Here is a 56,983-nt window from a genome sequence, read left to right on the forward strand (position 1 = left end):
ATAATTGTTGTTAATAGCCCTCCTGGCCTTGAAATCGAGACGATCGAAAATTCCTTCAATTTATACTGCCATTTTTGTTTGCAAGATAATTCGGTCTAATTTGCTTTGTGCAGATGTCAACTACGAGAGTTATTGATAAAAAAGTAAGAAATTTTTTTTATTTAGCTTTTTTTCAATTGAGGTAAGAATTTGGAAGAATTAATACAAAAATTAAGCGCAAATTTTAGTGCGCAATAAATATAGTTTTTTCAATGGGTGGCACTGTAGCTCTCTGGTCTGACAACACATTTTTTCAGAGAGCTACAGTTCTGCAGCTAACCCTTAAGGTGGCTCCGTCAACATTTCTGTTGAAATAGTGGTTTTGTTGTTGTTTCGGTACCTCGAATTACCGAAATGCCCCTGATTTACCGAAATGCCCTTGGAAATTACCGAAATGCCCCTCTAAAACTTAAATACTTTGGTTTTTATGAAAGGTAGTGAGCTGTTATATATATTTTAAAAATTTGAATTATAAAAAATATTTACAAATGTTTTTTTTTTCTTTCAAATATGTTCGTTTATCTAATATCTAAGAGAGATAACTCTAGTAGTATTTGTAATCTTGATGATGTGATTTACATGCCGAATAATTTGAATTTATTAATTTAAACTTTTAAGTTTAATATGATATAAGCCTTTCATAGCTAAATTGTTTATTTGGTGTATAAATTTTATAACTTTGGACCACAGGGGTTTAGTCTCCCGCTGTGTACCGTTATCCATTCAAAATTTGCCGAGATTGCTACTTTCGAGATCGAGAACAACTTTTCAGAAGCACTGGAAAGGTAAGGTTTTTTTTTTTGATTTTGTAGCTTGTAGTAAGCTCTTAATATGTAAAAAAAAAAAACATTTCTATTTTCAAACAATTCAAATAATTATTTTTAGCAGTTCAATTTTCCGTAATCCGCTTCTGATTTTTCTCTTAAAGGGATCAGACGAAATGATCATGATGATGGTTGATTTAATTTATTTGTAATCAACATTTTGCTTACAAGATAGGTACAAAATAAGTTAAATCAATGATATCTTAGCCATGAGCTCCAATTACTGTGTATGACCAGTACTAGTATTCAGGTGCGCCGTAATTATTTTTAAGCATAATTGTATTCTTTAAATGAAAATATTTTTTTTACCTAGAACTCTGCATGCATACTTAACATGAAATATATTTCTTGGAATAATTAATATTTATTGTATTACGATGAACCTATCTTAAACTGTGACAAGTTAATTTACTTTATTATACCTCTGTGAATTTGTTCAATATAAAAACATGACGAATAAACATGCTATCTTTTCCAAACAGCCACTACTGTGAAATAGTTTTTGTGCTATCTGCCCATGGTGAAATAGTCATCAGACTATTCACCGGCAGCATTCTGTTTCCCTCGCTTTTCATCTCGGAAAACTTCTGGTTTTATACGGATTGTGACGTGTATGTATTATGACGTAACAAATGTTAAGTCAGCATCGGTATAATATGGAATATCATAATTGTGTGTACCGTGGACTCCCAAAAGTTAACAAAAGTTAAGTCAGCATCGGTATAATAAAACACCTATTTACTGACTATTCGGACAATAGCAAGTTTATCGTCCCCCTCGACAGCAAACTATTTCCCTCGGCTGCGCCTCGGGAAATAGTTTGCTGCCTTGGGGAACGATAAACTTGCTATTGTCCTCATAGCCAGTAAATAGGTGTATAATAATAATATATAATATATGATTGTTGATAATTCAATACAGAGTTTTGAGTTTATTTCATGTAAATAAAGGATAAGGATTTCCAGTGCTCTTCACTCCGACCCAAAGGACTTACAGATAACAGTTTCATCAGAATCCCCTCTGCTAGAGACGTACGGCGTGAAAATCCCGGAGCAAACTAATATTATCATCGTCGGAAACCTGAATAATGATACCGGGGAACATTCTTAAATACTTTTTATTTCCAACTTGTCAAGGATATTTTTTGTTCCAGACAATTTTCATAAGAAAAATAAAAATATAAAATAAAAAAAATAGTTTTAAACTCACCTTCTCCGTCACATAATATTATTATTTTATTGCAGTCAGTAGTTAAGTTTGTCGTTTCCTGTATCCTTTGGCCGACCTTGTCTATTGCTTTTTATTTATATACAGCTTTTGATTACTCAGAAGTCGCATTTTAAAAATCTCTCTTTTTTAAAAACCTTATGTATGTTATACTTATATGAGATGTAAATAAAACTGTGTACTTACTTGTATCTTTGTCATGTTTTCTTCTTCTTTTTAAATACTTAACATTAACAAGATATACGGTATAAAACTTTTGTTCATTAAAATAAAGGAGAGAGAGAGAGAGAGAGAAGAAGAAGAAGAAGAGGGGTCATTGAATCATAAAATAACGGACAGTAGCTTCCCGCTGAGACAATGTTGCGTGAGTTATCGCTCTTAGAGGTCACAATATTTGAGCGAATTAAAAGTTTTTTACATTTGTGTTCAAAATACACAGTTTTGTTGATAAAATTTATCATAAATAATCATAAAATGACTATTAGAATATAATTCAAGGGGCATTTCGGTAGTTTTAGGGGGCATTTCGGTAATTTCCAGGGGCATTTCGGTAAATCAGGGGCATTTCGGTAATTCGTGTTGTTTGGATGGAAGGATACTTACATTAAATGGGATTCCACATATTTCCGGGGGAGGGGGCATCAACTTAAGTTGTGATTCAGCCTTCTCAAGAACATTGAATCCTTAGGGACCCAGGCTTAGAAAATCCTAGTGTGAACCCTGCGGTATACTCATATAAAGATTCTGTAACTTCACTTCTATTAAAATTTTTACCTGTCATAGTCTTCCACTTGTTTTTTCTCCTCTGCTGTAAGTGACACCTCCGGACTTTCTAAATTCATTGCATATGAAAGCTTAACTATCCGTCTAAAGAATTACTTCAATGCTTGACGCATAAAATTTGCTTAAAACTGTGAAATATTCAAATAATCTGTACACCCCTTTGCCGTCTTCAAACTGCGGCCATATTGGATTTTGACCAAAATATTTCGCATCAAAAGTTTAACAAAACGATTTCTCATGCAGAAGGACCTCGATCCCGACCAAAGTTTTCCATCTACAGAATTTTAACGATTTGAAGTGCAAAAAGAGTATACATGGTATAACTGAATGCATGACGTTTATTTTTTTCATCATTCAAGAACCCCATGATATGATAAATAAAATAATGCAACAGGGACCTATATACTAATATAGTATATAGGTCCCTGAATGCAAGTACACATTATTTCCAATAGAGCCTCATGACATACAATAATGATTATAACATATCTAACTCATTTACGCTTTCAGGGAAAATGCACTGGAAAACTTCTTAAAATACTTTTCTATGGTATGTTAAATCTACAAACCTTACATGTGACATGCTTTTTCTTGCAGAATTGTATATATGTAGCTGCAGATCTGTAGAGGAGGGGTTCGCAGTTATATGTATTTGATTTTGTGTTGTTTTGTTTGTTTGTTTGTTTGTTTTTTTTTTTTTTTTTTTTTTGTTTTTTTTTTGTTTTTTTTTGTTTTTTTTTTTTTTTTTTTTTTGTTTGGTTTTTGGTATGGGGGTGTTTAAATTTTATGTGTATTGTTTATGTTTCATTAAAAGTTTAGATTTTATTAAGTTAAACTTATCTATAACAGTCTAGACTTTTATAGATAAGTTTAACTTGATAAAGTCTAAACTTTTCATGCAACATTTAAAGTCCCTCTCGTGAATTTTTCAATCATATGAAACCACCGCCACTTGCCGTTGGAGATAAGAAAAAAGAAGTGAAAAGGGGACCGTGTCGATTTCCATGGACAGGCTGCTTTCATTCAAATGTTTCATATCAATGTTTTTGCAATGGAATCCGTATATAGTACATGTTTCCCATGAGGGGTTTATTTTGGAAATATTGCTTTGTAAATTTTAGTTAAACTCTTCATATCCCCACCCTATTCCCTGGGTAAACATATTTTTACCAAAAACATGCAATTAATCAGAATTATAGCTCTTAAATTCACTCTTCCTCATATCCCTCCTAAGAATGGACGTATGTAGGAACCGGGGGTGGGGGGGCTAAGCACGTGCCCCCAAATAATTTTGTCGTTATGAAGAATACTGTAAAAAACTTCGCTACTATTTGCTTGTGTCCCCTCAATAAGTCTTATGACCGTAGAACTTTGATGTAATATTGCCCACAAATAAAAATGTATGGTTGTCCCCACACAAACTGAAACTGCTTCCTATGGCGGCCCAGCTATGTATTCAAAGTAAAGTATGCATTCTTCCGTGTAATATAATTCATGTTCGCACGTGCGTTATTATTTATTACATAACAATTAAGTTAGTTGTAATGTAGTAAAATAAATTATTCAAGTATGAAAGAAGCTGCTACCTTGTGGACTAAACTGAGAGTTGATCATGTACAACTATTTAAACTAAAATTAAGACGAGTTAAATTTCAAATTAAAAAAAATGAATTTAGCATCAAACATGCACGTTCTTAAACGCATCTAATGAACATGTTTAATCAGCTGTTAATATTGTCAGAGTAACCCGTCCCTGGGGACGCGTACGCTTCCTCCATCACTACAGCTCACAGATGCGAACGTGAGGACAGGAACGTACATAAAGACATAGACCTGTGTTACAACGAAGGAGCCTACAGAGGTAAGATGCGCGGTTATTAAGAACGCGGGGGGGGGGGGGGGGGGGGCTGGGAAAAACCTCCGCTCATTTTTTTCAGTAATTGTTTTTTGCTGTAATTTTAGTATGGAAAATTGTATTTAGATGATTTTCATTGATGTAAAATAATAGAACTGGCACATGACATCATTTGAAAAAAGAAAAACCAAAATGTTACAGAAAGGTCCATGCATCTTTAAATTCCCCAACCCCCACGAAATAATAGGATTTTCGAGTAAATCATACAGCTCCTTTTTTTTCAAACTTTTACTGGTATTTGATAACCTTCTTTAAAAAATATTGTTGCTACTGCCTGCATACCATGTTTATATCACAGGTGCTTGTGGACAGGACCCCCCCCCCCCCCCCCCCCCCCCCCCCGACATTCAGCTCCGGGGCTTATTGAACATTTTATTCAAAAATTATATTTATTACACTTATTCATCATGTGTACAGTATGAAAAAATCGTCAAAACCCCAAAACAATCGCTCCACAAAAAAATACCCCACTACTATACATTATCTCTTATAATGTATAGTGGGGTATTTTTTTTGTGGAGCGATTGTTTAGGGGTTTTGACGACTTTTTCCTATTGTACAATTGATGAATAAGTGTAATAAATATAATTTTTGAAAAAAATGTCCAATAAGCCCCGGGATTGAATATCGGGTGGGGGTGGGGGGTCCTGTCCACAAGTACCTGTGGTTTATATTACACAAATTAATTTAGTGAAGAAGTAGATGTGACATAAATAATTTAAAAGTTATTCGTGTGGAAAAAAAACACCACACTACTTTTTAGTAGTTATTCACGAAATACACCCCCACCCCCCGACATTCAACTTAAATCTGTTTAAAAAAATTAAATCGAGATGAAAATACTGGAATTTAAATCTTGTTTCGTTTTTCTACTTGTTTTGGGATTTGCACAGGCGACAAAACTAGTTCTGCAGACTCCTGACAATCTCGGATGGTTTACTGTAGATGTTCTCCATATTAGTTGTTAAACAAGATTCATATTTAAGCATAAGAATATCAAAATTATCATGTACGGTGGCACTTATGACTTAAATTGAGCAGATCAATGAATCTGTACTATAGTTTTTTTTATTTGACTGACTTTCGGTTAATATTTTTTTCAGCATGAGTTCAGACAAATGCTACAAATATTTTTTTTTAAAAACGGAGATTGGAACCCCGGGCTTGTCCGCTACATTTTTTCCTCTCTCGTCACACTCGTATAAGCAATGACTGTACGTAGAGTTAAAAAAAAACGAATCCAGTACAACAGGGTGCCGAAGTTAAATGTTCTTGATTTATCATATTTTTCGTAAAAATTGACAACACATTTATTAATGTATAATTCTAATGCAATTGTTTTGTAAAACACTCTTTGATTGGCTAATGCACTGATGTTTGAAGCAGTAAAACGAGCATTAACGAGCGTGAAAGCTTTTTCATTGTGACGTCATAATAGAGCGACGCAAAAATGCAATGCTCCGTGACGTATTTCATGTAACAAAATTCAACAAAATAAGACGTAAACAACAAACAAAATGCATGGATTGCATTAGAATGGGAATAGCTAAACTTTTAATTTGGTATTTGCGACCGTTAATGCTGATTTAACGGTCGCAAACATCCGTTTTACCGGCTCCGCTTACGCGTCGCCGGTAAAACTCAGTTTGCGACCGTTAAATCAGCATTAACGGTCGCAAATACCAAATTAGAAGATAGTTATTCCCTAAATTACCGTATACATGTAGCTGGTGCAAAATGTGGCGTTCTGCTCTTAGAATTTTTTTTTAGGTGGATTCGGCGTTCTGTGACTTTTTGAAAAAGAGAAATTTAATCTTTTAGATGAGTTAATCTAAGCGTTTGATACCAATTTACACACGAGTTTTATTCAAACCAATACCAGATGAAAGATGCATCGTTAAACAGCATAATAATTATGCAGACCAAAGATAACTTCTTTTCTTTCAATGCTTATGAATTGAATCAATACTTATGCACCACAGGTGCTTGGGGACGGGAGCCCCCCCCCCCCCCCCCTTCCGTGTTCCGTACTCCAAGGGTTCTTTGACTTTTTTTTTTGATTAAAATATTTTTCTATAACATATTCACAAAGTATTACTACTAAAAACAATCCAAAAATTAGTTAAAACTAGCCTTTTATTAAAATCCACACCCGCTGATACTAAAACAGTTGGGTAAGGATTTTTATAAAAGGCTATTTTTAGCTTAAATTTTGGATTTTTTTAGTAGTAATACTTTGGGAATATGTCATAGAAAAATATTTAAATAAAAAATGTCAAAGAACCCTTGGAGTACGGAACACGGAAGGTGGGGGGAGGGGGGGGGGGGGTTCCCGTCCCGAAGCTCAAGCACCTATGTTATGCACAAGGATGCATAATCATGCATAATTTTAGTGGAATATTTCAAAAAGCCAAAATTATCGCCCCGCTAAAAATGGCAAGGGAAGGTCTGAGTTAGATAGAAAGTTCTATCTTTAAAATGATAAATGTCCTACGGACCCGGTTTAACTGTGATGAGGGCTTGTCCCGAGACACATTTAGAATGATTGATTGTATACTGTTCAACGTCCCTCTCCAGAATATTTCACTGATATGGAGACGTCACCATTGCCGGTGAAGGGCTGCAAATTTAGGCCTATGCTCGGCACTTACGGCCTTTGAGCAGGGAGGGATCTTTATCGTGCCACACCTGCTGTGACACGGGGCCTCGGTTTATACGGTCCATCCGAAAGACAGCCCCATCTAGAATATTCTAACTAGGTCTGAGTTCATGATGCGAGAACTGTTATGGCTGCTGAGGAGAACGCCTGGTAAACAAGCAGATTTATTTTACCTGGCTTTTCTCATATAAAGGGTTATGCTTAAAAGCAATCTATTTGCCTGCAATCGCCCGTTTTTTTTTGTTTTTTGTTTTGTTTTTTTTTTCTTCAATACACTGTATTTGCACCATAACAGAGATGCTGTGGAATTGTAGCCATCTCCAGAAAATATCAGATTTAAAAAATCAATAGAAAACCGCGGGAGTTGGGAGTTGGCCGTACTAGTTTTACCGCTTGCCTTTGGGGTTCTCCTTCTTTCACTTTCGTATCAACTTCTTACAGTGAAGAATGTCACACAAGAAGGATAAGGATAATTTCGAAGTTTTAGAAGTTGTTAGCTCCAGAGGCAATAGCTGGGTTCGAGGTGTAATCAGAGATGTTACCAGTAGATCGACAGCTCAACAGGTTGCTATAGGAGGGGCGTCGGGATGGTAGGTGGACATTTATGAGATATGCAGATTATAATGTACGTTACTGTCGTTAGCTGAATTACGTCAGCCATTCCTCAAGTTTATAATCATGATTAAGATACAATTTTTCTTGAGGAAATCATGTAAATTACCACTTACCAGTAAAATAGTTAAAAGTACATAAAAAGTTTTCAACTAATACTTCTGGCATAAAAAAAGATTAAAGAGATGAGACTAGAAAATATTCTGAATATCATTTCTCTTTTGATTTTGATAAACTCTTTATCTTGAAACTTCTTTTTTAATACTGTAGATTCCTAAATATACGCAGGAATAATTTATTGTGTAATTTCAAGAGATGCACCACACACGAGATAAAATTACTCGCCTTTATTTTTATGGTGCTGAAATCTATGTAAAATTTCTTGATCAACCATCCATTCACAAACTATTATTCTCGTGCTTTGCCATTGAAGAGCCTTTTCACCATGATAAGTACTCGCCAAAAATAAGGAATCTACAGTAGTCCATTAAATTTTTAAAGAATTATCTTTTATCTTACTGCCATCTGGATCAAATAAATTATAAATATCAGGCCAGGTGTCTAGAATTATATGCTTTTCCCGTTGCCCAGGGTGAGTAAAAATTAGTTCGGGAAGGTATAATTGTGGGTCATGCTCACTCACTGGGGAAAGTAAAATTAAAAGACCGTAGACACAAGTGATGTTGAAAGTTGCTGTTTTCATGAGTTAATTGAATGAAAATTGAGTTTATTTACTTAGCTAGTCAGTTGTCTGAAACGGTGTGAAGTGGAACGTTCCCATCAAATAAAATACACGGTATCACTACCGGAAATACTTATTTGTTGTGTAGATGAAAAACCAAAGCCGATACTCTTTCGATTTCCTGGAAATGACACGAACGTGATTTGAAGGTTATGACTACTGAAGTTGATTAATGTTAGAATATACATAGTAAATATATCCACTGAACAATGAAATACAATGCAATATAGATTGTTGGGCAAGTGAATTTTTTAGGTGGGCAAGTGAAATAATATATTGTATCACTTGCCCATGGGCAATTGAGTTATAAAAAAAAAATCTAGACCTCTGAATATATACCGGTAGATCCACTCACATATATCTTTCTAAAAATCAACTTATTTTTTTTTCTATTAAAAATTTTGACTTGATTTTTACAGGGTGGCGGGATATTTGTGTGTGAAAGTTGGGAAGTTAGCTGCCATCACACTAGGAACTTCAGTCTTAGTTTTACAGGTAAAACTGTCAGCACACTAGGAACATCAATCTTAGTTTTACAGGTAAAATTGTCATCACACTAGCAACATCACTCTTAATATTATCTAATTATGCTAAATTTAGCATTATGCATCAGAGAGCATTGTGTTAAAATTTCAAGCATCCGCAATGAGTAGTTGCTGAGAAAACTTATACAAAAATTTGTTACGGACAGCTAGACAGACGGACAGAGAGACACACAATGGTAAAACAGTATACCCCCTCTCCTTTGGAGCGGGGTTGTCAAAACAGACATAAATATTTACATTTATGGGTACATGTATTATTAGATTTGTAGTAGCTGGAGTCTGAGTTTACTAAATAGGTAACATTAATGTCGTGTAGTTAGGCAGCCAAAATTACCACACTAATTAATGATTAATTTCAATGAAATATTTTATATTTATTTAATTTTGCATATAAAAAGAAGTTCACTTGGTTTGTATGTGCATGTTTTGGTCAGATAGCACAGCATCAAGGATATGTAAAAATAGACTGGAGTTTACTAGAGAAAGATGTGGACAAAGCTAAGAGGGTTATAGAGAGGCAGACCAGGCAACAGTACCAGGGACTGGTGGAAAATGTGAGTACACAGGAAGTCACCAGGGAATTATGGGAGTACTAAAAATAGAACCAGAGAAATGAATTCTTATTTCATAGATTTATAAGCATTTAAAATATATTTTTAATCAGCAAGTAAATCAAAGCAAGCACCCTTTCATAAAAAGATAATTTAAACAATTAATAGATCAACACATTTAATATATAATTTCAGAGATCTGGAAGTGTAAGTACTTGTAAAATACACTTAAAAAGGCTTATAATGCAGTCACAACCTGACACTTTTCCATATAATGCATACCGGGGCATTCCATTTCACATAATCTTGCAATAGTCTGTTATAAAAGATCTTAAATAAAATATGGATTTTTTTTAAATGTAAGCATAGATGATAAACATTTTACCTTTGTTTGAATATACATGTACATCATGATACTCTGATCTTTTTATTTTACAGTCTCCTACACTTACCCTTTGTACTATTACAGTTCTCTCAACCCTCTGTAAAACCTACATGTAAAGCAGTACAAGCACAAAAACTGACAAATATTAGTTTAAGATTGATGAGTAATTGAAGAATGTATCCCCAATACATATCTGTTTTTTTGCATTCACTGTTCAAATTATTCTTAGCTACATGTATAGTATTATCCTAAATAATAGATATACATGTATAAGGGATCACATGACAGCTACACAGGCACCTGACATTACTTATTTTTCTTTTAATAAAAAATACACCCCTGCTTAATTATTTGGTAGGGAGTACTTTTTTAATTATTATAAAAGAAAAATAAGTAAGGTCAGGTGCCTGTGGACAGCTAGTCCGAAAAATAATACTGTGTAAGTGGAAATTTTTGCGAGACGCATATTTAGCGATTTGTCCTTAAAAAATGGTTAATTTATTTTTAGTGAGATTTTATTTCAGCAATTTTAAAATGCACATTAAAGAGGCTATAACAAATAAAATGCAATTAATTTTAGCGATATTCAATTTTAGCGATCTCGGCAACCTCGCTAATAATGTCAAAATTAAATCCTCGCTAAAATTTCTACTTATACGGTAATTTCCAGAAATGCCAATGTAATAGCCTATACAAAAGAAAGTCTAATATAGTAATTACTCTGTTTCATTCCAGCTAAAGACATTCTTCAAGAACAACGTATACTTAGCGGGAAGTTTTGCCGGTGGATTTCTTATCGGAGCCACTTTCTGATCCTCTGATTCATCTGTTACTGGACTTAATTGATTTGGAATATTTTTCATTAGAGTTACATTCTAATGATTTATAAAATTGAAAAACTGAACATTACACAAACTGGAATGAGTATTTTCTTCATTTGTATAAATGTGGTTGTTTTTATATAACATATTTAAAATATTAAATAATTTTTACATCATTTTTTCTTTGAAAGAATTTTGATTTTTCATAAAAATGATACCTGCATCATGGCAAATTGTATTTAATTTAGATTTTTATATACATGTAATAATCATGAATGAAAATCAACATGATTAGAATGCTTAAAGATTTTTTTTTAATGTACAGATTGTATACTTTATATATCTTCAACTAAAATGAGCTTGGTACATAGGTTCAGGAAAATATAAAGAGATTTGACCAAATTAATGTTAGCAAGTATCAAAATATCATTAATATACACTGTACTTAGCTTCTCTTTGAGAGATTAATCACTGCTTTGATTACCTGTGTGTTAAAATGAAAGTGTTCTGGCAATACTTAAAATTAAAACTTATTATAAGGACCATCTAGAGATTTTTATGCATTCAATGTATTTGCTGTGACAATAGCTTGTGAGGAAAAAAGTATGAAAACAAATAAAATACTTCACAATTTGTTTCCAAGCTTTGTTATAATCATTTTAGAATATATCTTAGCTAACAGGCTTGTTGAGTGTTAGAAGGATTTTGCTTTGTACCTGGTTTATATAGGATTACATTTACTTCTCATTATTTAGGGTAGAGTGAGGTTTTGCCTGCCTGAGAGTGTTATAACATATAATAATCCTAGTCTAAGAGTATTGTAACATATAATGGTCCTAGTCTGAGAGTGTTGTAACATATAATGATCCCAGTCTGAGAGTGTTGTAACATATAATGTTTGCAGTCTTAGAGTGTTGTAACATATAATGATCCCAGTCTGAGAGTGTTGTAACATATAATGATCTTAGTCTGAGAGTGTTGTAACATATAATGATCCCAGTCTGAGAGTGTTTTAACATATAGTGATCCTATTCTGAGAGTGTTCTAACATAAAATGATCCCAGTCTGAGAGTGTTGTAAGATATAATGATCCAATTCTGAGAGTGTCCTAACATAAAATGATCCTATTCTGAGAGTGTTGTAACATATAATGATCCCAGTCTGAGAGTGTTGTAACATATAATGATCCCAGTCTGAGATTGCTCTAACATATAATGATCCCAGTCTGAGAGTACTATAACATATAATGATCCTAGTCTGAGAGTGTTGTAACATATAAAGATTACAGTTTGAGAGTGTTATAACATATAATGATCCAATTCTAAGAGTGTTGTAACATATAATGATCCAATTCTAAGAGTGTTGTAACATATAGTGATCCCAGACTGAGAGTGTTGTAACATATAATGATCCCAGTGTGAGAGTGTTCTAACATATAATGATCCCAGTCTGAGAGTCTTCTAACATATAATGATCCCAGTCTGAGAGTGTCATGACATATAATGATTACAGTCTGAGCGTGTCATAACATAAAATGATCCCAGTCTGTGAGTGTTGTAACATATAATGATCCCAGTCTGAGAGTGTTATAACATATAATGATCCTAGTCTGAGAGTGTTATAACATATAATGATTCCAGTATGAGAGTGTTGTAACATATAATGATCCCAGTCTGAGAGTGTTGTAACATATAATGATCCCAGTCTGAGAGTGTTATAACATATAATGATCCCAGTCTGAGAGTATTGTAACATATAATGATCCCAGTCTGAGAGTGTTCTAACAAATATTGATCCCAGTCTGAGAGTGTTCTAACATATAATGATCCCAGTCTGAGAGTGTTATAACATATAATGATCCCAGTCTGAGAGTGTTATAACATATAATGATCCCACTCTGAGAGTGTTAAAACATATTATGATCCCACTCTGAGAGGGTTCTAACATATAATGATCCCAGTCTGAGCGTGTTCTAACATATAATGATCCCAGTCTGAGAGTGTTGTAACATAAAATTGATCCCAGTCTGAGAGTGTTGTAACATATAATGATCCTAGTCTGAGAGTGTTATAACATATAATGATCCTAGCCTGAGTGTGTTCTAACATGAAAAGATCCTAGTCTGAGAGTGTTGTAACATATAATGATCCCAGTCTGAGAGTGTTGTAACATAAAATGATCCCAGACTGAGTGTGTTCTAACATATAATGATCCCAATCTGAGAGTATTCTAACATATAATGATACCAGTATGAGAGTGTTGTAACATATAGTGATCCAAGTCTGAGAGTGTTATAACATATAATGATCCTATTCAAAGATTATTGTAACATGTAATGATCCTAGTCTGAGAGTATTGTAAATTATAATGATCCTAGTCTAAGAGTATTGTAACATATAATGATCCTAGTCTGAGAGTGTTGTAACATATACTGATCCTAGTCTGAGAGTATTGTAACATATAATGATCCTAGTCTAAGTGTATTGTAACATATAATGATCCTAGTCTGAGAGGTTTGCAACATATAATGATCCTAGCCTGAGAGTGTTATAACATATAATAATCCTAGTCTAAGAGTATTGTAACATATAATGATCCTAGTCTGAGAGTGTTGTAACATATAATGTTCGCAGTCTTAGAGTGTTGTAACATATAATGATCCCAGTCTGAGCGTGTTCTAACATATAATGATCTTAGTCTGAGAGTGTTGTAACATAAAATTGACCCCAGTCTGAGAGTGTTGTAACATATAATGATCCTAGTCTGAGAGTGTTATAACATATAATGATCCTAGCCTGAGTGTGTTCTAACATGAAAAGATCCTAGTCTGAGAGTGTTGTAACATATAATGATCCCAGTCTGAGAGTGTTGTAACATATAATGATCCCAGACTGAGTGTGTTCTAACATATAATGATCCCAATCTGAGAGTATTCTAACATATAATGATACCAGTCTGAGAGTGTTCTAACATATAATAATCCCAGTCTGAGAGTGTTCTAACATATAATGATCCTAATCTGAGAGTATTGTAACATATAATGATCCTAGCCTGAGAGTGTTATAACATATAATAATCCTAGTCTAAGAGTATTGTAACATATAATGATCCTAGTCTAAGTGTATTGTAACATATAATGATCCTAGTCTGAGAGGTTTGCAACATATAATGATCCTAGCCTGAGAGTGTTATAACATATAATAATCCTAGTCTAAGAGTATTGTAACATATAATGATCCTAGTCTGAGAGTGTTGTAACATATAATGATCCCAGTCTGAGAGTGTTATAACATATAATGATCCTAGTCTGAGAGTGTTATAACATATAATGATTCCAGTATGAGAGTGTTGTAACATATAATGATCCGAGTCTGAGAGTGTTGTAACATATAATGATCCCAGTCTGAGAGTGTTGTAACATATAATGATCCCAGTCTGAGAGTGTTATAACATATAATGATCCCAGTCTGAGAGTATTGTAACATATAATGATCCAAGTCTGAGAGTGTTCTAACAAATATTGATCCCAGTCTCAGAATGTTCTAACATATAATGATCCCAGTCTGAGAGTGTTATAACATATAATGATCCCAGTCTGAGAGTGTTATAACATATAATGATACCAGTCTGAGAGTATTGTAACATATAATGATCCCAGTCTGAGAGTGTTATAACATATAATGATCCCTGTCTGAGAGTTTTCTAACATATAATGATCCCAGTCTGAGAGTGTTATAACATATAATGATCCCAGTCTGAGAGTGTTATAACATATAATGATCCCAGTCTGAGAGTATTGTAACATATAATGATCCCAGTCTGAGAGTGTTATAACATATAATGATCCTAGTCTGAGAGTGTTATAACATATAATGATTCCAGTATGAGAGTGTTGTAACATATAATGATCCCAGTCTGAGAGTGTTGTAACATATAATGATCCCAGTCTGAGAGTGTTCTAACATATATTGATCCCAGTCTGAGAGTGTTGTAACATAAAATTGATCCCAGTCTGAGAGTGTTGTAACATAAAATTGACCCCAGTCTGAGAGTGTTGTAACATATAATGATCCTAGTCTGCGAGTGTTATAACATATAATGATCCTAGCCTGAGTGTGTTCTAACATGAAAAGATCCTAGTCTGAGAGTGTTGTAACATATAATGATCCCAGTCTGAGAGTGTTGTAACATATAATGATCCCAGACTGAGTGTGTTCTAACATGAAAAGATCCTAGTCTGAGAGTGTTGTAACATATAATGATCCCAGTCTGAGAGTATTCTAACATATAATGATACCAGTCTGAGAGTGTTCTAACATATAATAATCCCAGTCTGAGAGTGTTCTAACATATAATGATCCTAATCTGAGAGTATTCTAACATATAATGATACCAGTCTGAGAGTGTTCTAACATATAATAATCCCAGTCTGAGAGTGTTCTAACATATAATGATCCTAATCTGAGAGTATTGTAACATATAATGATCCTAGCCTGAGAGTGTTATAACATATAATAATCCTAGTCTAAGAGTATTGTAACATATAATGATCCTAGTCTAAGTGTATTGTAACATATAATGATCCTAGTCTGAGAGGTTTGCAACATATAATGATCCTAGCCTGAGAGTGTTATAACATATAATAATCCTAGTCTAAGAGTATTGTAACATATAATGATCCTAGTCTGAGAGTGTTGTAACATATAATGATCCCAGTCTGAGAGTGTTATAACATATAATGATCCTAGTCTGAGAGTGTTATAACATATAATGATTCCAGTATGAGAGTGTTGTAACATATAATGATCCGAGTCTGAGAGTGTTGTAACATATAATGATCCCAGTCTGAGAGTGTTATAACATATAATGATCCCAGTCTGAGAGTATTGTAACATATAATGATCCAAGTCTGAGAGTGTTCTAACAAATATTGATCCCAGTCTCAGAATGTTCTAACATATAATGATCCCAGTCTTAGAGTGTTATAACATATAATGATCCCAGTCTGAGAGTGTTATAACATATAATGATCCCAGTCTGAGAGTATTGTAACATATAATGATCCCAGTCTGAGAGGGTTATAACATATAATGATCCCTGTCTGAGAGTTTTCTAACATATAATGATCCCAGTCTGAGAGTGTTATAACATATAATGATCCCAGTCTGAGAGTGTTATAACATATAATGATCCCAGTCTGAGAGTATTGTAACATATAATGATCCCAGTCTGAGAGTGTTATAACATATAATGATCCCAGTCTGAGAGTGTTCTAACATATATTGATCCCAGTCTGAGAGTGTTGTAACATAAAATTGATCCCAGTCTGAGAGTGTTGTAACATATAATGATCCTAGTCTGAGAGTGTTATAACATATAATGATCCTAGACTGAGTGTGTTCTAAGAGTGTTCTAACATAAAAAGATCCTAGTCTGAGAGTGTTGAAACATATAGTAATCCCAGACTGAGAGTGTTGTAACATATAATGATCCCAGTGTGAGAGTGTTCTAACATATAATGATCCCAGTCTGAGAGTCTTCTAACATATAATGATTACAGTCTGAGAGTGTTGTAACATATAATGATTACAGTCTGAGAGTGTCATGACATATAATGATTACAGTCTGAGCGTGTCATGACATATAATGATTACAGTCTGAGCGTGTCATAACATATAATGATCCCAGTCTGTGACTGTTGTAACGTAACATATAATGATCCCAGTCTGAGAGTGTTATAACATATAATGATTCCAGTATGAGAGTGTTGTAACATATAATGATCCCAGTCTGAGAGTGTTGTAACATGTAATGATCCTAGTCTGAGAGTGTTGTAGCATATAATGATCCTAGTCTGAGAGTGTTGTAATATATAATAATCCTAGTCTGAGAGTGTTGTAACATATAATGATCCCAGTCTATGAGTGTTAAAACATATAATGATCGCCGTCTGAGAGTTTTGTTACATATAATGATCCAATTCTGAGAGTGTTCTAACATATAATGATCCCAGTCTGAGAGTCTTCTAACATATAATGATCCCAGACTGAGTGTGTTCTAACATATAATGATCCAATTCTGAGAGTGTTCTAACATATAAAGATCCGATTCTGAGAGTGTTATAACATATAATGATCGCCGTCTGAGAGTGTTGTTACATATAATGATCACGGTCTGAGAGTGTTGTAACATATAATGATCCTAGTCTGAGAGTATTGTAACATATTATGATCCTAGTCTGAGAGTGTTGTAACATATAATGATCCTAGTCTGGGAGTGTTGTAATATATAATAATCCTAGTCTGAGAGTGTTGTAACATATAATGATCCCAGTCAATGAGTGTTGTAACATATAATGATCCCAGACTGAGTGTGTTCTTACATATAATGATCCAATTCTGAGAGTGTTCTAACATATAATGATCCCAGTCTGAGAGTGTTAAAACATATAATGATCGCCGTCTGAGAGTGTTATTACATATAATGATCACAGTGTGAGAGTGTTCTAACATATAATGATCCCTGTCTATGAGTGTTTTAACATATAATGATCCCAGACTGAGTGTGTTCTAACATATAATGATCCAATTCTGAGAGTGTTGTAACATATAATGATCCCAGTCTTAGAGTGTTATAATATATAATGATCGCAGTCTGAGAGTGTTGTAACATATAGTGATCGCAGTCTGAGAGTGTTCTAACATAAAATGATCCCAATCTGAGAGTGTTGTAACATATAATTACCCCAGTCTGAGAGTCTTCTAACATATAATGATCGCAGTCTGAGAGTGTTGTAACATATAATGATCCCAGTCTGAGAGTCTTCTAACATATAATGATCACCGTCTGAGAGTGTTGTAACATATAATGATCCCAGTCTGAGAGTATTCTAACATATAATGATCCTGGTCTGAGAGCATTCTAACATATAATGATCCCAGTCTGAGAGTGTTATAACATATAATGATCCCAGTCTGAGAGTGTTCTAAGAGTGTTCTAACATATAATGATTCCAGTCTAAGAGTGTTGTAACATATAATGATCCCAGTCTAAGAGTGTTGTAACATATAATGATCCTAGTCTAAGAGTATTGTAACATATAATGATCCCAGTCTGAGAGTGTTGTAACATATAATGATCCCAGACTGAGTGTGTTCTAACATAAAATGATCGCAGTCTTAGAGTGTTCTAACATATAATGATCGCAGTCTTAGAGTGTTGTAACATATAATGATCCCAGTCTGAGAGTGTTGTTAGATATAATGATCCCAGTCTGAGAGTGTTGTAACATATAATGATCCCTGTCTGAGAGTATTGTTACATATAATGATCCCAGTCTGAGAGTGTTCTAAGAGTGTTCTAACATAAAAAGATCCTAGTCTGAGAGTGTTGTAACATATAGTAATCCCAGTCTGAGAGTGTTCTAACATATAATGATCCTAGTGCGCATCATGGATTATGCCAGCAGAGCAATTGCTATTTATAAGTCAAATTATAAATAAAAACTTAAATAGAATGTATCTCACACAGCGATGTTGGTGTTAATGACAGATATATGTACTAAAGGTCGAATCCCACCTATAGGGATAACGGCAATTTGTCAATATTTCTCTCCCGGTGACACCTTTGCAGTCCTTTTACTTCGATAAGGTCTCCATATACTGATGGTGCTGTCTGCAAGTGAAAGAATACGAGTTTTAGAACACAAAGACACACAATAACTGATCAATCTAAATCTGACGTACGTATGTAAGCGAATTGGATTTGCAGACTTCTGAATCAGCTCGTCAGGAATCACCCGAGCAACAAAAGCTTAACATCCAGAGCTGCTTGTCGATATTGCATTGCTACAGTTGGGTGGAAAACAAATGGAATGCAATGTACCTTTAGTCCAGAAACATTTGACCTAAACCTAACACAAACGCTGCGTGTCGTATTAAAAAAGATTGACACCGCTTCTCTTGACAAAGTTAAAACAACCAAGTGCTTAATGTATACACTGTGAAAGAGACATCGTGGAAGACATACCGGGGCTGGGATGGGCTGTAGTTCCTCCCACATTCCTCATCAGAAGATGATCAACTACCGCGAGGAAAGTGAAAATGAAACCTCTACCACGTGGGACTGCCGTGGGGAACCGGACGGCGAAGTAAGCCAGCCAGCCAGTAAGTACTACTAGTATTCTCTTTTTCCCCTTGTCCTTTTGAAATTAAATGGGGGCAAAATATTACGGAATGCACCTAGAATGCATAGCCCAAATGAAGTCTTTTTATCCTTGTAATATTCAAACACCGAGATGATGTATATCCTAATAAGAAAAACAACAAAATTGAATTAATAAAAAGACTCTTTCCTTTTTAATAATCTTTAGGTAAAAATGGACAGCAAATAAATCTGAAATCGTTTGTCCTCTCATGTTGCCAAATTTGAATTTACAGGATGGATGGAACTGCAAAATTAATTTTGCATTTACCTCGATAGTCGTAAAAGGGGGTATAATATTTTCAGATACAGAGGTAAAAGTCGAGAAGAAACCCGAGCCTCCAAAGTGTCCGGCTCATCTGTTCATTGTGTCTACCAAACGGCAGAAGATCGAAGTGAAACCCGCCAAAACGTCAGACGTCAAGTCACTGTCACCCTAAAAAGCGTGCTGGTTCATTTTGAATGCTTTCGAAGTATTCATCAACGATATTATTGTTATATATTTATAATTATTTGGTATTGTCATATTCTGTCCAAAATATTTAATAATAAAATACTTAAGATAAGATATTTCATATACACATGTATAAAGTATACACATTGTTAAAAGATCTTGACGTCTTGATTTAATTTTCTGCAACCAGACACCTGTAATTCTTCGCAAAGAAAAATACTTAATTTCTACGTTTCTATGGCAACACATTCAATCCTTGTCGTGAATGTACCTGACAGCTGACTGTAATTAAGTCGCCATGGGTATTATTGATTAGAATACTAGTATACAAATGTATATGAAATAGGGTGTGTACAGGTAGAAGAAGAGATTTATAAAATACAGATATCAAATGGAATTACGGGGAAAGAGAAATTAACAAACCATAATTATATGACATGACGTCATTACAGGTTTCAATTTTCACTGGTTCCTACGCCCATGTGTCTCTACGCGTAGGCTACTGATTTAGACGTAAAACGTGAGGAACGACTTGATCAAGTTTGACACGCCAGGGCCATTGGCAATGACAAAACAGGGCTGTTCATTAAAATTTAAGAAAGAAAAACAAGATCTAGTTTGGAATCCGGATACTAGTAGAGCACAGAGCACTAGAGTATCGACTAAAAGGCCGAAAGCGCGATAATGCGATATACCCAATAGTATAATATTATGTTAATGAAAGTTTACCCCAAAGTATTTATAATCATAAAAGGAAGAAAGTTTGCACGATAGTGCAATTATTATTATTTGTAAGAGACGATTATTTGATTCTGAAAGGTGCTGAATTTTTTGGGGGGTCCGATTATTTTTTATGCCCGTGAACACTGGTGAAGGACAAGTGTTTTTTTTTTCGTTGAGGATGACCGAGGACTTTTATTTTCTTCACTGGAAAATTAGGGAAATTGCCAAACTCCAAAACTCTATAATTCGTTGTGGTGATGGGGGTGGTTTTTGTTTTAAATGAAATGGTTTTTATAGGGGGTAGGTAAGGATAGGTTACTTATATTCTTGCCATTCGAGGACATTATATTCAACATTTTCCAAGACAGATATTCCTCCCCTCCTTTGAATCAAACTGTAGTTCCTTGATATAACTATTCTTGAGGGAAAATTATTAGAAATGTAAACAGTACAATATGAGGAAGACTTTGTTCATTTCTTTAACAATCAAATATTACCGATTCTTACCAATATTTGGCTATACTGCATCAGAAAGTGTGAGGGATGTTGCTAATATATTTTTTTCTGATGTTGTGCAAGAAAACTTTTAACTTTGTACAGAGTTTGTAGGAGAGTTCCAGTAAACACATTGTAAAAATAAGACATTTTTAAGAATTAGTTTGAGGAAAAGGATTTGAAAATGGGGAGCTACTCTAGCATCATTATTGGCAAAATAATTTTTTTTACAAGGTAGACACAGTGATATATATGGAACCAGTACAGCATACAACAAATGCTGAAGCATCTTCGCTAGCCAAAGGTTTCTGATTTCGGATCGGAAACCCTTGGCTAGCAAAGATGATGCTTATGTGAATTTGAACTTTGTGTACAATCAACTTTATTGTCAAAAGAATCAGCCAACGTAAAATAAGGAAAAATCTGGGGTAAATTAGATAACCATTCAGTTTATTGATATATTATTTAATATCACATCAATTTTCTACAATATTTGAACACAATGAGTGACATGTAATGTCAATACATGTATAGTTGACTGGGATTCATTTCACAACTCTAGAAGTCAGATATTAAGTAAGAATTGCTTGGTAACACATCTGTCAAGATCAAGAAACTCTTTAAAATTGAATAAGAACTAAAACTAAATATTTTGGCAGATTTGTCCTCTGGTGTATGTGTATCTTACATACCAACAATACCAGATAACCAACATGCTTCAAAAATATACAATGAAAAGAAGTACTCTAACTACTTCTATGACTGAAATAATTTTTAAAAGGTATTAAAATTATTGTGATTTTTTTTTTAACTTCATAATTGTTATAAACTGTTTATGCTTTCCTTATTTCTTATATATACTGTTTTCTTCCAGACTCAAACTACAGCCAACACAGTTTTATAGAAATTTCATATTTCATTTTTTTTCTTTCATATCATACACAATATTAACATTATCACTATGAATATTATTGAAATGAATCAATATCAAATCAATTCTTCCATCATAATAAAATTTCAATGAACAATCCCATGATAATTACATTAATTACAAATTGCACATGATACATCTTGTAATTGTGTACGTTCTGAATATTAAGTATAAATTACCAGTAACCATAAGTAACTTCATCTTCGCTAGCCAAGGGTTTCTGATACGCTATTCTCCTCATAATCCCTTGGCATACGGGGTTGATAGAAGTTGCGTTTTTTTTTCTCGAGTTCTGATTGGGATTCGGTACATCCGGTCGACCAATCAGCAATTGTTTTTTTGTAAATGATCCGTAAGATAACATGCAATTCTATGAATAGCTATGGTGTCATCCAATATCTTTTAAGTATGTGATTAAAATTATAATGATGTTCAGATTTGTACTATAAATAATAAATAACTATAACTCAATTATTGCTTCTTAATTTTTCTTGAAAATTAAAACTGATTTAATTTTTTTTTAACACACGTCTTTATTTCTGTCGATGACGCAATCTGTGTCTACCTGATAGATTCTAAATCACTTGACTCAAACAATCCCATCTTTTGACTTCAACGTATGCCAAGGGTTCGTGAGGAGAGTAGCGTATCAGAAATCCTTGGCTAGCAAAGATGAAGTTACTTATATCACTTGATATAATATATGGATATCTGACAGATATGGTATGAATGCAAACATATTCAGAGGCCCCTAATTATGTTCCCCAAACGAAGTTGGGGAACATATTGTTTTTACTCTGTTTCTTATTATTAAGGTCTTCCGTCTTCACGGAAGACCTTATAGTTATTCTACTGTTTCTTATTATTATTATTATTATTCTTATTTTTTTCCCCAAAATTTTGTGCACGCGATTTCTCAGCAACTATTCCTCGGATTTCTATGAAATTTTCAGGAATTATGCGCAATAAGATGAACTTGATACATTTTTAAGGAAATTTGGAAATTTGCTTCTGGTGCCAAGTTATGGGAAATTTCCTGATTTTAAAATGCAATTTTGTCGCCCCTTTTTTTCGAAAATGGCTAAAGATATGACCTGTAGACTTATTGGAGACGATACTTCGTGACTTTGTGGTTTGCAGAATCACCTTTTTGTGCGTCGTCAGTTCTTCCGGTTGTTACGAGATGCAAATTTAAAAAAATTGTATTTTCTAACTTTTTTGTTTTTCAGTATTTTGCATTTATTTTTGGTTTGTTAATAGAAACCCTCCTGATAATGCTTACTATATGATTTGTTTGAATGTTGATCAATCTAAACTCTAGATATTAGCATTCAAAAATCTGAAGCGGGTCCAAAATGGCGGCTGTCTCTGTCAACGCCGACATTTCGCAATAGGGATTTACGGAGGCAGTCGAGCGTTTGCTTGAATGAAAATAACATAAGGATAAATGAAATGTATAGGAATACTTGGATAGTCACGTCGTAGTTACGTTGCAGTTCTGTGTCATACTAACGTCTTCTATAATTGGTTTTGGCTAGTTCCCAAAGTTGAGAAAGAAAAGACTAAATGTGCAAATGAAATTCGATACCTAATATCTTTTGTGCACCACGGAAAATAGATCTCATCATATTTATAAGTAATACTTTCTCAAAAAAGAATATTGATTAATATTGTCAGTAGAAATCTTAACCACTGTTTTTCCTATGCACACTTGTGTCATATTAAACTAATAAATAAGACAAAAATAAGAAGACGATTTTTTTAAAGATCGCTTCATGGAGTTTATTTTAGCATTCTTGTCTCAAAGACCTGATTAAAGTTATTGAGCATAAATGATATCTGATTCCTTGACCGTCGTAGGGCGAGCCATGTTTTTCGGCGAAACGTTTCAACCTTTTTCAATTAACTAATCGGGATAGTTCACTTTGGGGATAAACAGGAAATTGAAAAAAATTAGAAATTCATAACCGTTTCACCGCTTTAGTGTTACAGGCATATATACCATATGGAATTTGTAAAATGTGTTAAATATACTTTCTAAACCTCGAATCTTAGGCTATAAGAACATTCTTTTTTTTTTATTTCATTGAAGCTATCACACCTATTTACTAGAACATTCCAAAGAAAAGGCGCGAAGATTAACTCGTGGCGTTTAGTGCTAAATTTTGAATAGTGACCCGCCTTTCATAATTTTAAAAGAGAATCACTGTTTCGTAAATATATATAAATAGATTTAGAGAAGAGGTCCCGATAGCGTAATATTTAGTGCCGTCGGAATTTCATGCTGGTGACATGGGTTCAATTCTCCTTGTGTGCAATTTTATTTTTACTTTTTCAGCTCGATTTTACGTTTTCTTTCCGGAATCGGACGGAAGACCTCTCGTTGCTCGCAACGAGTTTCTCATCTAGTTATTATTCTTATTCTTATTTTTCTTCCTGGGAAAATTTTGTCCGCGAGTGATCTTGTAAACTACACATCTGACATAGATGAAACCTTTTTAGGGTAAGTAGGCATGTTATGTAGATTTGCGGAATCAAGGTCATTTTGCGCGCACGTGCTTGCAAGAGCGCGCACGTGCAAAACTTAAAATGACCAATATAAAATGGATATAACCGTAACTTTTCTATTTTGTGACGAAATGTTTTGAAACTTATAATGTAAGGATATATTAGTAGTAAGCACAAGATGACATGGTCAGAATAGCAAGATCGCACGCGCATGCACGTGCGCTTCGCTCTGATTGGCTGAAACTAAAGTCTCAATATCTTTTTTGTTTTTTGATAAAATCATTTGAAATTTTGAACATAGTCATATATTAGGGAGATCTACAGCCTGTATTATAAGATTTATCATGAAAGCATGTGCATGCACATGTGCATGCACATGTGCATGCACATGTGCTTGCAAGAGCTCGCACGTGCAACACGAGAAATGTCTAATATAATTGATACAGACGTAACTATTTAAATTATTGATGAAATGCTTTGAAACTCATATTATAAGTATATATTAGAAGCTAAGACAAAATGACATGGTCAAAAAAGTAAGATTTTACGCGCATGCACGTGCGCTTCGCTCTGATTGGCTGAAACTAAAGTCTCAATATCTTTCTTGTTTCTTGTCATAATCCTTTGAAATTTTGAACATAGACCTACATTATGAAGATCTACAGCATGATGTATAAGAATTTTCGTGAAAGCATGCGCATGCCCGTGTGCTGCAATCTGATTGGCTGAAACTTTAAATGGCTATATCTCCTTTGTTTTTTGACGAAATGCTTTGAAATTTAAAACATAGTCATGCATTAGGATATCCTACAATATGATTTAGAAAAAAAACATGAAATCACGCACATGCACATGCGCTGCAATCTGATTGGCTTAAACTTGAAATGGCTAAAACTCCCTTGTTTTTCAACCAAACAGGATGGGATTTAGAACATAGATAGATATAACGGGACTCCTACAGGAAGGTATGGTCATCATACACGTGCACGCACGTGCGTGCATTTGGAACGAGTGAAATAAAAATACATTTGAAAGAGTGATTTTTCATTCTTTTGGACCGAATGCTTTAATATATTGTATATTTAAATATGTAGATAGTGTAGACAAGATGATATGTTTATGAGTTATAATATAACGCACATGCATTAACATGCGCACGGGTGCAATGCTAAAATTTGAATATAATTGGTATCCTTCTGAGAAAACGTTGTTAAAGTCAAAAATGCACAGAGTTTGTCTTATTTAATTAAGCTTACAGGGAATACGGCACAAAAAAGGAGTTGGGGAGCGTTTGGGGAACATCTGTAACGGTTCCCGTTACAATTAGCACTAGTTTAAAATGATTTGATGAGACCCATTGCTACTTCCTGGAAAATTTATTGGATATTCAACATGTGGATAAAATACATTAGTGGGCCAGTATGCCTTCACTCTGGGATGTATACATATTTCCATGATCATCTCTCTATGAGATGAGCCTTCAAATTCCAACCAATCACTCAGGGTTCAACACAAGTCAGTCATCCATTTCTACTTCTTCTATGGCCATGCTTGAGTTGTCCTCAGGGTTAATGTCAAGGTCGCTCAGTTCCTGACTACTGCTGTGAGAAAACTCTAACTTCCCCGGAGTAGGGAATGCTGGGAAATCTTCTGAAGCACCTGGATGAAGAAATGAGTATCCTCTTATGTAAAAACTAACCGTGAAGTAAAATCATATCAATGAAATATGACTGTCACTGCCAGAAAATAAGATGTCTTTCTCAAATTAATCTTGTGTAATTCTAAGAACAATATGTGGCTTTTCGTGCTTTATAGAGTGCATAATGGACGTTCTACCAAGCTAATGAAATGCTCACAATAAGTAAACAGAAACACTGTCTGATAGAATACCTTCACAGGGGTCCATCTCGGACATTAAGGTCTCTATAACACTAGACAGCATAGTGGTGGAAAATTGATCATCTCGACGAATCCCAAGTGCCTGCCACAAAAATAACAATACAGTAGAGACTTTACATATGCAAATGTGTTTATTCTGATATGATACTATAAATGTTTAATATTCAAAGTGTATGATATCTGGTTGCAATGGATTTTCAGAAAAGTTACGCATGTAGTGAAGATTTTATAGAGTGCTTTTAGAATATGCATAATTTGAATAAACTTTAAGACATTTAGTGATGAACTTGATTTAGAGAAACCATTTACTGTAAATGATGCTTAATAGTACACAATGACAAATACGATACTTTCACAGTAATTTCTGCTTGACCTACTTTATGGAAATAGTCCACGGCCATTAAGTTGTCTCCCTTGAGGACGTACGTATATCCGATGGCAGAGTAGGTGGAAGGATTCTGAGGGGATAGAATTCCTGCTCGTTTGTGATACTCCAAGGATTTGTCATAATTTCTGGAAAGTAAAGATTTTTCAAATACTGATTAACCACTCAAAATTTACACACACATTAATTACAATAGTATCTAACACATTCAGTTAAGTGACTTTTTCAAGTTAGTGTGTGTTTAATCTAGTAAGGAATCTTTAAAACATTCAACAAATTATAGAAATTGTTGTAATAATCTATTCTTTATATTTATACCTCAATACAACATGGAGAATATATATTTCTGTGGTAGTCCTTTATGTGAAAACTCTGAAGATATCTTGGACATGCAATGTACTCATTCTATGCTGCAAAAAATTGGAATACCTACCTTAATTTTCTGTATGTGTGTCCTAGATTATTTAAGAGAGGTTCCCATTTTTCCACAATCACTTCTCGTCCAATATTTTCTAAAATTCTGAGGGCGTCCATAAAATATCTCTCAGCTGTGCTCCACCTACCAAGTATTCATATACATGTATCATTAATACAGCTCTGGTCATTCTTCTTAGTAGATCTGCTGAAACACTAATAAACACTACCATGATTTATAATGGCAATCTTTGTGACAATGTCAAACAAGGCCCCACATTGAGCTAAAGCAATGGTTATGACAATGTCATATATTTCTTTCTAGGTTCAAGCTTTCGGATTGAATCTGCATCTTTGTAAGAATCACACAATTTCTCCTTAAACAGCGTTCCAGTCAAAGCATTAAAAAATCTGTAGGTAAACGCAAAGGTAGAGCATTGAGAATATATTACCTTTAATGATAACACGTGAGAGAGATTATTACGTCAGGCCAAAACTCACATGGATGTTTTTGTAATAAGTGAAACAATCTTGGTGTACTTCCATTGCCTTTACCTAAGGATTTTTCAATTCTTTGACTGGAATGCTGAGTCAATCCGATAGCATGTACTAAGACAAGTACCTGTGACACAAATATAATGGAGAAAAACTAAATACAGTTCTTACTCCTGGCTTTTGAATGCTATGACTCCCATCTCATGTAACACAAAGGGGTCCTCTGGGGCGATACTGAGAGCCTGACTGAAGAACCGCTCGGCCAGTTTGAAGTTGTTGGTTAGGCCATGTTCTAGTCCTATATACAGGAGTGGTAGGTGGCAGCCCTTCATCAGCTGTGACGCGGTGAAATATGCCACCATGGCCTGGTCGTGTTCGTTCTCAGCTGCAAAGGAGTGTCCAAACGCCAGCCAGGCCGGCCCATACACACGATCCAGTGTTGTAGCCTTACTGTGTTCAAAAGATTAAATATAAGATAAACGCTTATACCAGGGTATGCAGAATATATATATATATCTGGATTTTTTCTGTTCAGTATGACTAGAATTTTAAGGAAAAACATATACCGTATAGGTGGAAATTTTAGCGAGACGCAAATTTAGCGATTTATCCTTAAAAAGTGGTATTTTATTTTTAGCGAGATGAAATTTTAGCGATTTAAGAATTCTCACTGAAGAAGCTATAAGAAATAAAACGCAATTAATTTTTAGCGATATTCAATTTTAGCGATCTCAGCACCCTCGCTAATAATGCCAAAATCAAATCCTCGCTAAAATCTCTGCTTAAACGGTATAAAAAATGTGAGATAAACTTCACTCGCCCCCAGGCCCCTGCAAATTCAACTCGTATTCACAAAACATTAGTGGTTACCTGGAAGCAGTAAAATAGATTACAGCAAACACACTGATACAGAATTCACACTTATAGGAAAGTGATTTTTTATTCCATTTAGTTTTTAAATGTATTAAAAATTTAAATATATTTAACTTCTTTGTAAGGCCATATAAAATTGAAATCTTGGTTCTCAGGCCCGCGCGCATCCGTTTTGAGGTAGCCGCATTGCCGATTTTATTGTATTTTTGATAAAATAAAAAGTTGGTATTGCGGAGACCAATCCAGGAAAAAAAATTCCGACCTCATTTGCTTCGTAGTTTAGTATTCAAATATCACTTCCGGTAGCCATTTACAATGAGATTTTGGCTACTTCGTTTGAAAATACATTCGAGGACATTACCTACGATGTTTACACGCTGTTAAGCAATGGATAAAGCAGAAATTTTGACCAGAAATGGAAAGTATATCTGTGATTAAAAAAATTATCTTTATGTTAAAGAAAATTCGGAAATTAAAATAAAAAAAATACCTCCCTCATCTACTTTATTGCCAATAAAATGAAAAATAAAATGCCGCCCTCCCGCATCAGTTTTGGAGAAAATTGGCCTGAGAACCAAGATTTCAATTTTATATGGCCTAAGTGTGTTTTTATATTGTAATAAATCTAGATGAAAAAATTTAGATTTTCATATTTCTTTTACTTATTGACACCATTTGAATCAAAAAGGATGATTTGAAGGTTTATCTGGATGTCTTAGATAGACATCAGTCTTACTATATCAGATATCAATAATTACAGGAAGATAAGAGTGTGCTTGAAACTTCAGAAAGTGTTCCTTAAATACCTTACTGTTTACCAGAGATACCTGTTTGTTAATGTAAGATATCTGTGTTTACTTGAAATATCTGTGTTTACCTGAGATATCTGTCTGTTTACCTGAGATATGTTTGTTTACCTGAGATATCTGTTTGTTAATGTAAGATATCTGTGTTTACTTGAGATATCTGTTAACCTGAGATATCTGTCTGTTTACCTGAGATATGTTTGTTTTCCTGAGATATCTGTTTGTTAACGTAAGATATTTGTGTTTACCTGAGATATCGCCGAGCAGGCTCACTCTTCTCTGTCAGTAAATAGTAACATCCCACAGCAAACCAGGAAACCTACATCCAAACATTAACTTATTAATTTTCAAAGCCATTTAGTTAATATCGTAAAGCTTTTCATATTCACAAGTGTTAAATATAAAATAGACTTATAAAGCTTATTAGACTCAAGAAAACTTACAGGATCATTAGGGTATAAATCCACAAGCTTGTGAGAGAGGTAAAACAAATCTGTCAATAAAATGAAAGTACATGAACATTATATCTCCAAACCATACAGCTATTTTTTCTTGTGCTGGGTGATTCTGATGTCAGCATTAATGTAAACCTTACCTTTGGCTTTTCTGAGTTCCACTAACACTGCTATATGAATGGGTAAACACTGAGTATTGTAAGGGTCATCACTCATCACTCTGTATAGAAAAAAATATTTAAAAAGCTAAATTATATACATGTATTACTGTAGTATTCTTGTAGTCTTCAAATGTTTATTTATTAAGAAGTGTTAAAAAATAATTACCTATTTTTACAACTTTTTAAACTCTTATTCCAGAACTTTTTCTAATTTTTGTAAGGAAATAAATGAATCTGACTGACATTTTTAAATGACTATTTATCACGGTAATTGACCAAGAATGCCCAAAACTACAACCGTTAATAATTACACAACCGTTAATAATTACACATTTTTTTTTATAATAAGATGTTTGTTTCTGACTGTAAGACTTACTTTGTTGTAATTTTATGACACTCCCTGAAATCACAGTTATAGTAATGTCTCTCGGCCACATTAACAACAATGTCTTTATTGTTATTTAAACAAGACAAGGATCCTGGAACTCTGTGCTCTTTTGGCTTGTCATACTGTTCCCATACAAAAAAAAAAAAATCTTCAAAATATATAATACTCTAAATGATCAAATATTAGACATATATTCCATTCAAAATTCATCTTTATCTTTATCATAAATTCATTAAACATTCTTTTATGTGTGCCAAAGAAGAGGATTAAATTAAAAAAAATATATTACAATCTTAAGAAGGAAAATCTAACCTTTTTGATTCTATTTTCATATAAATATCGAATTAGTTCTACTTCTTCTACGGGGCACTGGACAGCAAATGGTAAAGTATCTAACAACTCCCGCTCTGAAATGAGAAAGAGAAAAAATCTATTCCATTTCCTCAGAGTAAATAAATCTTGCAAGCTATCTAATGAACAAATTACAATGATTTATAACTATAATAAGATTGACAAGGGATACCTTCTTGGGAAGACAACATGTGGTGATGAACCAACAAATCAAACGCCTCGAAACAATACACGTCTTGTCGCAGCGCCTCCCGGAAACAGTCCACGGCCAGGTTCCTGTTGTCCATGGCTTCATATATCCTCCCCCTCAGTAGGTTGATTGAGTGTTCCACCTATAACACAGCTACCAAACTTAGAAAGATTGTATGACTGCTCCACCTATCACACAGTTACCTTACTTAGAAAGACTGTGATGCATAGCTTTCACTTATCTAACTGTACTATCAGATTTATAATTTCTTTTTTTTTCAAAAAGAATTTTTGAATCTACAAAATGGAATGAATTCTATAGAAATGGAAAACATGTATACAGTAATTCACTTCAATTAGCAAGACCTTCATTATTACAAGTTTCATTTTTCCATATTTCTTGTGCAAATAAAGTGATCTACAATACATAATATTGCAAAGTTTTTGAGTCTCGATGATATATGATTCTTATCCTCAGTTTAATTGTGATTACTTTCTTCAGTCTTGCAATAAGCCCCCGATTTAAGACCTCTCTATCTTAAGATCAGGATTTTATCCCCCTACCTCCTCTTTACTCTGTATTTTATTTCCCCCTAACTCCTTTTGACTCTGTATGTTATTTCCCCCTAACTCCTCTTGACTCTGTATGTTATTTCCCTCTTACTCCTCTTGACTCTGTATTTTATTTCCACCATACCTCCTTGTGACTCTGTATTTTATTTCCACCATACCTCCTTGTGACTGTATTTTATTTCCCCGATACCTCCTAGTGACTCTGTATTTCATTTCCCCCATACCTCTTTGTGACTCTGGTCATAGAGAGAGTCTGTAAGATTGTGCTTGCTGAAGGAAGGGAGGAAACTGTTGTTCTCCACCATATCCAGTATGTTCAATGCTGTCTGCCATTCTTTGCATTCAAACTGAGAAAAAAAAGATGAATTATTTGACATTTTTCATCCAATTATCATGAAGTGTATGTTTTTAAAATGAATTCACTCATTATACTCACATGGCATTTAGCTGCTAGGTAACGGCAAGCGGAGTTGTTCTGAAAGAACAAATAATATGGCATAATTATAATGAAAAGTTTTCAACAAAAAGGAAGAAAGTTTAAATGTTTATCACTCTTTATTTCAAAAAGAGATAAAACACTAATATCTACTATAAAAAGAATAGAACGAAAACAAATCTTGAGTGATTTTCTAGAAGATCGTTGGAAATTTTTTCTTGACACACATTTTATTTGAAAAAGGATGTGCAAAAGTTAAAACTTAAAAGTGAGAGTTTTGTGACAAACTGATAATATGGTTTTTGTGTATAGAACCTTGTCCAGTTTTCTTGACCTCAGGAGCTGGGAGGCTCTGTGATACTGTCCAGTCAGGTACAGGGTCTGGGCATACCAGTAAACATCATCAGGGTTACCTGTAAATGATCAAAAAACAGCATTTACACGAGAATGTTTAACTTCAAAGTAATATCATATGATGTAATATAGGCATACAAGGTGACCAAAGATTATGAAGCTCACCATGCTCACCTTGACAAATGTTATCATGAGTAACGGACTTGCAAACATTTAAAAGTTCAGTAGATCTTTATTGCATTCAGATCCTGCCTCTTAATAAATCAAAGATTTTAACCTTAATCACACAGGTCACTGATATCAAATTATCTATGTTAGATTTTATGAGTATTCTTACCATTGGAGAGTGATACAATTTTATCTGCCCAGAACAATGCAGACTCATGCTGGTGCTAAAAAACCAAAAATACCAAATCGAATTATTTGTACTTAAAAGAGCAGGCCTCACATTTCAGTGCCTTTAGCATTCATACCAATGTGCTGATTCATAAATACAGCTAATAAATCATATATATGAATAAAAGGCACAGAAATGTGAAGCATTAATTCCTAAAACGCCAATAACTCTATAACCAGTGATTAGGCTTTAAAAAAAAATGTTTGTTTCCTGTAACATTCAAAACAAGAGGCCCATGGGCCACACCGCTCACCTGAGCACCAAGGGTAGGACTAGTATAAAATGGATTTTTATTGTAAAGTTTAAATCCAAAAGTAGTCCCATGACCAATCATGGATTTGCTATTTTTTAGAAAATGATTGAGAAGAAGACTTTTAAAGAATTTTCCTATATATTTCTATGTAAAACTTTGGTCGGCCATTTTGGCCCAGCCCTACCCCCGGGGGTCATGATTTGAACAAACTTGAATCTACACTACCTGAACATGCTTCCATATAAATATGATGAATAATGGCTTTGTCATTCTTGAGAAGAAGATTTTTAAAGAATTTTCCTATATATCTCTATGTAAAACCTTGGTCGGCCATTTTGGCCCCGCCCTACCCCCGGGGGGTCATGATTTGAACAAACTTGAATCTACACTACCTGAGCATGCTTCCATATATATATATGATGAATTATGGCTTTGTCATTCTTGAGAAGAAGATTTTTAAAGAATTTTCCTATATATTTCTATGTAAAACATTGGTCGGCCATTTTGGCCCCTCCCTACCCCCCGGGGTCATGATTTGAACAAACTTGAATCTAAACTACCTGAGCATGCTTCCATATAAATATGATGATTTATGGCTTTGTCATTCTTGAGAAGAAGATTTTTAAAGAATTTTCCTATATATTTCTATGTAAAACATTGGTCGGCCATTTTGGCCCCGCCCTACCCCGGGGGGTCATGATTTGAACAAACTTGAATCTACACTACCTGAACATGCTTCCATATAAATATGATGAATTATGGCTTTGTCATTCTTGAGAAGAAGATTTTTAAAGAATTTTCCTATATATTTCTATGTAAAACTTTGGTCGGCCATTTTGGCCCCGCCCTACCACCGGGGGTCATGATTTGAACAAAATTGAATCTACACTACCTGAACATGCTTCCATATAAATATGATGAATAATGGCTTTGTCATTCTTGAGAAGAAGATTTTTAAAGAATTTTCCTATATATTTCTATGTAAAACATTGGTCGGCCATTTTGGCCCCGCCCTACCACCGGGGGTCATGATTTGAACAAATTTGAATCTACACTACCTGAGCATGCTTCCATATAAATATGATGAATTATGGCTTTGTCATTCTTGAGAAGAAGATTTTTAAAGAATTTTCCTATATATTTCTATGTAAAACTTTGGTCGGCCATTTTGGCCCCGCCCTTACCCGGGGGGTCATGATTTGAACAAACTTAAATCTACACTACATGAGCATGCTCCCATATAAATATGATGAATTATGGCTTTGTCATTCTTGAGAAGAAGATTTTTAAAGAATTTTCCTATATATTTCTATGTAAAACTTTGGTCGGCCATTTTGGCCCCGCCCTACCCCCGGGGGTCATGATTTGAACAAACTTGAATCAACACTACCTGAGGATGTTTCCCCTTAAATTTCATCTTTCTTGGCACAGTGGTTCTTGAGAAGAAGATTTTCAAAACATGCTACAAAATTTTTACTATTTCTGAATTATCTCCCCTTGAATAAGGGCGTGGCCCTTCATTTGAACAAACTTGAATCCCCTTCACCCAAGGATACTTTGTGGCAAGTTTGGTTGAAATTGGCCCAGCGGTTCTTGAGAAGAAGTCGAAAATGTGAAAAGTTTACAGACAGACAGACGGACGGACAGACGGACGCCGGACAAAATGTGATCAGAAAAGCTCACTTGAGCCTTCGGCTCAGGTGAGCTAAAAAATTAAGGGTCGGTAGGTCGGGAATTTTTTTTTTTTTTTTTTTTTTTTTTTTTTTTTTTTTGAATGGTCAAACATCCCCGGACTGAATATACCAGGTGTCATATTTACAGTGGACACCCAACATGGCATCCAAAATGGCTGCCTAGCGGCAGAAAACGAACTTCAGAAAGTTGTAGGGGGAAATTGTTGTTACAATAATGATTACTCTTTATAACTAAGGTAAATGTAAACTAGGTTGACATATTTTATGTCTCAAGTTAAGCTACAAGCTAATTTTTTTATCTAATAAATGGAATCCAGTCTACGCGAAAGTTTAAAATTTTTACAGGACAAAATGTCTGGTAAAAATAAAATTTTTACCAGACCAAGCAATTTCTTACCAGACCGACTTTTTTCCTTTAAATCAATGCATCATTATGATACTGAGATTGAGAGGGTGAGTGGGATGGGGTTAATTGTCACTGTGAAATTTAACCTTAAATAAATTCAGAGTGAAATGGACAAGTTTTAAAACTATTTATAATTTTCCTTTGTAAAAAGTATCTATTTTAACAATTTCATGCATTTTTTCTTCACATTTGACTTATACAACATATACACAATGTATCAAAGATTTTCTTAAATTTAATATGCACTTTCAATGCATATTTTTTTCCTGAAACAACTCATTATGGTTACTCAAGTTCAATGATCATTTGAAAATAATTTCACTACCGAATCTACGTATGAGCTATCTAAATATTTTCCCAACCAAATCTACGTATGAGCTATCTTAAGATCTCTAACCCTTGACAGAGGAAATTCGAATTAGAATAAAAACGATCATGACAGGGTTGTAATACATAAAAATTAATCAAGTATTTCTGCTAAATTGGTCAAATATAAGATATTTGTGGGGAATTGGACCATGTGTACCTCTTTATTTAGCTTTATTTGGCCTTATTTTTTATCGGACATTTAGTCCTGTATACTGAAATTTTTTACCGACCCGACCTAAATTTTACCAGTAAAAACCGACGGTCCGGTGACTTTCGCATAGACTGGGAATCAGCTGATTGATCAAACGAAGTTTTGCCATTTGTCAGAAAAAAAAATCCACCCGGGGTAATTTGAATGGGTCGGTCGGGTTACAGGAAACAAACATATTTTTATTTTAGGCCTTACCCTAAATATTGGATACACCAATTTATGCACACATACAGTATACTGCCAAAGTTTGCACCCAGCTAAAAATACCCGCTACGGTATAGAATGAAGATAAATAAGAAAGCTATTTACATATGATTATGTAGATAAATTATCTTCTTCTTCCAATACAGTGCAGGGCCTTTTGGGCATCATCATAGATGAAAATAATTATAAACGGCTTCCCAGTATGTTTAGTATAAAAATGAAAATGAGTGCAATGCTAAGAAGGGGGTGGGCAATCCATGTAATCCGGATTTAAATACCTTGTGTTAATATTATACCAAGGGTTAAAAATTTATTACAGAAAAAAGCTTGTGGCCTGGAAGTCACGTGAAATCCCTGCCTGGGGTGAGACAGAAATGACATCCTTTGGGTAAAGACAAATTTGATGGTCATCTTCAGGCAGATCCTTTACAAAAACTAGGAAATATAATAAAGAGATCCTCCATAGCTTAAAAAACGCACTACGAGGAATTTCGAACTTTGCATGCATAACAATCCACAACTCAATTTTCCATTTCTACACCTCCATACAAGAAATGGATGGACATGAATAATATTACACATACCTTTTCGATGTAAAATTTTACTTTTTCTCTTAGTCTGCTTAAATTAATCCCAGAAACAGTATTCTGTGGATTTTCAACTTCACCCGCCATTTTAATTGGTCTAACTAATAAGCGTAAATCGCTAAACGTCCATCAGATATCGTAGAACTACAACCGATTCACCGAAATGCCACATGAAGCTCTGAAAAAACCTTAATTAAATATGATATAAATGACTATAAAAATAAATAGTTTAATATCATTAAATCAATAGCATATGATAAAATATACATTGTAACTCATGTGACAAAATATAAATTAGGCTATTTCTATATATCTAAGAAAGATAACTCTTAACCTATATACAATTATTATTAGATCCTTGATGTACATGTTCTCAATATGATTCAGTCATAAACTTTGGTGATTTTTTAATAATAAAGTAAATAAATAATTTATTTATCATTATTGATTTTTCAATAAATATGAAATAGAGAATAATTCAAAGAAGAAAACAAGAGGCCCAGGGGCAATTGGCTAGGATAAAGCACATATCAGATCAGAACTGAAAGTTGACGGGAGGGGGGGGGGGGGGCTTGAATTTTAACCCCCCCAGTGGGTCATGATTTGAACAAACTTGAATCTAGACAACCTGGAGATGATTCCACATGACTTTCATCTTTCCTGGCCCAGTGGTTCTTGAGAAGAAGATTTTTCCTATATATTCCTATGTAAAACTTTGATTGGCCATTTTGGCCCCACCCTACCCCCTGGGGTCATGATTTGAGCAAATTTGAATCTACACTACCTGAGGATGATTCCACATGAGTTTCATCTTTCCTGGCCCAGTGGTTCTTGAGAAGAAGATTTTTAAAGATTTTTCCAGTATATATTACTATGTAAAACTTTGATCGGCCATTTTGGCCCCACCCTACCCCCGGGGGTCATGATTTGAACAAACTTGAATCTAAATTACCTGAGGATGATTCCACATGAGTTTCATCTTTCCTGGCCCAGTGGTTCTTGAGAAGAAGACTTTTTAAAAATTCCATTAATTTTTCTCTAATTCATAGTTATCTCCCCTTGGAAAAGGGCGTGGCCCTTCATTTGAACAAACCTGAATCCCCTTCACCTAAGGATTCTTTACGGCAAGTTTGTTGAAATTGGCCCAGTGGTTCTTGAGAAGAAGATGAAAATGTGAAAAGTTTACAACAACAACGACGACGACAACAACGACAACGACAGACAACGGACAAATTGTGATCAGAAAAGCTCACTTGAGCCTTTGGCTCAGGTGAGCTAAAAAGAACAAATGGACCACGCAAGCCATTTTTTACATCAAAATGTAAAAAAAAAAATGCGAATCTGATTTTGAGTGAAAAGACAAAATAGTTTTTGCAAAGAAAAAAGGTCCATAACAATACAATCTTAATAATTAAACATTGGTATATTTACCTATAATACTGTTGATCAAACAGGACAACTTTGAAATCTTTTACATATAGCAGTGCAGTTTCCTTAGAAACTTATCGCCATCATTTATAATTTATGTTTTCCAGTTGATTCGGTGCGCAAGAGTTTGCTCAGAGTACTATAATTTTTTACTCATTATTGTCAACTGACAAATAAGTTGCTGTTACAGGGCTTTCAACTATCTTGTTTATGGTCAACATCTCGCAAAATCAATGCTGTGGTTGTTTTCAAATTCAAACTGTTTGTGGTCAACTGAGACATAAATATTGGGTTTAATATTTAATCCCGATCTTGACAATATTGAAAAAAAATGAATTTTATTAACAGAATAAATGTAATTATGACAAAGAAATGAGCCACTGGGAAAAGAGACATATTATACATATCTTGGTAAAATAATAGTAGTAAAAACTTTTTCTTTCAAAAATTACCCATTTATTGTTAACTTTGCCAAAACCACGATCTAACTCGTTTCCTCTTTCCATATGATGTCCAATAAATTGCTGTTTTAGGTTTCCTACTCAGGGGCATTCTCATCACATGTCCCAGTCATCTCAATCTTATTTGCTTGATTTCAGTTGGTATGCTCCTGCTTTTCTTAGGCAGATTTCTGTTCGAGATCTTGTTTGTCCAGAAGATACAGTGGATTTTTCGAAGATAGCTGTTGTGGAATGCCTCTTCTTTTCTTATGTCGCTGTCACCAACACGCTCAGATCCATACAGGAGAATTGATTTAACATTGAAAAGTTGGAACTTGGATCTCAGACTATACACTGTTCTACAGAGTTAGGAATTGGCAAAAGATTGGTCTATACACCCTCTTTCTCCTAAACCCAGCTTGCTCTAGTTTTTTTTCAATTACTTTAATTGTCTATTCTGTTCAGCATTTTTTTTTTACAGAACACCTTGCTGGGGACTGAGAGCAGTGTTACCTCTCCAACTGTCACATATTTGGAGACCTCCTTTTTTGGAAGCTTTACAACGATTCCTTTACTCCAGTCATGTGGTATTGTTTCATTTTCCCCAGATGCGTATGAATAAATCGAACAGCGTTTTTGATGGTGTTGCAATATCTGATTTCAGCATGTATGCAGCCATTGCCTGAGGATTTGCAATTCTTCAATGATTTAATACAGTTTTGGACTTCCTCGAGAGTTGCTGGTTCTAGCCAAGTCTTCAACTGCGGTTTCTGGACTTGCTGCTTCACCGGGTTCTGGACAATTTAGTACTTCCTGGAAATATTGTACCCAACGGTTGGTATGTTTGTGTTCTATTGCCAGTGGGTAACTATCTTTATCTTTCAAAAAAAAGGTTGATATCCACAATGCATCCACATAGTTCTTTCGTTATTGTGAAGCAGCTCGTTTAGTTGCCAGACTGTCAACATACATTCGCCGATCCCTCCTAGCACATCGCTTGACATCTTTATCATTTATTTTATAAGAATCTTGTAGCTGTTCTTGTAATCTAGCTTGCAGATTTGGTACTGATGTTTTTCTGCTTTATGTTCCTATTTTTTCCCATGTACCAGGTGTTAGCCATTCTTTGTTCTTTTTTATTCGGTAGCCTACAGTTTCTTCGGCGGCTTTAATATACACTTTCTTGATCGTGTCCCACCTTTCTCGAATATCTTCAACAACATCAATGCTTTCTTCAAGAACCTTGAATTCAATACCAGATTGAAAGCTTTTTGTGTGTCTCGTATCTTTAACTTTTCCACATCGATCCTCCTTTTCGTCTCTTGCTTTTTTAGAATCTCTGCAAAGTTTTAGTTTAATGGTGGTTTTCAACAGATAGTGGTCACTGTTGACGTCTGCTCCATAGTATACTTTAACATCCTGTAGGGATTTGCGCCACATCTTATTTACAGCTTACATGATCAATCTGGTTTGTTGTTCTACCATCTGGAGATTTCCACATGATTTTTTGTGTATCTTTGTGAGAAGATATTGTGCTTTCTATCGTTTAATTGTTGTTGAGACAGAAGTCAATTAAGCGCTCTTCAGTGTCATTCTTAATTCCACAGCCATGTGTGCATATAGATTTCTCACAGTCAGTGTTGTCAGTACCCAGTTTTGCATTCACGTCTCCCTTTATAAGCAGCATGTCGTGCTGAGAGACTTTAGAGACAACTATCTGTAACTTCATAAAATTCATCTATCACTTATTCTTCGACATCGTTTGTTGGTTGATAAAATTGTATGATTGACAGTTTACGGTATTTGGAGTTGAATCTTACTATAATTAGACTATAACTAATTGGTTCCAATTCCAGCAGTGTTTTGGTCTTCTATTTGCTTATGCTTATGATCATTGCAACCCCACTTGAATTTTTGCCATTGTGCCCCGAGAACAATGTTGTATGGCCACTAACAATTGTAATACTGCCTGATTTAATCCATCGGCATTCATTTATTCAAAATATATCCTACTTGTACTCGTATCTTTTGCATTTCATCTGCAACTTTTGCTGTCTTTGATGTTTCGTACATCGTGCGAACATTCCATGCTCAACACGAAGTTTTTCTTTCGGCCTTAGAAGACTATCAATCAATCTCATAGAAGATGCTATAGTGCCTGTGTTTTGGCTCAAGTCTTCGCAGACCCAGTTTTCATTTTTAACAATTGCTGAAGTTTCTGTAACTGGTTGTTTTTATTGGGTAGGGTACTTAGCCGTACGTCAAACCTCCACTCTGCTGGGCTGGGTTTTCTTTCTGGGTTGCCCATCCCATAGAAGATTGCAATCCAATGTTTACGAATTCCTTCTCCCTGGATTTTCTTTCGGGGTTTACTCCTGTAGCCTTTTACTCTCCCAAATCATCTACAAGGCAGTAGAGCTATTTTCCCACAGCTGGGTCCAGGTTAATGACTGCTATGGCATATCTATATGCCGATGGGCCTAAAAATGATCATGATCATGACGTAACGTCAGGAATTGCTACTAATAGGAAATAATACGCTTAATCCGTTTTCAGCTTACATTTGTAGTCAAGTCTTGATAATAAACATGTAGTATTTTATATGAAAATAAAGGTTTTTTTCTCACCAATAATGTTGTAATGAAAAGAAGTATTATTACAAGTTATGTACACATTGACAGACTACTATATTCCGGAATAAAGTCAATTTTCGCCTTGTCCCGCTGTAACAGAAAAATACCTTCAACAGAGTTTATTCTAGAAAAGGGTTGAAAAATATTCTCGGATCTCTGATATTTCACAGGATCGTTCTCATACATCATATTTAGACATAATATATTTGTTGACACCCTCTGTTAGGAGAATTGATACCCACATCTGTTGAAATAAAAGTCCTTTATGATGTCCCATTCGATGAAAATTTAGTGTTACGCATTTTCAATGGGGAAAAAAAGAAAAATTTGTCGGTAAAATTTACAAATTTGAATTGATATAAAATGAGTACTTTTAAACATCAACTTGTTCCAAAAATATAATGAAGATTTTCCAGGCGCTAGGGATTTTAATCAAACATCATCCGTGTCTTGCAAACATGTCCTCTGTGTAAATGACGTCATGTCAAATATATATTAGTAAATAGCTTATCGATTTATTCCGAATTCAAGAGGCAATATTTATTAAAATTTATGTCAGTGGAAAGTACTGAGAAATTACTTTTGATACATATAGGTTTCATCAGATCTTACCGGTCAATAAAAAAATTACTAGAGAATCGAAATGTCTTGCAGAAATGTCCCCAGCTGCTTAAAATGACGTCTGACGTTCTAAAAAATGCACGATTTGCGACCTACGTCAATGTGCATTTCCTATTAATTTGTTTAAATTATTGTACCCTTCATACTTAACATGTTAATCTTTGATTATCATCTCTCTGTATCCTAAGATCGCCTTTTCTGTTGATTCTTTTAAAAATGATCACCAATCCATGAAACGAATGTCGCATACAAATGGAGCTAACTCTAAATCCATGTAATTGCAGGAAATTCTTTTCAAATACAATAGAGAAAACAATGATAGAAAATTAAAAATACAGTGTAATTTGTCTTGATGATCTGCTTTATTGAAAAAAAGTACAATTACCCCAGGTTCTGTCAACAAATTACTATTAATAATTACTTCAATGGGATCAATTATTCTTTAAAAACATTTTTAAACACTGCACGAAAACAATGCATATTAATTGACGTCATTTCGACGTTACAACGTTGAGTAGCAATTCCTGACGTTGCATGGTTATCAAGTTTTAAAAACACGAAATTCACGTTTATTTGATGTTTAGTCCAGTTTAAAAAAATAACTAGAGGTACTGTGAGCGATGAGCTCACTAAATGATACCCCCCGCCTCCCATATGGTTATAACTGGTGAAAAAGTCCATGTTTTCCTGTGGCCGGGAAACCCAAAATATGTGTCGGATCAAAAAGTAAAATAGGAGGTGCACAATGGCAATATGTAATAAAGATTCTGTGAAAGTTTCATCAAATTTCATTCAGTGGTATAAGAGGAGTTGCGGATAAGAGATGGGTACCCCAAAGCGTAACAGACGGACGGACGGACGGACAGACGGACGGACGGACGTACAGACGGACGGACGGACGGACGGACGGAATTAACGATTACTATATACCCTCCCGCTTTTCAAGCGGGGGGTATAATAAAATACATGAGTGGGTTTTTACAAATGTTTGTAAAAGGTGAACGGGAAACTAGTGTTATGAAGAGAGAATACAGCACTAGGGATAAGCGAGAAGGACAAACTGTCCCTGAATCAGTCGGTCGTGAAGATGGCCACCGAATCAGCTGTAACTCTGGGGAGAAGTGATGGGGGGATAGAGAAGCACGGGGCTAAGGAGGATGGGGAGGGACCGGGGAGGGACCAGCGCCCTGTAGACAGCGTTAGGACAATTCTATACCCAGTGGATACAAGGCCACCAATACACCTAATGATTCTATTTGGATTACAGGTACGTGTACATTTATGCACTGGATCTTCTTAATGTGGATTTATCTTTAATTTGTTATAATTTTTTCAATTGAATTTTAACAACGAACGTTTCAAAACCTCTTGAATGTCAAACAAAATTTATGTGTATAGGGATATACTTAAACCTCTCTGAAGACAAGAAAAAAATTGATAGGTTTTTCTAGGATTCGACTTTAAAAGCCTACGTAAATTTACTGCTATGAAACTGGCTTTAACAATCAAGTTACATAAGACATTTCTGCAACGTGTGTAACAGAGGCTTAACATTCATTGTGATTCAAAGCATAAAATTCCTAAACTTAATTATCAAAATAAAACATATCGCCAAGATAAATGTATTATTTAACATAAATTATTTCTGACAAAAGGAAACATCTAGATCAATTTATATGGACCAGTGACTCTAAATACACATGTTTAGATAAAAGTCAGCAAAAGTTCAACAACAACAAAATACTCGCCGAGCTATGTTTAAAAGTAACAAGAGGCCCATGGGCCACATCGCTCACCTGAGCACTATGGGTAGGAAAAAGTAGAAAATGGCTTTTTATAATGTAAAGTTTAAATCCAAAAAGAGTCCCATGACCAATCATGGATTTGCTATTTTTAGAAAATGATTTTTAAAAAATTTGGTCAGCCATTTTGACCCCGCCCTACCCCTGGGGGTCATGATTTGAACAAATTTGAATCTACACTACTTGAGCATGCTTCCAAAAAAATATGATGAATTATGGCTTAGTCATTCTTGAGAAGAAGATGTTTAAAGATATTTCCTCTTTCTATGTAAAACTTTGGTCAGCCATTTTGGCCCCGCCCTACCCCCAGGAGTCATGATTTGAACAAACTTGAATCTACACTACCTGAGCATGCTCCCATATAAATTTGATGAATTATGGCTTTGTCATTCTTGAGAAGAAGATTTTTAAAGAATTTTCCTATATATTTCTATGTAAAACTTTGGTCGGCCATTTTGGCCCCGCCCTACCCCCGGGGGTCATCATTTGAACAAACTTGAATCTACACTACCTGAGGATGTTTCCCCATAAGTTTCATCTTTCCTGGCACAGTGGTTCTTAAGAAGATTTTTAAAATATGCCACCAAATTTTCATTAATTCCCAATTATCTCCCCTTGAATGAGGGCGTGGCCCTTCATTTGAACAAACTTGAATCCCCTTCACCCAAGGATACTTTGTACCAAGTTTGGTTGAAATTGGCCCAGCGGTTCTTGAGAAGAAGTCGAAAATGTGAAAAGTTTACAGACAGACAGACAGACGGACAGACAGACAGACAGACAGACAGACAGACGGACAGACGGACGCCGGACAAAATGTGATCAGAAAAGCTCACTTGAGCCTTCGGCTCAGGTGAGCTAAAAAGTACACTCAAGGTAAAATAAACTCTACTGAGATACCACATCTTTAAAGTTTGCGAATTTACAGTATTGTCTGGTATTAAAGACAAATATTGACAGATAATTGATAAAATGTACTGAAAACATGTATAGATATAAAGGTATAGAATAAAATAAAAAGGAGAAGATGACGACACAAATATGTAAAAGGGCGTAAAACATGGGTCCTCGGAAGTTTAGAGATGGAATCTGGTGCTTATGAGGAGTAAGCACCCCATGTTGATCGGTCACATCCACCGGGAGGCTTTAGGATTGATCAGGTAGAGGGAAACGATAATAGAAGCAAAGGCCTACACTACTGGTATGAAACACTTCCGCCAAAATACGATTGCTGTTTTCTCTCTTTTGTTCTATTTTTAACGCTTTTTGATTCTTACCTCCCTACTATTTTGAATTTTATTCTGATATTTCAAATAAATACATAGCAGAAATTCAACTGCATTAAAATTAGGCAATTTTATATATTTATATATAATATGAAATATGATATAAGGAACATTCATGCTCAAAGTTCATTTAAACAATACAAATTGGGAGCAGAGTAAAAATGGACCCCGAAAACATCAGAGGTGGGATCAGGTGCCAGGAGTGAGCATCCTTTGAATTTTGATTGTATATTTCTACTATTTCTCGCAGCAAGCCTTCATGACGATCGGGGGCTCTCTGTCCCTCCCCTTTATCTTGACCACTATCTTCTGTCCTGAGAAGGAGAGCGAGGTTCGAGCCCAGCTCCTCAGCATCACGATGTTTATGTGTGGAATCGCTACCATTCTGCAGTGTAGTATTGGAGTCAGGTAACCAGAGTTATTTCTATTTAAAACGAATAAATGTAAAAATATTAATCAATTAACAAAAATTAACGAGGCCCGATCTACTTGATCTGCGCAAACGTTTTTTAAGACCCAGCGTCGACTCAGGCATGTCACAGTGACGTCAAATTGCTGAAATGTTTCGATGATCTTGCTTACTTGTAAGCTCTATAGACTGTGCTTGTTGAAAGCTGGCTCATTCTGGCATTTCTATTATTTACATGTTTTTAGAAAATATTTTTTAAATCAATAAACAACTTTGGAACATAATCTATTTTGAGGTATCAATTTTCTGGTACAGATTTATTAATTTTATCTTGTTTTATTTCAATTTTGGAGTTAGAAAAAAAAAACACTACAACCAAAGGTAAACGATTTTAGTCTTTCTCCTCGAACATGTTGAAGTGTTTAAATACTCACTATTTTTTATTGAGTATGGAGAGAAAATTATTTCATAATGTAAGAATTATTTAAGTTATAGAAACTAATACAGTATTACAATCGTTTGTTAATGTTGATGTAAACCCATTGCGACTTTAAAATATCTAGTTGTATAGTCCTATTTTTATGTTTTTATATGCCCCCTTTTTACTGCAATAAAGGCTACATCCGATTTTCTTTTCATATTTTAAAAGAGGGATGCAAATTGCATGATATATGTGAAAAACAGAACATTTCATCATTTTTTTTTCTATTTGTCAATTCCTTTGTTTATTGCGGAGTTTTAGTATGTATTTATATACAAAAACACGAAAAATGGTCCATATCTTGAAAGTGCCCCTATTTGACTACAATTAAGGCAAGGTAACAAAATTTTATGCTAATTTTCCTTAGCATAATACATACAAATTTATTTCCAAGAATTAAAAAATTTCATAATTCTGTTTTCGTAATTTCTAACTAGATTGGGCCTCGTCAATTCATTTTTGTTGCTTTAAAGGTGTGATGACAGTGAAATTTAAATATAACTGTAAAAATAGTCTTTTGCATTCATGCAAGTCCTTCATAAGATTTTCCTCTTTCTGTAGATTACCTATTATTCAAGGCGGATCCAGCACGTTTGTCGCCCCAATAGTGGTGATGATGTCACTAGAGCAGTTTAAATGTTCAGAAAACGGTATCCAATTATATTTTTAGCTGAAATTTTATTTAAAGTACAGGTATATAAAATTTCCTTTAACATTACAAAATCTTTCGACGATTGTATATTTGTATCTGCCCATTGACTGTTTTCATCATGTTGACATTTTGTCCGCAAGTTTATGTTCTATATATAAATCAATATTTTTTAACAACATTACATGTCTTTATAATTAACATATTTGAATATATAAGTTAATGAACAATCATTCGTGATTCGTGTAAGTTTTATTCTATAATATGTAACTCAGTGTTAACACGTTAATATTATTTTTAGATGACACTCTGTCTGGAAGCAACACAACAAACATAAACTGGGAAATCCGGATAAGAGAGGTAGGGACAATATTGTCCGTTAAAAGCTCATCAAAAGGATTTTATTACCTTCTCGTATCTTTTGTAGAAGAAAACAACATTTTGGTCGGTGAAGTTGTAAATTTAACAGGAATTCTAATATTCTATAACTTTCACATTGACCATATACTTAAAAAAAGATCAAAGGTGTGTTTGATGACCACAGTTCAAAAGGTCAACGTATCACCTGGTCCGAAGCTCCACTACATTAGCACAGGTTTCTTTATTACAAAATAAAGATGTTTAAACAGAGAAAAATAAACAAGAAAAATAAACACGTTGTTAAGAATATGCTTATTTCCCTTATCTTACAAGGAACATGTATGGGTTCTTTGGTAAGTCAAATTAAACAAATTACTGCCATCTCTTAAAAGATGATGGAAATAGGGTTATATCCCGACCTGCTGATACATAAAACCTCTATCAACAATCCCTTGTGAACCTTGTCTAGACAACAATATATGCTTACAGTTTATATGTTTACAAACTATGACCTGTGGAAATTTAAAGGTTGTTTTCAGTGAGAGAATATTTTAAAACATGATTTGCTTTTCTCAGTAATATTATTGAACTTTTTATTTTGTAATTCCACATTACCAATCCTTTAGCACCAAGTAGTGTTGCCTTTGATTATTTTTCTATTGCAGTTGCTCCATCCACACAACGTCAACGTTAGAGGTTCCGAGTCAATACGTTGCCGTTGAGTCAGGTTACCTGACGTTGTGAGGATGAAGTTGCTCCCTAATAATTTCCCAAGACTTGCTCGCGATGGTTCATTAGATTGTCAGTGCAGTAAATTGTTGTCCAGTGACAAAAATAATCATCAGAAATCTGTTTCTATAAAAGGCTTATTCCTTCGATTTTTTTTGTCCAGAAATCATTAACCCTTTTTAAAAAAAATAATCTTCAAGATATTTTCCTTGTAGGTGCAGGGTAACCTTATTCTAGCCTCGCTGACACAGGTCTTCGTTGGGGGTCTTGGTCTGATTGGTTTGATTCTGAGATTTGTCGGACCTTTAACGATCGCGCCCACTATCTCCCTCATCGGGCTCTCATTGACCGGTGTAGTGGCCAGTTTCTGCGAGAAACAATGGGGGATATCCCTTCTGTGAGTCCTCATGTTCGATTGATCCCAAGATATCATAAATATTTCTTTTTTAAGAGCTCAGATAATAAATATGATGTTGTAAAGTCTGTATGAAATACGAATCGTAAAAATGACAAAAAACTTCCCTTGACCCCTGAAAATACCAAAAGTCTGATCATGTACCTAGAGGAATCAGTTAGTATCTTTTGAATAAATTAATCAGGTAAACAGATTAATTTGCATACCAATTCTTTCTTTTCAGAACGCTTGCATTACTGTTCCTGTTTTCAACATGTATTAACAAAGTCCAACTTCCGGTTCCAGCTTTCTCCAGAAAAGAGAAATGTCACGCGACCAAGCTTCCGATCTTCCAGCTATTTCCGGTGGTTCTGACTATTGCTGTCGTGTGGTTATTTTCCTTTATTTTGACAGAAACAGACGTTTTGTCTAGGAACAGCACTGACCCAGCATTCAAGGCCAGAACAGATTCCAAAGTCGGCATTATAAACGAGACTCCTTGGTTCACTTTCCCTCTTCCATGTAATTTTCTTTATCTATTCAAAAATATTCTAAATAGATTTTAAAAAGAAAAGAAAAATAAAAGATTCAACAATTAATGGTACAACATCTCTCCACCAGACAACAAATTTACATTATGTGTCTGGTAGGTAAAGCTAGCATAAAAGGTTATGCCTTTTTGGTTTTCTCTCTTGAATCATTATAACTCATTTTTACGCAGTTCCCTTTGGAATGCCAACATTCAGCATTGCTGGATACATGGGAATGCTGGCTGCCACCATATCGTCCATTTTTGAATCAGTCGGGGATTATTTTGCGGCTGCCCGGATGTCGGAAGCAGCTCCTCCACCAGTTCACGCCATCAACAGAGGTATCGCCATAGAGGGCGTGTCGAGCATCGTTTCCGGTATTATGGGGGCGGGACACGCCACTACGTCATACAGTAGTAATATTGGAATCATTGGAATAACAAAGGTATACAGGTCAAATCAGAAAGGTGTCTTATTTGAACGTTTGAAATATTTATGATTACAATTATTTCTCTAATTAGTATCTATAAAACTGAAATGAAAATAAGTAATCTCTTTGTGGCTCTCTTTGATAAAAAACTAATTATAAATCTTGAATTCAATAAATCAAGAGCAGGGAATTTCTAAGTGAACTGTTTCATAAAGTATCTTACACAAAAACAAATCATTTGGACAGTGTGAATATTAATAAAATTCTGTATTCTTTTTAATAAGATAGCCAGTAGAGCAGTCTTTGTAACAGCAGGGCTAATCCTTTTATTGTGTGGGGTGGTGGGAAAAGTGGGAGCCATCCTAGCTCTAATACCAGACCCTATTATCGGAGGAACTCTCTTATTAGGGTTAGGTATGGTGGCCTCCGTAGGAATTTCTGGTGAGTTTCTCTTCACTAATGTAAGATAACTGGAATACATGTTGTTCTACTGTTATTACATATTCCAAATTCTATAATGTTTTGGAGGTCCATGTTTGCCCTGCTTTCAAAAAATTGTATTGTTTATTGGACTTTTCAGCTTGAATACTTTATGTTCTCTGCTTCTGCTTATAATGTTTTATTGTGAAACCAAAATATATGTATACTGTAGAATCCTTTAAAAATGTTTACAGACATACAATCAGACGGAAAAAAATAATACGGACCATTGTCTCTTCTGGTGTGTGACCTTACAATAACTTGTCTTTAATGTGAATACTTGTAAAACAATATTCCTTTGGGTTTTTGTTGTTTTTTGTTGTTGTTGTTGTTTTGTTTTGTTAAATGAAAAGATTTTAATTTTTTTTAATCTTTTACTCAGTGTTACAGTTTTGTGAAATGTTCTCGACAAGAAATTTAGCAATCTTGGGCGTGTCCTTCCTGATGGGTCTTATGATTCCACAGTGGTTAACCCAACACAGCGACAAAGTCAAAACAGGTGCGTGTTTCCCTTTGATCCTATCCTACAGGAGTTCAACTGTACACACCCATTTTTTTTGGGGGGGGGGGGGAGGGATGAATTCAAAGATATTTTAACTACTTACACGCGTATCATCAGGAATTAAAAACGGTTTAGAATTTCATTCAATCTAAAAAAAATTCTAAAGTGTTTAATCTCTGTAGAATCTTTCTAACTTCAGCAAACTTTTCGAACATGCATTGATTTGCTCAATTTGTAAGGACAGAAACAGTTAGCAATTTTCCTGCTAATCTGAAGCTCAAATAAAAACTGTATAATAATACTTAAAATTAAAATTTAAGATAATGAAAGAATTAAACAAAAGGACAAAAATCAAGGGAGTCAAAAATGAATGGTAACAATTGCTTGTTAAGACTTTTTTTTCCCCAATTTTAATGAGAGAAAGCCAAAGGATTTGGTACATTGTAAAATTCATGTGAAAAAAATCAATGTTGTAAACAAAAGGGTTTTAAAGACTCCTATCATTGTAAAATATTAATGTTTTAGAGAGTGCCCAAAAAGTTAAAGGTGTGTATACATATCTGTTTATAGTGATAAGAATGGTAAATAATTTTTCTGGTGCCTACCTTTCAGGTTCCCAAGATCTGGATCAGGTGATTAAAGTGCTGTTTGGAACAGCTTCTTTTACAGGAGGGTTTATTGGGTTCCTGTTAGATAACATGATTCCAGGTCAGTTTGAGCCAACTTTTTGGTACGTTATTTCAAATATACATGTCTTTATATAATTTGCTGCTGTTATTACAGCTCCGTCTACTAGTAATATTTTTAAAGATGGAATAAGATTATGCATGAAATAGCCAAAAGAAATTCTCTAATCAGAAAAAAATCTTTCTTATCAACGCAATGTCAATTTTACATATCGAAATGTATCTTGAAATGTTTAGTATAAAGTGAAGAAATGTCAAATTAAATAAATGAAACTTAACAGCTGAAAAATAAAAAGCGGCTTGAGGTCTGTAAGAACCAGGTGTAAAAAGGTACAGTTCGTATTAACAATTTTAGGTACGGAGTGCGAGAGAGGGATAAAGCGATGGATAGCGGTACCAGATTCTTCATCAGAGAGCAACCAGACATTGTATTCGTTTCCTTTCTTGACAAAATACCTGGATAAAGTGACTTGTTGTAGATACTGTCCTCTGTCCCCGACCTTCACATCCTCAAGGTCACGATGTGGCACAGAAAAATACGACATTAACACAACGAGGAAAGTTGTTGAAGTTCACCTGAAAGAAGTGAAGACACTCTAATCATAAGTTCATATGTTAAAAAGATATTTTCCTTCCAAACTAAGCTATATCTGAGGTGGTGTTTCAAAATGGTTAAATCATTATTCATTTTGCAGGTTGTTTCTCAGCTAGTTCTGTTAGGTGGTGTATTAATAATAAATTTTAGTAAAAGAAGTCGTACACTTATTTTGTCAACCTTACAGTTACGTTATACTGGTCCTGTTGCGATTTGTATCTCATAGAGTTTACCGTAGTTTTGCGTTTTATATACCCGTATAAGGAATGCTTGTTTTCATTCCTAATTGGTTTGAATTAATATTTTATTAGAAATTAAAATCAACAAAATTTTCTATCGTAGACTTCACTTATTTACTGAGCAATATACTATCATCACCTGTATATAGAGTTTATGTCTTCAAAATGTTACAAAAGAGCAGGTTTTTCATGCAATCTCTTTAATGACGCAATCTAATGACAAACTAGAGGTACATGTACTGTGAGCAATGAGCTCACTAAATGATACCCCCCGCCTCCCATAATGTCCATGTTTTGCTATATATTGTTTTACGGTAATGTGCAAAGAGGAATAACTCGTCCCATCAAATGTTATCTAGAAGCTTCTATTTGGCGTCATAGGTAAACATATAATGGCAATGTCCATGTTTTGCTATGGGAAACCTTAAATACGTGTCGAATAAAAAAGTAAAATAGGAGGTGCACAATGGCAATATGTAATAAAGATTTTATGAAAGTTTCATTAAATTTCACTCAGTAGTATAAGAGGAGTTGCGGATAAGAGATAAAGCGTAACAGACGGACGGACGGACGGACGGATGGACGTACAGACGGACGGAAATCCCGATCACTATATACCCTCCCACTTTTCAAGCGGGGGGTATAACAAGGATATCTACTTTCTCATTAAATTTTTTAATGTATTTTGATACATTGTCAATACTAGTATTATGAGACACAATATATAATATTACCAAACGCATGCACCTTTTATCGTAAACAGGTCCAGTACAATCACTATATTTAGCTACGTAGCTATATTTACCTACTTAGGTATTTAAACCTACCGAAAATAGCTTAATTTACCTACCAATAGAAATCGAGACCGGTTTTTTCGGTGTTGTGCACGCAGGAAGAAAAGTTGCATGATGGTGAGTATATAAACTTGAAGATTTATCTTTACTTTGTCCATAAATTATGAAATACAATATAAAAACTGCTGCGTTAGAACGCAAAGGTTCGCTAACGAAGCATGGGGTACGTCTTATGATGCACTTAACTCGCCATTTTATCATGCAGATGTTCATGTTCCCTATGGATTCTGGAAGCTATTACGTAGGGAAGGCCTTCACAACCGATCACTGTCCAAGATCTAACAGAGGGGACTTTAGTTGCGTCTTTGATGCTTCAATGACATCCTTCACGGCCTCAGATGAACAAGGGTTCTTTGAGATTGGATTCCCAACCATAATAGAAGGGGGGCCAGCATGAAAGTGGGGAATAGAATTGTAAGGGTCATGTTTGACTTTAGATTTTTCATGAGAAGATTCCTCATTCTTTTGTTTCTTTCTCTTATTGCCAAGCATTGCATCTATTAAGTCGAAGAATCCGTCATGTCCAGGTAATTGCTCTTTGATAATGAGAGAAATCCTTTCTGAAATAAAAGCTTCCCTGTAATCCCTAAAAAGGGAGGAATAGTGAGAGTAAGCTGACAAGATTGACTGCTTGGGGAAAGAGAAATTGCTATTGTAAAGCCAGTGCCTGGGAGACAGTTCTGCTTTCTGTTGGATTTCCGTAGGACAGAAAGGAAACAAGTTTGGCTTTCCAGAAAGCCTGAAATATCATCTCTTTGGTATCAATAATGTCAAAGAAATAAAACAGAAAGGGAGATATTTTAATGCAATGAATATATGGATTATTACACCTGAAGTTCCCAAATGACTTATTCAGCAAACTCCACAGTAAAGTACCCAGTTTCTTTTGGCCGCAGTATATATATGGAAAGCATGGACGTCTGCGAGAGCACCCAAGGCGATTTTTGGTGAAATTTCATTCTAGCGGTCGTTGTGGTTCTGGGTTACAATTTACTTAAATTCAAATACTTTCCTTGAACTATATTTTCTTAACACAATACGGAATTATAAACAATAATTATCATTCAATTAAAAGCAGCTAATCATTAAAGTTTGACAGGAATTAATTTCAAATATCCAATTACAGACTAAAAAATTTACATAAAATTAGCGTTGACCACTCTTCGTTCATTTTTTGCAGAATCTACTTGTAAGCTTGTTCTTTTGTGCGAGAACCAGTTTTCCCTTTCCGTCAACAAATCTATATATAGAAACACGTCATTGTCAATTCTCCTTGTGTGGCTTACCCATTTAATAAGGCATAGTACTGAGGATCAATATATATACGACACACCGAAACTATAGATATTTATAAGCATCGTACTTCTTTTCTAAATTTTCCTTAGCTTTCAAATAGGCCTAAACCGAAAGTGGATCACACACTCCTAAGCTAGTTCTTCTAAAAGAAGACCAGTTTACAGGCTACTTGGAACTGTGTAAAACATCGAGGACTCCCGAAAGATTAATGGAGGCTTACACTAGGACTTCACTTCCGGCATACAATCTTAATGTGTCATCTCCCGAGGGAGATGACAAAAAGTGAACTACGGTCGTTATTGCGCTCAGAATGGCTTTTGCATCGTAGTGCACTCTCTAGTTTCTGGCGAGTACTTGATTGTTATCAAAAAAGGTTATGACGTCACTGGACGAAGAAACATTTACATCGGACAAAGAATGGTCAGATATCCAGTTAAGTATGGTAGAGTATGAACCCGCAGGTCCACACGAAGCATTTAAAGTGCAAATGAGTTTGTTACTACATAAGTAGTATGACAACAGATTCTTGGCGAAAGAAAATGGCAAAACAACATTTCTCTTTAATAAGGAGTAAACACTTTCAACACCAAACGCTATAAGGCTACAGTCGTCGGATGAGATGTTTTGAATGTCATAATTGGAAATAGGGAAGAGAAAAGTTGTAACGATGCTGTTTCTCCCTTTTAACCACTCATAAACATTGACTGTCTGTAAGAAATTGTCATTTTTGTATTGTGTCTGAATTTCACACAAGTCTTGGTAAATATGTGGCAATTCACATTCTACAATTGTTATACCCCCCGCTTGAAAAGCGGGAGGGTATATAGTAATCGTTAATTCCGTCCGTCTGTACGTCTGTCCGTCCGTCCGTCCGTCTGTTACGCTTTGGGGTACCCATCTCTTATCCGTAACTCCTCTCATACCATCTAATGAAATTTGATGAAACTTTCACAGAATCTTTATTACATATTGCCATTGTGCACCTCCTATTTTACTTTTTGATCCGACAGATATTTTGGGTTTCCCGGCCACAGGAAAAGATGGACTTTTTCACCAGTTATAACCATATAGGAGGCAGGGGGTATAATTTAGTGAGCTCATCGCTCACAGTACCTCTAGTTTTTATAAGTTTCTTTAAACTGCAGTTGGAGACTTTTTTTGTTTTTTATTAATTCTATAACTTCGTTGATTTTTTTGTTCATTCTCATCACATAATTGTGTCAACAAAGATTGTTCTGCATATTTAGCACATCCAGTACACAAATATACTGCACGCTCACACAAATAATCTGCTGTCTGTAGAGCTTCCAGGACACTTTTTGTACTTTTTACTTGCTATTTTGTAAACTTTTGTTTGTTCATTCTTATTCATTTCATTGTGTATTTTACAGCTACACACTGGTGGCATTTTCTACAATAAAAATAAGTAATTTATGGTGTGTCTTACTCTTATCATTATTATTTATTATTTTTTCCTTATCTCGGCATTTTAAAATATTTTTTTTTCCTAAAATTACTATAACAATATATAGAAATACACAACCAATTCAATATTAATATTAGCTCTTTGTTCCTTACTGAGGAGTCTACATCCTTTTCATTACAAACAACTTTTTATTTACATATATGTACTTATAGTATAATATGTAATTTTTCAATTGAAAGGTGCTTGTACCCCCTTTTTTTTTGGGGGGGGGGGCGGATGTATCAATGAACACGAGCAAATTGTAGCATTTGAAAAAAAAAAACAATTACAGAAAAGTAAGATAAACATGCACATCCCCTAAAAAGGAAATAAAACTGCTACCAGCCCGGAAGACAAATAGCAAAACTTTCACAACATTATATTACAGACTTGTATAATAATAAAACGATATGTACGGCCTAATATATTTATTATCTTTTTCCTATTCATCCTATAACAATATCCATTAAGATTCTAAAATCATTCATACTCCAGTGACGTTTCTATCTACTCATTTACGTTTATATGTACTCATTTCCAATGTTACCATATTTCACTAACGTTCCGCCGTAAATTTCATCAAAACACGGGTATCTTAATCTTTATCGCGTCCGCCTCATCAACTACTTACCGCTGCTTCCGAGCTGCACACCAACGTTCTCGATGCTCCAAACTTCAGGACTTGCACACTTTTTTCTTCATTTTTTACAAAAACAACACACTGCACTCAAAGAAACACCAGGTGGGTGCTTGTTATTCATGAAGTTAGCTTACTTTACTCTCAACTGAAAGAAAACGCATCCATTTTATATTGTTATTTTCGTGATTTAATTACGTCATTTACCCGCCTGCATGGACCACGGTTTTGTTTTTTTTTTTTTTTTTTGTGCGATTATTTTTATTTTGATTTTTATGTGAACAAATAACACTTGGTGGGTAAATTAAGCTATTTTCGGTAGGTTTAAATACCTAAGTAGGTAAATATAGCTACGTAGCTGAATATAGTGATTGTACTGGACCTGGTAAAGACGAATGTTGAATTAATACTCCTCCATGATACCTGATCCTGCCTTTAATTAATACTCCTCCATGATACTTGATCCTACCTTTGATGATTTTAGAGGTCCATGTGTTTGTTATGGTCACATATATTATTGTAAGTGGTCTTCAACATTTCATTCAGCATTTCGTAAATTCCATTTTCGTCAGAACGACCTTGTCAGCATTTCATTGTGTCTGATGCCCTCTTCATATATTTGTATTGTTTATTGCCTGACGTCACGGCGTCAGGCAGTATAATTAAGGATTGATATTTCCAAGATCCGAAAATGTGCGACCATATCTAAAGAGCTAGATTTTGTATTTACATTGGAATTCTTTACCTGCATTTTAAAAGAAATAGTTTTTAGAAAAAAAGAAAGCTATTACTGATGCGAAATACTGCAGTGTTTACTTCCTTTAATCTTTTTGCATGGAACAGATTATTCCATGTGATGTCAACATGTCCGTGTATCCTTTTTTTCTGCATTTCTATACTACTGGATCAGTCCATTTATATTCTACAAAAGGGGTGAATCGCTCTTTTTGCGCCAAATGTCACTGGAAAGCTATCTTCGAGCCTTTTCCTTGGATTGTTCTATTGTATGAATGGGTGTGCTAACTTCCATGGAATTAAATAAAGTTTGTCCTTTTAACTTCCTTCGAATGCTTCAGAAATTCTATCTACAAGTTTTACCACTCTTTAAAACAACATATCGTATACATCAGTATACATGGTATATGGACATGTAACACTAAAGAAATGATGTTTCTAATTTGTTTACCGATCCCGCGGTTGGTTTATTCTATAAATGGACAAGTCCAATAGTAGTATAAAGCGCCTAGATGGGGGGTTCAACTGAGTGCACTTTTGGGGCTGGGGGGATAGGGGGTTCAACTGAGTGCAGCCCCTGGGGGGATAGGGGGGTCAACTGAGTGCAGCCCCTGGAGGGGATAGGTGGGTCAAGGGAGTGCAGCCCCTGTGGGGGATAGCCGGTTCAATTCAGTACATATAATCCCCCCTAAATACGGGGGTGTGTTTACACTGTGTTTACATTATACACTATACGCTGCTGCTACTACGATTTTGGCAGCGACTTTTATCCCTGTTGCATCATCTGTAAGAGCCCTGTGCAAAAAATACGATAGACCTACGTTTTTTTTTTATGCTGACTACACAGGTATTACTTGGCAGCGATTCAAGTTTGTTTAGGGCCGTGTGCAAAAAATATGCTTACCTATGCATTGTGACGTCATCCACTGTATAAATACAGGTTTTCTCCTACTTTCAGCTCATTCTACAGTCAGATCCAGCTCCCTGCC

At 34.7% G+C, this 56,983-nt stretch overlaps 3 protein-coding genes across 3 annotated transcripts; 2 read left to right on the forward strand and 1 right to left on the reverse strand.

Moving 5' to 3' along the window:
• The first annotated feature begins 7,849 nt into the window (after positions 1–7,849).
• On the forward strand, positions 7,850–11,740 carry LOC134237765 (FUN14 domain-containing protein 1-like). The gene is made up of 4 exons (XM_062719909.1): positions 7,850–8,037; positions 9,221–9,296; positions 9,781–9,900; positions 11,018–11,740. Exons 1-4 carry the CDS (start codon positions 7,895–7,897, stop codon positions 11,093–11,095), a joined length of 417 nt encoding a protein of 138 aa, XP_062575893.1. The 5' UTR covers positions 7,850–7,894; the 3' UTR covers positions 11,096–11,740.
• Positions 11,741–25,729: 13,989 nt separating this feature from the next.
• Positions 25,730–36,403, reverse strand: LOC134237766 (cell division cycle protein 16 homolog). The gene is made up of 16 exons (XM_062719911.1): positions 36,314–36,403; positions 32,533–32,587; positions 32,157–32,254; positions 31,842–31,880; positions 31,630–31,752; positions 30,816–30,975; positions 30,605–30,699; positions 30,281–30,414; positions 29,884–29,963; positions 29,732–29,781; positions 29,537–29,607; positions 27,781–28,059; positions 27,134–27,259; positions 26,693–26,828; positions 26,307–26,397; positions 25,730–26,075 (listed from the first exon to the last, which is right to left on the reverse strand). Exons 1-16 carry the CDS (start codon positions 36,401–36,403, stop codon positions 25,933–25,935), a joined length of 1,770 nt encoding a protein of 589 aa, XP_062575895.1. The 3' UTR covers positions 25,730–25,932.
• A 6,122-nt stretch (positions 36,404–42,525) lies between these two features.
• LOC134237764 (solute carrier family 23 member 2-like) lies at positions 42,526–50,861 on the forward strand. The gene is made up of 11 exons (XM_062719908.1): positions 42,526–42,705; positions 44,774–44,931; positions 45,975–46,063; positions 46,364–46,422; positions 47,367–47,548; positions 47,790–48,067; positions 48,267–48,520; positions 48,790–48,946; positions 49,368–49,484; positions 50,100–50,195; positions 50,529–50,861. The coding sequence occupies exons 1-11, from the start codon at positions 42,526–42,528 to the stop codon at positions 50,771–50,773; spliced, it is 1,815 nt and encodes a 604-aa protein (XP_062575892.1). The 3' UTR covers positions 50,774–50,861.
• The last annotated feature ends 6,122 nt before the right edge of the window (positions 50,862–56,983 follow it).

This window comes from Saccostrea cucullata, unplaced genomic scaffold (genome assembly GCF_032062105.1).
Source record: "Saccostrea cucullata isolate Sc308-1 unplaced genomic scaffold, CSIRO_AGI_Scuc_v1 ctg3179, whole genome shotgun sequence".
Lineage (NCBI taxonomy): Eukaryota > Metazoa > Mollusca > Bivalvia > Ostreida > Ostreidae > Saccostrea > Saccostrea cuccullata.

Coding starts and splice junctions, on each gene's coding strand:
- LOC134237764 (XM_062719908.1), top strand. CDS start 42,526: ATGGCCACCGAATCAGCTGTAACTCTGGGGAGAAGTGATGGGGGGATA. Junction 42,706..44,773: donor TGATTCTATTTGGATTACAG/GTACGTGTACAT, acceptor TATTTCTCGCAG/CAAGCCTTCATGACGATCGG. Junction 49,485..50,099: donor CAGCGACAAAGTCAAAACAG/GTGCGTGTTTCC, acceptor CCTACCTTTCAG/GTTCCCAAGATCTGGATCAG.
- LOC134237766 (XM_062719911.1), bottom strand. CDS start 36,403: ATGGCGGGTGAAGTTGAAAATCCACAGAATACTGTTTCTGGGATTAAT. Junction 32,588..36,313: donor TAAAATTTTACATCGAAAAG/GTATGTGTAATA, acceptor TTGGTTTTTTAG/CACCAGCATGAGTCTGCATT. Junction 26,076..26,306: donor CGAGATGGACCCCTGTGAAG/GTATTCTATCAG, acceptor TTCTTCATCCAG/GTGCTTCAGAAGATTTCCCA.
- LOC134237765 (XM_062719909.1), top strand. CDS start 7,895: ATGTCACACAAGAAGGATAAGGATAATTTCGAAGTTTTAGAAGTTGTT. Junction 8,038..9,220: donor ATAGGAGGGGCGTCGGGATG/GTAGGTGGACAT, acceptor TGATTTTTACAG/GGTGGCGGGATATTTGTGTG. Junction 9,297..9,780: donor CTTCAGTCTTAGTTTTACAG/GTAAAACTGTCA, acceptor TGTTTTGGTCAG/ATAGCACAGCATCAAGGATA.